The sequence below is a fragment of the Urocampus carinirostris genome, chromosome 5 (genome assembly GCF_059441175.1).
Source record: "Urocampus carinirostris isolate Australia breed hairy pipefish chromosome 5, RoL_Ucar_1.0, whole genome shotgun sequence".
Taxonomy (NCBI): Eukaryota; Metazoa; Chordata; class Actinopteri; order Syngnathiformes; family Syngnathidae; genus Urocampus; species Urocampus carinirostris.
The window spans coordinates 39,796,589-39,868,677 of NC_142353.1; the positions used below are offsets into that span (position 1 = coordinate 39,796,589).

General features: G+C 40.7%; 1 protein-coding gene across 1 annotated transcript; it reads left to right on the top strand.

The window, feature by feature from the left end:
- The first annotated feature begins 8,048 nt into the window (after positions 1-8,048).
- lmo4lb (LIM domain only 4-like b) lies at positions 8,049-20,229 on the top strand. Its single transcript, XM_088336817.1, has 5 exons — positions 8,049-8,394; positions 11,874-12,132; positions 12,224-12,320; positions 15,371-15,529; positions 18,880-20,229. The coding sequence occupies exons 2-5, from the start codon at positions 11,918-11,920 to the stop codon at positions 18,886-18,888; spliced, it is 480 nt and encodes a 159-aa protein (XP_088192943.1). The 5' UTR covers positions 8,049-8,394; positions 11,874-11,917; the 3' UTR covers positions 18,889-20,229.
- The last annotated feature ends 51,860 nt before the right edge of the window (positions 20,230-72,089 follow it).

Consider the following 72,089-nt stretch of genomic DNA (forward strand, 5'->3'; position numbering starts at 1 on the left):
ACTTAAGAATGTCTCTACGTAGTTTCAGGTTACGAAGTACTTGAATGGGAAACATAGTTACAAAGGCATTTCAGGATATGAAGTTAAGAATACAGTACAGTACACTCTGCTATTAGCCGCTCCCAGAGTTCACAGAAACTTAAACAAACTGGCTATAGTTTAAAACATGTATGGCAAAGTAGTGGGCGGCCGGGTTCCCAGCATACTTTTCGTTTCACCCTCACAGTTCAGAGTTTAGAGACGAGTATGAGGAGGGATTATGGCAAGATAGCGAGGAGGAGGACGCAGCCATCATTTATCAGCCAAGAATTAAGACATTTTAGCAAAATTCCATGATGTTTCGGAATTCGTGGAAAGGAATCACCCAGAAAATGTGTTGACAAGTTGGTGATGTCTGCCTCGTGCATTTCCGATAGATTTTCAAAAGTTAAAAAGTTAATAATATAGAGCACTGTGTTAGGTCCTGGTCTGCTAGAGAAACGGGGATGACAATGAACTCCTGGAAAAGCACATGTCATTGGATCAGTTTTTCAAGAAACACCAGGTAAAAAGTTACATTCATATTCTTATTATTTCCTTTACTCATTCATTTATATTTCTAGTGCAGTATTCTGTACTGCATTGGTTAGCACATAACACTCAAAAGGACCCCGGTTTGAGACCGGGTGGAAAAACATGTTGGAGAGGGACGGGTGTCACCAGGCAGTACTTGCCCAGGGCACATCACAGGAAATGGCGCCCCAAAGACCCTATTGGTTAAGGGATCCAACCAATCTAATTTTACCATCTATTTGTTTCATGTTTTGATGTTCTTTTATGAAATATTTTTAAAATGTATCATACTTTACTTTTGCCGGGCTTGGAACGGATTAGCGCGTTTCCATTAAAAATGCGTCTCTACTTACGAAGGTTTCAGGTTACGAAGCCACAGAATGAGTTAAATTCTTAAGTTGAGAACCCACTGTATTATATTTTTCACAATGTTGTGGCTCCTTCGGACTCCACAAAAACTAATCTTTTCGTCAGTGAGAATTACAAAACGGACGTCACATCACAAGTCTGAGCGGAAAGGATGGGAACAACATCTCAAATGTGCCAGGTTGGGAGATGTGATGCGCTGTGATGGCGTGCAGACAGTTTGCATTGGCTAGGAGGACAGACTGGAAGTTGCAGGTACCGTCCCTTCTCACAAAGAACCGTGACTTTCGCCAAGGCCTCGACGGTGGAAGAGGAAATGTGGCGGAAATCGTCGGAACCTCAAGGTCATCTCGGCCTCATGCCGACTTCTGGAAAGTGAAAGAAAACTCGTGTCTATCATCTTCATACGTGGCCATGGAAATTATGCAATTGGACATTCTAATTTGAATGCCGCCGAAGACATCTATTTGACTGCAAAATTATTTGAAGAAGATAAAAATAATAACCTTTCCTAGTCAAATTTTGTTGTTTTTTTGGTAGATCATTTTGCTCATTTAAGTATCTAGTAATCTATCTATCTATCTATCTGTCTATCTTTATCTATATCTGTCTATATCTATCTCTATCTTTCTATCTTATCTATATCTGTCTATATCTATCTATCTATCCATCTATCTATCTGTAACTATATTTGTCTACATCTATCTGTCTATCTTTATCTTTATCTGTCTATATCTATCTCTATCTTACTATCTTTATCTATATTTGTCTGTATGTATCCTTCTAACTTTATCTATATCTGTCTATATCTATCTTTCTATCTTTATCTATATCTGTCTATGTCTATATTTCTATCTTTATCTATATCTATCTATCTATCTATCTATCTATCTATCTATCTATCTATCTATCTATCTATCTATCTATCTATCTATCTATCTATCTATCTATCTATCTGTCTGTATCTATATTTGGCTATATCTATCTGTCTATCTTAATCGATATCTGTCTATATCTATCTCTATCTTTCTATCTTATCTATATCTATCTATCAATCTATCTATCTATCTATCTATCTATCTATCTATCTATCTATCTATCTATCTATCTATCTATCTATCTATCTATCTATCCATCTATCTATCTGACGCTATATTTGTCTATATCTATCTGTCTATCTTTATCTTTATCTGTCTATATCTATCTCTATCTTACTATCTTTAACTATATGTGTCTATATCTATCCGTCTATCTTTATCTATATCTGTCTATATCTAGCTTTCTATCTTTATCTATATCCGTCTATATCTATCTTCCTATCTTAATCTATCTATCTATCTATCTATCTATCTATCTATCTATCTATCTATCTATCTATCTATCTATCTATCTATCTATCTATCTATCTATCTATCTATCTATCTATCTATCTATCTATCTACCTATCTATCTATCTATCTATCTATCTATCTATCTATCTATCTATCTATCTATCTATCTATCTATATTTGTGCACGAGTCGCTAACGCAGACGCGCAAGAAATCCTGCAGTCCCAAAAGCGAATTTCTACCGCCCTCTAGCGGCTGAGTTCGAACCTACAACATTACATAAATAACAGCAGCTATGAAAAGATGGAAAGTATTGATGTTTTCAATGTATCCTCCGAGTGTATCATACTTAAGTGGTTACGTATAATCTTAGTTTTACAGCTAATTACAAATTAACCCTGGAGAAAGAACTAACCGGTCGTCATTTTCCAAACAAGAAAATGGTGCTGAGGTTCTCCGGGGTTAAACTGATTTATGTACAATAAATGCTCCGATTATTTTCAAATAACGAACAAAACTACAACGATTTAAAAGGTAAAATGGCTAAAACTCAAAAAAAGACTCACAAAGCTCCCACGGGAATACACAATGATTATTTTTTGTGCTGAAAGTCAGCGTATTGATTTTTGTGAGTGGGTGGTCATATCTGGCGAGTTCCTTGTATTGAGTGACTCAAACCGTTTTTGAAGCTTAATGTTCTTTTGTTTGTACATCAATTGAGTACTTTTTAGCTCCTCCAAATCTTTAATATAATGGAATCTCAATATCAAACGTAGTCATACCAAAGACTTATAACATTGGTAAAATGGCGGCGCCCTCTGTTGGCTGCGGCTGCATCGGCTCGCTACAACGGGTCAGGTGTATCGACATTTCGTTCTGTGTACATTGTTACACAGAATGACAATACAAAGGAAATTATTATTATTATTACTATATTTCATGCAGATGGCGCAATTACCTGTACTCGGAGGTAGCCGACGGAATACTTCGAAAATAAAAATAAGACATTTCATTTGCTATTAACTTATAATAATCCAAAAAGTCAATAATATAGCAGTACTATTTAGTACTTCTGCAGTCAGATTTATGTAGTATTACTGTATTTTAGAAATATTTTTGTAGTATTTTTGTAGTGCTTCCATAGCATTGTTTTTGTAGTATTACTCTCATTGTATTTTTGTAGTATATCTGTTGTAATATTTCTGTAGTAGTACATCAATATATTGTATTACTGTAGTGGTAATTTTGTAGTATTACGCTCGCATTTTTATAGTATTTCTGTCGTAATATTTCCGTAGTAGATTTTTGTAGTATGTCTATTGTAATATTTCTGTAGTAGTAATTTTTTATATAGTATAGTGTTACTGTAGTGGTATTTTTTAAGTTTTTCTGTAGACGTATTTTGGAAGTTTTTCCGTATTACTGTATTTGTAGTATTTCTGTAGTATTTTTTAGTATTTTTGTTGCAATATTTTCGCAGTAGTATTTTTGTAGTATTTCTGTCGTAATATTTTCATTGTGGTATTTCTATAATAAAGGATGACTAAAGTGGCATTTTGTAGTATTTCTGTAGACCAGGGGTGTCAAAGTCATTTTAACTCAGGGACCACACGATAGAACAAACATTCTGTCGGGGGCCGGACTAGTAGATTAAAGAGAAAGAAAAAGAGATAAAGAAATAAGAGAAAGAGGGAGGGAAAAGGAGAGAGGGCGGGACAAAGAAAGAAAAAGAGAGAGAGGGAGAGAGCGTGAGAAACAAAAGATAAACAGTTGTGAGAAGAGGGGAAAAAGAAAGGGAGAGGAAGAAAGAATTCCAAAGAGAAATAGAAAGACAGAAGGAGAGAAAAGAAAGCGCGAAGGGTATGAAGAGAGAAAGAGAAAAGGAGAAAAGGAAGTTAGAGCAAAAGAGGTTAAAAGACAGAGAGAGAAAGAGACAAAGAGCAACAAAGGAAGAGAAAAAGAGAGACACAGAGAGTGAAAGAGACAGAGTGGGAGAAAAGGGGTGGAAAAGAAAGAGAGACACAGACAGAGAGAGAGAGAAATACAAGTACAGTGTCTTTGTTCGAGGCACCTGGCTTTGGCAACATCAAGTTGACATATTTCAACCTTCAGCTTGTTTTTCTCTTGCGCTTCTCTGAGTGTTGTCTCGCGGGCCGGATTCAATCCCTTAGCGGGCCTGATCTGGCCCGCGGGCCGCCTGTTTGACACCTGTGATTTAGTACTTCCGCAGTCAGATTTATGAAGTATTACTGTAGATTTATTTTATATGTAGTTTTTTTGTAGTGCATTTAATAGCATTATTTTTGTAGTATTACTCTTGTAATTTTTTTGTTTGTGTATCTGTTGTAATATTTCTGTAGTAGTACTTTGAAATATTGTCTTATTGTAGTGGTATATTTGTCATATTACTCTCGTATTTTTGTAGTATTTCTGTCGTAATATTTCTGTAGTACTATTTTTTTGTAGTATGTCTGTTGTAATATTTCTATCGTAGTAATTGTATATATAGTGTTACTGTAGTACTATTTTTGTAGTATTTGTGTAGACGCATTTTTGAAGTATTTCCGTATTAGTATATTTGTAGTATTTCTGTAGTGTTTCCATAGCATTATTTTGTAGTACTACTGTAGTTGTGTTTTTTAGTATTACTGCCGTAATATTTATGTAGTAGTATTTCTATATTAAAGTATTACTGAAGTGGCGTTTTGTAGTATTTGTGTAAACGTATTTTTGAAGTATTTCCAAATTAGTATGTTTGTTGTATTCCTGTACTATCTTAGTAACATTTCTGTAGTACTGTAGTAGTATTTTTCTAGTATTTCTGCCGTAATATTTCTGTTGTAGTTTTTTTGTAGCATATCTGTTGTAATATTTTTGTCGTAGTATTTCTATATTAAAGGATTACTGAAGTGGCGTTTTGTAGTATTTGTGTAAACGTATTTCTGAAGTATTTCTGTATTAGTATATTTGCAGTTTTTCTGTAGTGTTTTCGTTGCATTATTTTTTTAGTACTACTGTCGTTGTATTTTTTAGTATTTTTGTTATAATATTTCTGTAGTCGTTTTTTTGTAGTATATCTGTTGTAATATTTTTGTAGTAGTATTTCTATATTAAAGGGTTACTGAAGTGGCGTTTTACAATATTTGTGTAGAAGTAATTTTGAAGTATTTCCACATTAGTATGTTCATAGTATTCCTGTATTATCTTAGTAGCATTTCTGTAGAACTGTACTAGTATTTTTGTAATATTTCTGCCGTAATATTTCTATAGTGGTTTTTTGTGGTATAGCTGTTGTAATATTTTTGTTGTGGTATTTCTATATCATATGATTACTGAATCGGAGAACGAAGCGTGATCGTGGATCAGAACAAGTTGGGTAGCTGGGACGGGAGAACGAAGCGTGGTCGGGAATCGATACAAAAACAGGGACCAGGCAGGAAACGAGTAGCCAGGACAGGAGTACGGAGCTTGGATTGGGGGTCGACACAGGAAACGGAAACAGGCAGGATACGGGTAGCCAGGACAGGAGTACGGAGCTTGAATTGAGGGTCAACACAGGAAACGGAAACAGGCAGGATATGAGTAGCAGGGACAGGAGAACGGAGCTTGAAGCGGGGATTGAGACAGGAAACAGAATCAGGACACGATAGCTGGGACAGGAGAACGGAGTTTGGATCGGGGATGGGAACAGGAAACAGGTCGGGATCAAACCGGGAGCATGATATTTAGAATTTTGTCAGTGAATTTGTTTCATTGGTTGAATCTGAGTTTGATGAACAATCCCCAGTGTCCAAGGGATTTAGAATATACTTAAGAATTTCCCCCTTGTATTGATTTAAACATGTCTTCATTTTTTTTTTAATTTGTATTATACAAAAAAATGCATGGACTTCCTCCATCATATTTTTCTGATTTAACTTCCCTCTATGTTCCAGTCCAGAGCCTTCACTCTGAAAGTGCTGGTCTGCTAGTGATCCCAAGAGCCAAGAAGAAATCTGCAGGTTCGAGAACGTTTTCCATTAAGGCCCCGGTGCTGTAGAATGCTCTGCCCTCTGCTTTAAACACACTTTTATTTTATAGCATAGTAATGACCTATATTTCATTTCGACAATATCTTTGTATTTTTTGTTGATGCTACATCCTTTGCAACCTGGTCCTCCTTTTGATTTTATATTAATTTTATACTATACTTTAATTAATCCATATTTCATTATTATTTTTTTATTGTTTGTTATCACAACATCCATTGCAGCCTGGTCATCCTCTCATGTGCGGTCCCTTCTCAGGGTTTCTTCATTTTCCTCATGTTGAGGTTTTTGAGTTTTTCCTTGCCCTCATGTCGGTTTTAGATCAGGGGATGGTGTCATAATAGTCCGTAGTTTGCATTAGTATGTGGTCTGTGCAGCCCTTTGAGACTCCTTGTGATTAAGGGCGTCACAAATAAACATGACTTGAGGTTTTTGAGTTTTCCCTTGCCCTCATGTAGGTTTTAGATCAGGGGATGGTGTCATAATAGTCTGTAGTTTGCAATAATCGGTGGTCTGTGAAGCCCTTTGAGACATCTTGTGATTAAGGGCGTCACAAATAAACATGACTTTACTTCATGCATTTATTTTATTTCTTTATAGGTATTTCTTCAGCACGTAATATCTCTTGATAATGTTTACTCTGCATTGTTTTTTTTTTAATTTTCCATACCAATTTTGTTTGTATTTGCAATATTCAATAAAAACACACCAAAAAACAAAACAAATAAAAGACTCTTTAACTCCACCCGGCGGAGTAAAGTCCCACATTAAACCACACCCCCTACATTGCATATTACTTTATTTTATTGCAACGTGTATTCTGTGTAGCACTATCTAGATACTCTATATAACACGCTACAGTGGGTATTAGCACGTCACATTGGGTATTTGTATTTTGTATTCTTTTTGCTTTATTATTGTATTGTTCTCAGCACAGGGATGCTGCTGGAAATGTGAATTTCCCTGCGGGGATAAATAAAGTATCTATCTATCTGTCTATCTATCTATCTATCTATCTATCTATCTATCTATCTATCTATATATCTATCTATCTATCTATCTATCTATCTATCTATCTATCTATCTATCTATCTATCTATCTATCTATCTATCTATCTGTCTATCTATCTATCTATCTATCTATCTATCTATCTATCTATCTATCTATCTATCTATCTATCTATCTATCTATGCACCCATCTATCTATCCATCTATCTATCTATCTATCTATCTATCTATCTATCTATCTATCTATCTATCTATCTATCTATCTATCTATCTATCTATCTATCTATCTATCTATCTATCTATCTATCTATCCATCTATTCACCCATCTATCTATCTATCTATCTATCTATCTATCTATCTATCTATCTATCTATCTATCTATCTATCTATCTATGCACCCATCCATCCATCTATCTATCTATCTATGCACCCATCCATCTATCTATCTATCTATGCACCCATCCATCTATCTATCTATCTATCTATCTATCTATCTATCTATCTATCTATCTATCTATCTATCTATCTATCTATCTATCTATCTATCTATCTATCTATCTATCTATCTATCTATCTATCTATCTATCTATCTATCTATCTATCTATCTATCTATCTATCTATCTATCTATCTAAAATAAAGAGGCTGTGATTTGACCACACCTACTACTCTGCAATTGGTCGTCTTCCACTTTACGTGCTTACGTCATCCCCTCCTACTTTAAATATCTCCTTGCGCAATTTGATGAATAGCGTCGCTGTCAGAGGCGTCCGAAAGAGTGCGAGGAAGGGAGGCGCGGAATCGCACCGACAGCTGGAATAACCAGTTGGAAAGGAAGCAAAGAAAGGAGCGGCTTTTTAGGTTACCCCCCCCCTCCCTCTCCACACCCTCTTTTTTCTTTTTTAATTTGAAGAGCTCTAAGTGAGAGACTTTCCTCAAACTATTTGGTGCGCGCGCCACCCCGGCCGGGGGATTTTTTTTCCTACTATCAAGATTCAAGAAGCAATGGAGCCGTAAAATGTTTAATTTCACAGGCGCAAAGGCATCCATTGTTTTCGCGTGATCTCTTTTCCTCCGTGTTTTGATTTCCACGCAGCAGGAAAAGACAAGGTACGAGAGTTCGCTTCTTTTTCATTCTTTTTCTTTCTGTCGTTAACGTGAGCCCGACTTCATTGTTAACACTTTTTGCTTTTGATTAGGTTTTAAAAGTGAAAGTTTTCCAAAAGCGTCGATTCGCAAAGAAAACGATTGCACATTAATTAATACTTTACATATGAAAAGTGGCACGCTTCCAAAAGTCCCATCGGGTGACATTTTCTCTGCCTCCCGCTTAAAATATCCCCCCCTCTTATTCTTTTAAAATAAACTCGTTTTCCTAAAGTTAACGAATGAAAAGGTAGATATTGTTTCTTATTCTGCAGTTGAAATTCCCAGTAGGTTTGTCTTTTAATCATTATCATATCGTACCTTGTAATCGATAATTTGCTTTGCCTGGATAGATAAAGTTAAAAAGAATGAAAGAATACTGGATTGTTTGTTTCCCTTTTTCTCAGTTTTCTCAAATTCAACATTGCAAGTGACAAACAATAATGAGTACGTGCGGCCATGATTAAAATCATGTAGTGACAATGTAAACCAACCCGACATTTACATTGTATCTACTTAATGTCCTACAAAATCCGATACACTAAAGTTGTTCCCCTTGTCGTGCTTTTTTTCTGCGTTTATTTACATCTTTCAGGATGAATTTCTGTTTTTGCCGTTTTCAAACATTTGTCTCTGGTACAGTGAGTAAAGAGAGATAAGGAGATGAAATAGAATGCCTTTTTGTATGTCATCTCTACATACCTGTCAACCTCCACGGCTGCCTGCCCGTACAAACTGTCGTATTTTCCCGTACAAAATACAAAATAATCGTACACGATATCTTTTTTTTTCTGAATAATGCATGATGGGAATCAGACGCAAGCGATTGACAAATTTGCGTTTTTCCGTACAGATTTCCTTGTACGTCGTACTCTTCTTAAAATTCATAAAAAACGTACAGGTTGACAGGTATATCTCTATCACTGATAGTCTAGTAGTTAGGTTTCGGAACTCTCGCCACCGTGACCCGGGTTCGAAACTCGTTGCATTCGGTGCTTAGCGATTATTTGTTAACTGATCAATAAGTGCACAAAAAGGGTAATATTTATTTTCTTTTTTGGGAGTAAAAAAACTGAGATTATACACAAATAAGTATTTATTTGTATAACTTCTTGAGTCTTGCAAAGAAGTACAAATCATACATTGTCATGATGTAAACCCTGACTAAAAATAGTGTGACAGTGAGATAAAATCCAATGCCTTTTCGCATGTTACCTATATCATTGATGGTCTAGTAGTTGGGATTCAGCGTTCGCACCACCGTGACCCGGGTTTGATTCCTGTTGCATCTGATGTTTAGCAATCATAGTCGGTGATTATTTTTTGACTGATCAATACTTGCACAAAAAGGGTAATAACCTACCATAAAACCTTGCGTGTAACGCAAACTTTAATTTATTTTGGGGGAGGAAAAAGGTGCGATTATACGCAAATAAATACTGTGTAACCTCTTGGGTCTTGCAAAGAAGTACAAGTCATACACTATCATATAGGCTGTGACTAAAAATATTGTGATAATGAGATCAAATCCAATGCCTTTTCGCATGTTACCTATATCATTGGTGGTCTAGTAGTTGGAATTCAGCGTTCTCACAACCGTGACCCGAGTTAGATTCCTGTTGCGTCCAATGTTTTGTGATTGTGGTCAGCGATATTTTTCGACTGATGAATCATTGCACAAGTACATTTTTATACTACCGTAAAAACGTCGTGTTTAACATGTAGCCGAACTTAAAGTTCTTTTTTGGGTTAAAAAAAAAGTGTGTTATACATGAATGAATACAGTATAACTTATTGAATCTTCTGAAGAAGTACAAATCACGAATTGGCATTATACAGACAAGGATGAAAACAGTGTGATGATGAGATAAAATGTAATGCCTTTTTGTACGTCATCTATATCACTGGTGGTCAAGTGGTTAGGATTTGGAGTTTTCACTGTCGCAACTTGGATTCAATTCCCGTTTTATCCACTGTTCAGGGACTGTTGTCAGCAAAAAATTTCGACTGCTAAATCATTGCATAAATACGGTAATATAATATAGTAAAAACCTTGTATAACACGCACCAAAATGTACACATTACCTCTTAAATCCTCAAAAGAAGTACAAATCATACATAGTTCTTATATAGATCATGATGAAAATAGTGCGATGAAAAAAATGCATTTTACACCAATAAATACGTTATAAACTCTTAAGACCACCAAAGAAGTACGAAAATAGTGCGATAATGAGATAAAATATAATGGCATTTTGAATGTCATCTATATCAATGGTAGTCTCGTGGTTAGGATTTGGAGTCTTCACTGTCGTAATTTGGGTTCAATTCCCGTTCTATCTAATGTTCAGTGACTGTGGTCAACTAAATTTTTCGACTGCTAAATCATTGCACAAATTCGGTAATATAATACTGTAAAACGCCATGTTGATGGAAAAAAATGCATTTGACACCAATAAATACGCTATAAACTCTTAAGACCACCAAAGAAGTACCAATCATACATAATGTCATTATAGAAACCATGACGAAAATAGTGCGATAATGAGATAAAATGTAATGCCTTTTTGTATGTCATCTATATCACTGGTGATCTAGTGGTTAGGATTCAGTATTCTCACTGCCGTGACCTGGGTTAAATTCCTGGTCTTTTGAATGTTTAGTGATTGTAGTTGGCGATATTTTTCGACTGATCAATCATTGCACACAATAATTTACTACCGTAAAACTTTCTGTTTAACTCCCACCCACACTTTGATTCTTTTTTGCATGGAAAAAAAAGCATTTTACACCTATAAATATGGACGGTATGAATTCTTGAAACCTCCAAATAAGTACAAATCATACATATATATCAAGACCAGAACGGAGACAGGACCCACTCGCGTAACGTTTCTCACAGTTTTTTTGGGAAGAAGGGAAAGGAGCGCACACATGATCCGGAGATCTCTGGTTGCAGGGAGTAGGTTGCTTAGACGCGGAAGTGGGAACGGAAAAAACGGGTCAGTGGCCGGGACAGAAGAGCAAAAACGTGATCGGGATCGGAAACAAGTCGATAGCCAGGAGAGGAGAGCAGACATGGTTGAGATAAAAAAAAACGGATCGTTATTCGGGGGGGAGAACAGACGCGGTCGATGTTAAAACAGGTCGTAATTCGGGACGGGTGAGCAGACGCGGTCTAGCTCTAAACAGATCGTAACGGGAGACCAACAGGAGCAAAAAACAGGACAGGCGAAAAAGGACTTGCCGTGTAAAAACATAGATTTGCAGACGGACCGTCCAAAGGGGACTGACAGGACTGAATTTAACTACTGACAGGGAGCCAATCTGTCAACAAGCTGCAGCTGGCGCCACAGTGGCTGGGCCAATTGGGCGCCATGGCAACTGTGACAATATCGTCATTATATAGAACTACATTAAGCAAACCCTTTCTTTTCTTGCAGTACTTGCAAGGTTTGCCCAGGTTCCAGCGAGAGCCCACATCAGGATGGTGAACAACCAAGCGCCGGGCGGAGCGCCATCCGTGAGGTCATGTGCAGGATGTGGGGGGAAGATCGCTGACCGTTTCCTGCTCTTCTCTATGGAGCGTTATTGGCACACTCGCTGCCTCAAGTGCTCCTGCTGCCAGGCTCAGCTGGGCGACATCGGCACCACCTGCTACAGCAAAGGAGGCATGATCCTGTGTCGCAGCGACTACATCAGGTAAGGTCTTTCATACTGAGGAAGTGGTAGACCATCAGGATCGTTTTAGCATGTGTACGGTATCAAACCAGCTTTTTTTTCTAATTTGCAGGCTGTTTGGGCACAGCGGGGCGTGCTGTGCCTGTGGCCAGTCCATCCCAGCCAATGAAATGGTGATGAGGGCACAGGGAAATGTTTACCACCTCAAGGTAAGTCTCCATCTCCCAATTTAGCCTGCTTGGCCTCCTACTGTGTGTTTGACAGAAACATCTGGGGTATTCCTCCTCCTCATCCCCCCCAGGCCACAAACCTGGGCTCAATTTATACGAAGACGATCGGAACAGAAGATACAAAGTCGTTAAGTGGTGCTTTGATGTAATCCCATCATGAGTTCTATTTCTATGTCAATGATTTGAGGCTGCAACGGCAAAGTCGAAAATAATTGATCCCGTAAGAAAGCGTGTTGTTTGAAAATGTAGTTTTACTAATAATAATAATCTCTCATTTTCAAAAGTGATTATAAGTCAATGTCACGGACCAGGAACGGAGACGGGACCCAATTGCGTTCGTTTTACTCAGCTTTGTTTAGAATGAGGAAAGGACTTGCATCCACGATCCGATGATCGTCGGTCACGGGCAGGGTTGGGCAGGGTTACTTTAACTGGAATACTTTCAATTACTTTTGGATTACTCCAATACCAGATATGCTAATAAAAGACAAAATAAACTAAATATGAATACAATTATGACTCACAACACGTGGTAAGCTTTCTCTCTTGGCTTTGATCTCTTTGATCTCCGGCAAAACTAACATAAAATGCGACAGAAACAGAATGAAAATAAATCCAAACAGCTTGCCAACATAATTTTTGCCGTTCCATGTATTCCGTTACTCCCCAAGCCTGCACAAAATTTAGTCATTTTATTCATATTTAGTTTCTTTTGTCTTTTATTAGCATATTTGGTATTGGAGTAATCCAAAAGTAATTGAAAGTAATCAAGTTAAAGTAACCCTACCCAACCCTCGTCACGGATAGCAGATGGCACTTCCGTGTCAAGCGAAGGTAGTCATTGACAGCGAGAACAAACAGGACAATGGCCGGGGCGGAGGAGCAAAAACATAAACGGGTCCAGAAAAGAGGTCGGCAACGGGAATCAGACAGAAAACAGGGCAGGATGGAGTCGGAGAGTCACAAAAGCTTGCCTAGCGGGTAGCATAGGTTCGCAGACAATCAGGGTCCGTGGCTGTTTGCGCCAACGGGGCAGACTCAGGTTCCCCGCATCAGTAATCATGACAGTCAAGAAAAGTCTCAAAGGGCAGTACAGACTATAGACTATTATTTTGCATCCCCTGATCTAAAACCTACACGAGGGCAAGGGAAATTACTGTATTTATTCGTGTATAACAAGCATATTCTTTGTACCTAAAAACAACTCTAAGTTCGGGTGCGAGTCATACACGAGGTTTTACAGTTGTATTTTAGCAAATTTGTCCAATGAATGCTGGAATTGTCCCATTGTGAAGAAAAACACCACATTGACTTGTCATTTTAAAATGTCCCAAAATTCCCAAAAAGCTGATTCCTTGGGATATGTCTCAGGCAGATAAATATAGTCAGGCATATTTGTTTTGCTTCTATGCTCTGGTTTGACGTTCTGAGCCAATCTGCTGTCACGGGTTTGTTTATCAGAACGCAAAGATATATTCTACTTTTGATCTACAGAGCGTGGTTTTTAAATTGTGTCTTCAAGCCACAAATTGCCTTCGCTGTATAAAACAGTGGTGACCATGCATCTTTCATTGACCAGCTGAATAAAGAACTGTCAGGACCAGAATGGAAACAGGACCCACTCGCGTAACGTTTACCACAGCTTTTATTAAAGGAACGAGGAAGGGGTGCGCCCACGATCGGGTGTTGGCTCTCGTACTCGGCTTGTGATCCGAACACGGAAGTGGATCTCCCGTAGCGAGCAATGGCGGTGTCAGGGGCGGAAAACAAGTCGGTAGCCGGGACTGGGAGAGCAAGACGTGGTCGGGGTCGGAAACCGGTCGTAAGCCAGGAAAGGAGAGTAGACGTGGTCGGGATCAAAAACGTATCGTAATTCAGGACGAGAGAGCAGACGTGGTCAAGATCAAAACAGGTCGTAGCGGGAGACAAACAGGAGCAAAAAACAGGACAGGCGTGAGTCAGGGTCGAAAAAAGGCTTGCCTTGAAAAACAGAGGTTCACAGACGGACTGACAAAATGGGATTGACAGGACAGGGTTTAAATAGTGGGGAAGCCAATCTATCAACAAGCTGCAGCCAGCGCCACACGGGCGGGGCCAAATGGGCGCCTAGCAACCGTGACAAGAACGAAAAACAAAACTTAAACAAGGCTATTTTGCATTACAAAAAAGATAGATTATGACTGAAATCAGGGCACCACTACGACTAATATAAGCTTTTTCAGTCAAGTCACATTTATTTGTATAGCCATTAATCACGAAATGTCTCTAAGGACTTCACAGGTCACAATGACACCCCCCCTGATCTTAACCCAACATGCGGGCTAGGAAAAACCAAAACCTCAGCAGGAGGGAAATAGGAAACCTTGAAAAGGGGCCTCACAAGTGGTAATCCCCCTTCCAGGATGACCAGGGTGCAATAGATTTTGCATTAGTTAAGAATACAAAAAACCTAGGTAGTATGTAAAAATTTGTCCAGAAAGCGCATGACAGCAACGAGGCCTCAACCCTGTAAAAAAAATCCACAATAAAGATTACATTGAGTCCCACAATCGACCTATGCTTTTATCTTGCATCTTCTGCTCTGTCAAGGTCCAATGATTCTCAAGATAACCATCCGGTTAGCTCACTCTTCAATACGGAGGTGGGGATGTTCAGTCTGCTTGGGTAAACGGTCGGGGCCACAAACTTAAAAATCCTGAATTGATAGCATTTAACAGAACGAGCAAATGTCAAAAATAGAATAGATTGAATTCAGTGTTTTCATTGTGGCCCCTTAATCTTTTAACTTTTCTGTGTGAGTTTCTTAAAAGAAAACTTTTAGCTAAAACGGTCGGTTATTCTCACAAAGGCGAGCAAATTGAGTATTCAGGTACTTTAGTCCCAACTAGGAAGTCAATGTTTCCTTGATCAGTTCTTAATTGCGCAATACAGTTAAACATTGCGTTACCTGTGTTATCGTGAAAACCAATTTGCTGTGACTTAATTGAGTCGATACATTTTCAGGACTGACCTTGACTTTTGGGTTCCAGTGTTTCAGCTGTGCCACCTGCAGGAACAGACTGATGCCAGGAGATCGCTTCCATTATATCAACGGTACGATCTTCTGTGAGCACGACAGACCCGGCGCTGGCTTGCTCAGCAGCCACATGCCGCAACTTCAGAGCAACTCTGTCATGACGGATCAGAAGGTAGATTTATGAAGCCTGTTGAAAAATGTGTGTTAAGTTGTATAGTATGTCTTCTTTGAAAGTGAGGAATGAGAAGTCAAGTCATGTTTAACTGTATAGCCCTTAATCACAAGGAGTCTCAAAGGGCTCCACAGACCACAGACTATTGCAAACTACAGACTATTATTACATATTATTGCACCAACCCCTGATCTAAAACCTACATGAGGGCAAGGAAAAACTCAAAAACCTCAACATGAGGAAAATGAAGACACCTCGTGAAGGGTCCGCACATGAGGTAATCCCCTTTCCAGGATGAACAGGCTACAATGAATGGTGCAATAACAATAAAACACAAAGATTGTCCACGTGAAATATAGGTCATTCATAAGCTATAGAATAGAAGTGTGTTTTAAGCCTAGATTTAAAGAGTTCCACTGAGGTTGCAGATCGAATCTCAGGGGGCAAAGCATTCCACAGCACTGGGGACCGAATGGAGAACGCTCTCGAACCTGCAGATTTCTTCTTGGCTCTTATGATTCCTAGTAGACCAGCATTTTCAGAGCAAAGGCCCCCAGGAATTTTCTTACTCTCCTTATTTACATTTTTCTATGGGTGGAGTAATTTTTGGCTGTTATGGAATGGCTTGTCAACACATTGTCCATTTTGTCTTTTCGGGTCATGTGTTCATTTAGTAATGTAACTCAATATGCAATATGCTTGAAAAATTACAATATAATAATCCTGAATTAACGCTGTATTTCAAGAGGAACATAGATGTTGACCGTTCCAAAGTTAACACTAACGCAAACTACATTGTGGCAGCAACACATATATAAGTTATGGCATTTTTATTTTTTATTTTTTTAATCAAGAAAGTCATTATAATTATGCCATTGTCTTCACATAACTTTCAGTATTCCCAAATTACACTAATTATGCAAGGTCAGTTCAGAAAAAAAACAAGGCTTAAAGATAGACCGGTTCGATGCAGTTTGTTTACCCGCCTACAAAACTAGATGTGTCCCAAAAGATGTATACATACTATAAATAGCCAATAGACTTGTTTTTCTATTTCAGATATGGTTTTTGGGTCAAAATGGCAAATAAAGGGCTTACTCTAGTGTACTATCCCCCCATTTTGTATGTCTGAGGTTTACTGTATATAAGTCTGTTGAAGGCTTGTATAAGTAACCTGTATTGTTTTGTATTAAAGAAAAAAACATTTCTTAAAATAATATGCTCTATAAAGATAAATAAAGTAGAGTTTAGTTTGCGTTTGGAAGAAGCGTTACAAGAGGTCCTCCTCCGTGGTAAAAAGTGGCCGAAAAAATGCGTTGCGACCATTTTCTCAACCGCATCAAGCTTTCCTATTCCACTTTTGTTTCAAAAGAAAAATATTGTCTCTTTACACTTTACACCAACACTATTGAATGGACGCACGAGATATTAAACAATAAAAATGTCAAAGTTCTTAGCGCGCTGGAGATACAGTATAGAATGTTTTCACACCAACTAGGAAGAGGAAGCGGATTTATTCTTTGGGGTGGATGCTAGGTGAGCTCTCACAGCGCCACATGCCTGTAGCAGTGGAAAGAAGCACAACAGTACTGTCCTGTACCCAGGTGCACACAATACAAAATCTAACTTACAACAATGTCCGGATATTTTTCGACATACCGAAAAAATGTTCATATCCACCGTTTTACGTAAGTCGAATGGTCGTAAGTAGGGGAACGTCTGTAAACTAAAAGCGAGCTAAATACCCAGCTAAAACAGTAAAAAGCCATCTAAACAGCCAGATAGAAAGCTCAAAACAAAGCTAGACAGCTAGCTTAAAAAAAGCCATAATTTAGCTTGCTAACTAGCAAAAAAGGTAAAATATCAATAATTAGCATGCAAAATGTAAGAAGCTATGTAGATAGCTTGCTAATCAGTTAAAATAGTTAAAAGATAAAAAGGTAAAGCTTAAAAGGTTTTTTACGATGCTAAAAAACTGCACGTTTTTTTGCACATAAATTGGAATTTAGTTTGTTGTATTTTCTGTGAAAAAAAAAAAAGATGAAGAGACAAATTTAAAAATACTCTCTTAACTGATTGCTTAAAATAATTATCACTACATTATTAGATTTTTCTTATCCATGGATTATGAGGTGCACGTAATTAAAACTAAATGTCTTTTGTTATAAGTGTAACAAATTAATGTTTGATGAGTCAAAAAGTGTCGCGGACCTAAATGCAGAACATTGCCTGCATCAAGAATCAAACCTGGGTCACGGCAGTGAGAACGCCTAAATGTAACCACTAGTGATACAGACTACATATGATAAGGTGTTCAATTTTATTGCATTATCACACGATGCCAGAAATGAATGTAAGAGAATGGAGAGAACAGAAAGCCTTCCCCGAAAGATATAAATACATGCGAAAAAAGCAACTCTATGTACCTGATGATGAATCGGAGATTGCGTTTATTTATATATTCCAGGACCAAATTTCGGTTTTATCCATTCCCTAATATTTGTTTCTGTCAACCGGGTAAAAAGTGTCGATGCTCTCATCACCGAGACCCAGGTTCATTTCTCGTTGCATGCAACGCTTTAAAACTCCGGTAAAAAAAGGAATTGGAGACTACGCGCTACAATAACAGCCGAACCATTGACACACACTGCTCACTCGAAATGGAGTTTCTAGCTGTATCGTGCAGACACTTCTATGCACCGGGAGAGTTAACTGTGGTCTTTGTGTTTGCTGTTTACTTTCCACTGCTAACCGTTTCACCGGATGCTAACGTTAGCATAGCGCTAAATCTCCTGCCCGCTGCTATCAATAAACAGCAGCTTGCACACCCCAACGGAGCTTTATCGTCGACGGCGACTTTAATCGGGCATGTTTATGGACTGTACTCCCAAATCCATTTAATATGTGGACTGAGCAAAACACTGGACTTTGTGTTATGTAAGATCAAACATCAAACATTTCGGTTGTATCCACCAACTCTGTTTGTCCCTCACCCCCCTCATCAACCTCCTCACTGTAAATGTGGAACTGGAGTCGTCCAATTTCGTTGTCACAGCATATCCCATGTTGTAACAATGACAATAAAGGCATATTCTATTCTATATTCTATTCTATTCTATTTACTATTGTAGTCAGCGATGCTTTTCTATGGATCAATCATTTCATTCATACGAAACCTCGTGGATGCATTTCCAATATTATCCATCGTATTTTGCAGTATACAAGGCATTGGGTTGTAAGGCACACTTTTCAACTTCTGGCATATTTGAGGTTTTTAGATGCACTTAATAGTCCGTAAAATGCGTGAAGTCAAATCCACTGACCTACACCTTTCCCCATCTTTTTTCCAGGTGTGTTGAAGGACACGCGAACTGAAGCTTTAATTCATCTCTGCTGCCTTTGTTGTGACTTCCGTCGACCATCGCAATACTCATGGAACAGCTCCCTGGCAATGAACTTCTTCACATCCCAGAATCCCTGACTTCTCGTGCAACTTGACGTTTTTGGCGCGTTGTGCTGCTTGGAATGTTTGGGGGTCCGGGAAATGAAAGTACTGCAAACTGAAAATACTGTTCGAAGGACCTGTTGGAATTGTCATGTTCACCTCCCTGTGGGCCCCTGAGTATAAAAATTGTAGACCCTGACCTGACTTTGACGAACTCTTAAAAAACTAAAAGAGAACGCGGGTCAGCCAGCAGAGGAAGCAGGAGATACTTTAATGGACTGCTGTTTAATGGCGTTTTGTGCCAAGTGGCATTCTTTTCCGTAAGTGTCAGTGTTTTGAATCAACTCTGTCTATTTTATATAGTACTCTAATACGTTTTACATTGTGTGTTTAATTATAACATTGGAATCCCTAAGTGTGGACTTAAATCTGTTCATTCCAAAAACTGCTAATGCTATTCAGTGTTGGGCACGTTACTAAAAAACATGAATTAGTTACAGTTACTAGTTACCTCTTTAAAAAAAGTACTTTTAATACTGACATCCAAAAGTAAGTGTTACTTAGAAAGTAACTATCTAGTTTCCAATTACAGTAAACACTCAGATTGAAGCCGACCCCCTGACACTGATTAAAAATAGCCAGATAATAAAATAGATGGAAGAAAACGTGTACACCAACCTCTGGAAGCGGGGTACCCTTCATATTTCGTTGTTTGTGCAATCTTCAGACTAAATGAGAAACTCCATATCCATTTTGCCTCAAGATTTCCTTCTCCATTTCCATACCTGTCAATCTCCACGGCTCCATGCCCTTACAAACTCGTATTTTCCCGTACAGAATACAAAATAATCGTACACCATATTTTTTTTTTTCGGAATGATGCCTGATGGGAAATCCCCAGGCGGAAGACGCATGCGCACATTAGCATCAAACCGCTCGCTTCGTTTGCAACGGAAAAAAAACGATACCGAGATAGAGGCTTCTGCAGCGAACTCCTTTGACTTGATTGATTTGCCGTTTCATGATAGTCGGTGTATACCGGATGGTACTCATCATTGACAAATTTGCGTTTTTCCGTACAGATTTCCTTGTACGTCGTACTCGTCTTAAAATGCATAAAAAACATACTTTCTACGGCAAAACCGTACAGGTTGACAGGTATGCATTTCTGAGTTCTGTCCAATATGTTTTCATGTTTCCCCGGACGTGGTGTACTGCTAAAAAATTCAAATAAAAACAACAAAATTCAGCACAATTTTATTATAAATTCTGTGCTCACATTGCTCCATTGATTTCCTTGTTCCTGTGTAAGCCACATCCCCCTTTCCCACACCCTCCCTACTATTCGCTACTGGTGACCTCCAACCAAATTTACACATGTGGACTGGCCCATCTGATTTCAGTATTTTATTTTATAGTTGTAAATACAGCTTGGTTGCGAGTATAGAGAGAATATCAGTTGGGATAAATTCAGCGTCCACTGACTCTATGCTTCCCACTGTACCGGACTTCAGTTTGACATTGTAGGTAAATAGAAAACCCCTCTTTTTTCCTTTTCGGCGTATTTTTCCCGAAAGAGGAAGTTATCAATCAGTGGTGTGAAATTCCTGATTTGCTTTTGATTACTAGGGGAAATGAAAAATGTTATTAAAAATATGTTACAGTACTCTTTACAGTGTCTGAAATAATGTCTGCCAGGGGCGTGCATCTTTTACGTCGGGCGTACAACTTACAAAAAGTCTCGGCCCGGGTGGCCGAAAACTTTTTCAAATCAAACATTTGCTTTATTCCGATTTCGAAATCTTCGTTTGGTTTGGAAATTTCGGAATTTTGTTTGGCAGAAGCCTGTATCGAATAACTTCGTGCTTCCGGACTCTCCTGAGCGTTATAAGGTCGTGCATTTGCATATCATTTTCCAAAGTAGACGCACAGAGAACACAAGAAAAATGGAGAAGTGGTTAGGAATCAAGCCAAAACCTCAGCCCCAGAAGAATGATTCAAAAGAAGCTAACAAAAAACATCTTCCCAGCAGCACATCACCCCCGTTCTCCAACAGCTACACTGGCTTCCTATTCAGCATCGCATCCGCTACAAACTGATCCTATATACATATATGGCCATTCACAACCTGGCTCCTCCTTACCTGTCCGACTTTCTCCAGGTGCACGTCCCCACTCGCTCCCTCAGATCCTCGTCCTCCCTCCGACTGTCAGTGCCCATCTGAGCACCATGGGAGCCAGAGCCTTCAGTTGCGCTGCTCCCAAGCTTTGGAACAATCTACCTCCGGACCTCCAAAACTGCACACCTCTCTCCACTTTTAAGTCCCGTCTAAAAACACACCTGTTCAGGACTGCCTACAACACATAGCTTCTCCATTTCCTATGTTTTTATGATTTTATGTCTTGTTTTTATTTATTATTTCGCTTACAATTTTTTTCATTGTCTGTACAGTGTCCTTGGGTGGCCTGAAAGGCGCTTTTAAATAAAATGCATTATTATTATTATTATAAAATTGATGACGCTACAAAACGTAAACGTACATTAAAAGCATCGTGGAAAGAGGAGTTCATGTGGCTTGTAGCAGACGATGCAACGCAAACATTGCATGAATGAAGATGAGTAAATACAGGAACATACTGATGGCAGATGGAAAACAGCGATGTCATAAACATGCATTGAATGTTATAAGTAGATTTATAATCAACTTAATTTAAAAGTGTTTTCTGTTGTATATTCTGATTAGCAATCCTTAATACTTTGCAACAATGTTTTTTGTTTTGCGATTAGTTGTTTTATTGTGTTTCAAGTTGTGAAAAACAGGTCCTGGTGGCCCTGGTGTCCGGTAACTTTTTGTCATGAGTTACAGACACTGCTCTTTACCTATAAAACTAATTACGTTTCAGGAACTTACTTTGTATTGCGGTAGTCCCAACACCGATGCAAATTGAGCTTATGAAAATAAGACCGTTTCCCGGTTGATGCTACAATTCCTGTATTGAAACGCACTGTTTTCCTTTTCCTGGTCAATGCGTGGACGTGAATGATGCTTTCATTGAAAGAAATCCAATTAAAAGGATTTTTCCTGTATGAGCTAGCATCACAACGAGGCCTCATAGCTGTCCTGTGCTCAGTGTGGTTACTGTGGCGCTTTGGCCCACTCTTGTTAGCCCTGTATGGTTAAAACATGGCTGATTACCCCGGGGAATGGAATTAGGGGGCTAGAGCTTTGACCATTTACAGAAGCAATTAAACATGAGCCCTGTATCTGTGCCGCTGGAGCTCCTGGGAGGCTGAACTTGGGGCATATCCTGTGGCTGGCTGGCTCTGTGGCTGACTGCCTGCTTCTCATAAAGACTAATCTGAAAGCGCTCTAATTAAAGGGGAGCGCTACCGTCTAGGGTGGTGGTCTTCAAACTACGGACTAGGGCAATATTTGCCTCCCACCGACTGTTTTTTTTATCAGCCTGCAACATCTACTCTATTTATCTACCTTGGTCATATCCCTCAAGAGGGGTGACCGACAGCAAGACAAACACATACAATAACAAAGAAATTAAAAAGGGGGAAAAAAATAGCAAAAAAAACCCCACACACATTTTTGGACCATTGCCAAGCCAAATTCCCAAACAAGTTGGGCACATCGGCACCAAAGTTGGTCATGCTTTCGTCCCTCCAGATGAAACAGGACACAAGAAACCGGCCATGTCACTCGGGTCAGGGTGACACAACACACTCTTTTGTTCAACTGCAGGGACCGACAGCTTTCACTGGTTTACCCCTGCTGCAGCATACAGGTGCCCTGCCTATCCTTTAGAACGCGCCCAAACATGCCACTATCCTTTTACAACACCTCTCCACTCATTCCTACCATCTACTTTAAGATTTACAATTTCTCCCGGAAACGTTTGTTGCAAATTAAAGGGACACTGTGTAATATTTGACCACTGTAAGTTTTGTAGTGCCACCGAGCGCTACCATCTAGGTAGTGGTCTACAAACTACAACCTGGGGGTACATTCGCGTTTCACAGACCATTTGTCAGCAGCTGGCAACATCTACTCGGATTAGAATTTCTCCTACAAATAAATGTGTTGCAAATTAAAGGGACACTGCGTAATATTTGACCACTATAAGTTGTGTAGTGCCACCAAGCGCTACCATCTAGGATGGTCTTCTCCAAACTACAGCCCGGGGGTACATTTGTGTTCCACAGACCATTTGTCAGCAGCTGGCAACATCTACTCGAATTGGAATTACTCCTACAGATAAATGTGTAGTAACTTAAAGGAACACAGTAATTTTTGACCTCTAGATACTCTGTAGTGCAACCAAGCACAACCGTCTATGGTGGTGGTGTCCAAACTATGGAGCAGGGGGAACATTTGCGTCCCACCGACCATTTTTTTCATCAGCCTGCAACATCAAATCTCAGAGTTACAATTTCTCCTCAAAAGGTTTGTTGCAAATTAAAGGGAAACTGTAATAATTGACCACTAAATTTTATGTATTGTAACTGCTAGAATGGTGGTCTCCAAACTACAGCCCGGGGGTACATTTGTGTTCCGCTGAAAATTTCTCAGCAGCTGCCAACGTTGTCGTGATTACCTAACTGGAGCCACCTGAGGTAATCAGCTGGCGTGCTTCCTGATTGGTGGAAGCTTTCTACTTAAGCTGTCAGCGTCCAGAGATGGACGTTCGAGTGTACTCCTCGTTTCCATGAGTGAGCCTCCAACATTCAAGGTACCCATGTTCCCTTTGTGTATTCCAAGCCTGCTTCTCGTTGCCTGACCCTTTTCTGTTAAAAGTTTACGACCTACTCTCCCGCCCCGGCCACCGACTTACCTGCTACGTTACTCGTCACGCGTTTCACCACGGAGCTGCCATTTCGTCCAAAGAGACTTTCTGCCACCAAGAGACGACGTCCCAAGCCTGCTCCACCAACCCTTGTCCAAATAAATTATAAAACTGACGCGATTGGATCCGAGTGCTTGTTCTGGTCCCTGACAAACGTCTACTCAAATTAGTACTTAACCTACAAATAAATGTGTTGCAAATTAAAGGGACACTGTGTAATATAAGTTGTGTGTAACTATAAATTGTGTAGTGCCACCGAGCGCTACCATCTAGGATGGTCGTCTCCAAACTACAGCCCGGGGGTACATTTGTCAGAAGCTGGCAACATCTACTCGAATTGGAATTACTCCTACAGATAAATGTGTAGTAACTTAAAGGAACACTGTGTAATATTTGCCCATTAGATGTTTCTGTGTTGTGGAGCACAAATGAAAACGAGTGCTACAAAGCAAAAAGAAGAAGACGAACTATGGAGACTTACAACCAAACTGCACCGTTTATTTCTCTTTTTTTTTTGCCCAGCCTTTCACAAGGTTTTTGGTTTCTGGGGGCACCCGTAGCAGCAAAATGGAGGACAATTGTGTCAGCTCCCTCTAAGTGAGCCTCAAGCTATGTCATTACAAATTTCTTGACCAACAGGTATTTCATTTAAAAAACCCACACAATTATATATATTTGTTAATAAATTAATTGTTTAACTGCTAGGCGGCATTAAACATAGACCTTCTCCCTTTAACTATTTATTTATAATTTTGAAAACATGTTTTTTTTTTCATAAAACTTATGTGAATATCTCTATAAAAACCAAAATGTTGATTTTGGTAGGCTTCTTTAACTACAGTGAAAAATAAAATAAAACCTCATATTAGTCAAATACCTATTTTTATGTATAATAATTATGTCAAACAACATTTTAAAACTATCAAGCACTCTATAATTAAGGAAGTATTGGTAAAACTATTTAGATGAGCTTTGAATATTCATAGGGAGATATTACAGAGGTTAAATTTATTTCCCCCTCCTAGAATGGTTTGGCCCAATCGTTCACAGACACACTGTGAATGTTAATTCTGAAAGTTTGTTCTTTAAAGGGAGGTAAGAACGTTTGGGGTATAAAGTTGTTGTTTATTTTTTGGGCATTTTATTTGAGTTTAGATATTGTGTTTTAAACTCCTCCCTAAAGAATTCGCGACTTTTTGTGTTAGCTTTGTAAGGTATTTCTGTAGGTTAGAACTATTTCCTCCTTCTAGAATGGTTTGGCCCACCCGTTCGCAGACATAGTTTGTGAATATTATTTCAAAATTTGGCTGTTTTAAGAGAGGTAAGAACTTTTTGGGGTATAAAATTGGGTTTGTTTGTTTTTCTTGCTATTTTAATTGAGTTTAGATATTGTGTTTTATACTCCTCTCTATATAATTTTTGACTTTTTGTGTGAGCTTTGTAAGGTATTTTTGTAGGTTAGAACTATTTCCTCCTCCTAGAATGGTTTGGCCCACCCAGCAATCATCGGGCAGTGGGCAGGGGACACCCTGAACTGGTTGCCAGCCAATCGTAGGGCACACAGGGACAGACAACTCGCTCGCTCAGTCACACCTAGGGACAATTTGGACCGGCCAATTCACCTGAAATGCATGTCTTTGGAATGTGGGAGCAAACCGGAGAGAACATACAAACTCTTCACAGAAAGTCTGGAGCTGGATTTGAACCCACGACAGGTTCCCATGACATTAACTGTGCCGCACAAGCGCTAACGACTGCGCCGCCGTGCTGCCCCCGGCTTTTAAGATAGGTAAGAATTTTTGTGGTATACCCCGGAGAATTATCTTGGTCAGCCTTGATGATCGTTTGACGTGACCATGCCACCGAAGTTTCTATCCACGCACAGTTCTTTGTAGGGTCTAATGTGGCCTCATATGGTGTTGTGCACCGTTTTACTTGTCACATGCTCAATGTAGCTGATGCCATGTGCGGTCCCTTCTCAAGGTTTCTTCATTTTCCCCATGTTGAGGTTTTGGAGTTTTTCCTTGCTTTCATGTAGATTTTAGATCAGGGCATGGTGTAATAATAGTCTGTGGTTTGCAATAATCTGTGGTCTGTGCAGCCCTTTGAGACTCTTTGTGATTAAGGGCTATACAAATAAACTTGACTTGACTTGACATAGAAGTTTCCTGTAACATCGCATCTCCATGGCCTGGATTTTTTTCTTAGTTTTGCTGTGAAAGACCATGTCTCGCAAGCTTTGAAGGTGATGGAAGTAACCATCGCTTGCATGAGTCGGATCCTTCATTTTACTGTTAGATGTAGATTGTCAGGAATTAAAATATTAAGATGTACCGTTTACCAAATTGTTCGAATTAGTTATCTGACTCTATTAACCAAACACAACAAACATTCCGTCCTAACAATGCGTGCTCGTTTCTTTTCGGGAAAATATGGACAAGAGACCGGCATTTCCACACGGGGGCAGATTTAATTTCTTAAACATATTAACTAAGTGAACTCCATCGAATTAGCTGAATTAGTGTCGCTCGAGTCTCCGTCAAACCTTCTCCTCGTTCTCCCTCGATCTTCTGCCTTTCTCGATCTTCTGAAGTTCTCCCGGCCCACGTTTTTTCCACAAGCGGGTGTGCCGGCTTCTCCCATGGCCGTGCCAGGAAAAAAAACCCACGTGGCCCCACCTTCTCAGAGAAGAAGGTCACGGTGTCTGAAAAAACTCAGCAGAGCGCTTATCAAAACAACTTCTCCAAACAATGCCTGCCATTCTGCGTCCGTGTTCTGTTATCAAAATTCCCCAGCCAAAATATTCCGAATTTGGATCAGCGTGACCTGTCACTGAACTTCAGCCTGCCCGGCGAAAATCTTCATTGCGCTCGATAAATGTAACTTGTATTCAATCGCACAAAATCCCCTATAGTAAAATGTACAAAATCCTTCGAGATGCTCGGTTGATCATTCGGATCGCTTAAGCACTATGCTCTTAGGGGAACCATTTCCTGTGGTGTGTCTTGGGCAAGTACAACCTGGTGGCACCCATCCCTCTCCAGGCCACAGATTCTACTCAATTAACTTTAAGTCCGGATACGCTTTGACTCTAGTGTCAAAACTTCGAAGTTGCATAAGATCACAGAGTGCGACGCTAACAGGAAAGTGATCGGCAATGTGCGGCTAGCTGAAGATAGCATCTGCTCTACTTTTGCACCTTGCCTGGGAGCACGGAAGCCGTCAAACTCGCACCTTAATGCGCTTAGCTCTTCTAAAATGTCCCACTTGTCATGGTCGGTGCTGATACGGCATCAATTATTTATTCCACGTCTGATCAAGGGGCGTCACGCAAATTCATTAACGTATGCAAATGATGACAATTACAATTATCTCAGTAAGGCGATGGCGAGGAACTCAAACCTCGGCACATTCTCCGCTCCCGCCGCACCTCAAGTTACACTTTGCATTCAAACTAATCAGGCCTCATCTGCCTCTTCTTAATTAGCCAGAACGTTTTCAGATGCCAATTAGCGAGTCTCAAGAAAAGACTCTATGCCATGAGGCGTTGTCTTTTATCAGAGCTTTTGCAGGTGTATGGCTCACCATGTAGCTGGTGTCATAGGAAAGTGTTTATTCCTGCTAATTAATCATATTAACACATGGAGATGGGAGTAATTGCCTGAGCTCCACCGCCGCACACCGTGCGAAGGCGCAAGATGATGCCAGGATATTTTTACATGTTCCTGATGAGAAGCCCTCTGACTAAGAAATTCTTGTGTCACCGAGCCAAAACGCTATTTCAATGACATCTTACCCGTATGTCCTTTCGACTTTGAGCTAAATTCGGGATTCAGTCCAAAAATATAAAATCGGGTCATGTTCAGCCCATTCAAATCAAGATCCGGGCTCCTGAAGAAGACTTTCACTCTTAAACTGGATAAAGACTTTGGGAGGTATTCATTGACTTGAAAAGCGCTATAGAAATGCAGACCACCACCACCACAGACATCTTCTGGGTGGAATCGTTTTTCAAAGGTCTTAATTCAAAAATGTTTTTATTTTTGAATCAAAATTGATAAAATGCTTTGGCTAATGAACAAGTATTATAAAGACTGGTTTTGTAGATTTTTTGTTTGTGTTTTTGCTCTCAAAAATCCAAATTAGCACCTCTCTCTCTCTCTCTCTCTCACACACTCATCTCATCTCATCTCATCTCATTAGCCGTACCGCTTATCCTCATTAGGGTCGCGGGGGGGCTGGAGCCCATCCCAGCCATCTTCGGGCAGTGGGCAGGGGACACCCTGAACTGGTTGCCAGCCAATCGCAGGGCACACGGGGACAGACAACTCATTCGCTCATTCACACCTAGGGACAATTTGGACCGGCCAATTCACCTGAAATGCATGTTTTTGGAATGTGGGAGGCAACCGGAGTGCCCGGAGGAAACCCACGCAAGCACGGGGAGAACATACAAACTCCGCACAGAAAGTCTGGAGCTGGATTTGAACCCACGACAGGTTCCCATGACATGAACTGTGCCGCACAAGCGCTAACCACTGCGCCGCCGTGCTGCCCTTCTCTCTCACACTCTTACTTTTTAATTTTTTTTATTACTTTCTCATTCTCCTCTTTTTTCTTTCTTTCTTTCTTTCTTTCTTTCTTTCTTTCTTTCTTTCTTTCTTTCTTTCTTTCTTTCTTTCTTTCTTTCTTTCTTTCTTTCTTTCTTTCTTTCTTTCTTTCTTTCTTTCTTTCTTTCTTTCTTTCTTTCTTTCTTTCTTTCTTTCTTTCTCATTCTCCCTTCTTGCCCCTCTCTCTCTCTCTTTCTCATTCTCCCTTATCTTTCTTTCTCTCTTCCTCTTGTTACTTCTTTCTTTCTCACGTTTTTCTCCCTTTCTTTCTTTTACTCCCACCTGCACCTCTCTCTCTCTCTCTCTCTCTCTCTCTCTCTCTCTCCTCTCTCTCTCACACTCTTACTTTTTAATTTTTTTATTACTTTCTCATTCTCCTTCTTTTTTTATCTTTCTTTCTTCTTTTTGCTTCCAATAATTAACATGGTAATGACATCATTATAACATCGTAAGTAGTACAAGATAAGTTGCTATTTTAGAAAACGCAAATTAAACTAGGTACCCTCTGCGCTAATAAGTAGCAAAAAGAAGCTCTCTGCTTGAAAAAGGCTGGAGACCCTGCCGGAAATGTTATGTATGTTGAATAACTTCTGAAATTATTGTTCACTTGTGGCATGTTTTCGGAATGTGGGAGGAAACCGGTGTGCCGGTGTTTCTTTTATTCTTTGATTTTTTTTTTACATTATGTGCTTCTCATTTTATGTCTACTGTGCGGTCATCTCGTTTTACCATGTATTTGTTTCAAGTTCTGAAGCTCTTTTATGATTTTCTAAATAAAATAATCATTCTGTCAACAAGTTCAGGGTGTCCCCTGCCCACTCGCAGAAGATGGCTGGGATGGGCTCCAGCACCCCCGCGACCCTACTGAGGATAAGTGGTGTAGATAATGGATGGATACTGTACTTTTGCCGGGCTTGGAACGGATAAAGGCTTTAACATTCAAATTGCGTCTCTACTTACAAAGTTTTCAGGTTACGAAGCTACTCCCAGAACGAGTTAAATTCGTACGTGGAGATACTACTGTAGTTGGCATTTTTTAACCGATATCAGATGGAAGGACAGTCCTTGTCTTTGTAACTTAGCTCTTAGGACTGAAGTGTTTGAATAAATAGGATCCATTTTTCACTTCCTTTGTGTTCAGCCAGAGTCTGGTCACAAACTTTGTGCCTAATGTGGATGGAATTGGCACTGCTTAATATGGTCTCTTATTTTGTTCACAATCTGAATTTGGGGAGAAGTATTTTCAACAACTGGAGTTGCAATTACATTTATTAATTCAACTGAATTATTTTCATATCCCACTATCATCAGAACCATTTAAATCTACTAGTGATCCCAAGAGCCAAGAAGAGATCCACAGGTTCGAGAGTGTTCCTGTCATGATTACCGATGTGAAACACCTGTGCCCGCTCATTTGGTGCCGACCGCTGCGGGTTCTGATTGGCTCCCTGTCCCTATTTAAACCCAGTCCTGTCTATCCCCGCTTGTCAGTCCGTCTGCGAACCTCTGTTTATACAAGGCAAGCTTGTTTCGATCCTGACTCCCTCCTGTCCCGTTTTTGCTCCCGTTTGTCTCCGGCTACGACCTGTTTTGATCCCGACCACGTCTGCTCTCCCGTCCCGACTTACAAACCGTTTTTGATCCCGACCACGTCTGCTCTCCCGTCCCGGCTTACGACCCGTTCTGACCTCGACCACGTTTTTGCTCTACTGTCCCGACTATCGACCTGTTTTTCCGTCCCTGACACCACCATCGCCCGCTATGGAAGATCCACTTCTGTATTTGGATCTCAATCCGATTGCGAGAGCGACTTGCTTCCCGCGTCCAGCGAGCATCGGATCGCGGGCGCTGCCCTTCCTCTTCCTATATCTCAATTAAATTGTGAGAAAACGTTACGCGATTGGGTCTACCCTGTGTGCTGGTCTTGACAGTTCCTAATTCTGGCCTCTTTGCTGTGGAATGCTCTGCCCCATGAGATTCGATCTGCAACCTCAGTGGAAGTGTTTCAATATAGGCTTAAAACACACTTCTATTCCATAGCTTATGAATGACCTATATTCCACGTCATGTGCGGTCCGTTCTCAAGGTTTCTTCATTTTCCTGATGCTGAGGTTTTTGAGTTTTCCCTTGCCCCGTGTAGGTTTTGGATCAGGGTCTGGTGTAATAACAGTCTATGGTCTGTGCAGCCCTTTGAGACTCTTTGTGATTAAGGGCGTTACAAATAAACATGACTTGACTTGAGGTTTTTGAGTTTTTCCTTGCCCTCATGTAGGTTTTAGATCAGGGTCTGGTGTAATAACAGTCTGTGGTCTGTGCAGCCCTTTGAGACTCCTTGTGATTAAAGGCGTCACAAATAAACATGACTTGACTTGAGGTTTTTGAGTTTTTCCTTGCCCCCATGTAGGTTTTAGATCAGGGTCTGGTGTAATAACAGTCTGTGGTCTGTGCAGCCCTTTGAGACTTCTTGTGATTAAGGGCATCACAAATAAACATGATTTGACTTGACTTGAGGATGCTTCATCGTTTTAGTAGTTAAGACCTGATGGTCGTTTCAGTCCACGATCGGGCTCAACCAAAGTATGCTTGCTGTAAAACTGCCATCTGTTTCCCATGATTCCCGTCCCCCTCCCCATTTTCTGGAGGATAAACTGCAACGGCAGTCTACTGTTTCACCGTCCTTGTGAAAAACGCTCGGCAAAGTCAAAATCGGTACGCGCTAGCAAGTGATTTGCTCGATTCCGATACCCGGGCGCAGTAATCCGGTGTTTCTCAACGATTGTGTTGCAGGAAATTGTGTCAAAAAAGGAAAAAATAAAATAATATTACTCATTATCTTTTGCTTTATCATGATGCAAAATCTGCTCCGATTGTGTACTAGTAAATCATTTTGCTCACTTTAAAGGGACACTGTGTTGTGTTTGACCACCAGATGCCGCTGTACTGAAAATGAGTGTTAATAAGCACAAGGAAGAATACAAACTATGGAAACTCAGAGTGACCAAACCTTACCATTTTTCTCAGTTTTTGGCCCAGCCTTTCGCAAGGTTTTTGTGTTTTTGGGGGTTCAATCGTGTCAAGCTCTCCCTAGGTAAGCTCATGTTTTGTCAAATAAATATTTACGAAAATTCATGTTCTTATGATAGTTCAAGTATTCTTCCTTATAATTCAAATCAATATATGTTTTTTTTTATGTTTTTTTACCACTAGGTGTTGCTATTAAGTAAAGGATTATTTTACTAGAAAATATAGAAATCGGTAATCCCTTGTTTTCCTTGGGGGGTACGTTCCAAAGAAAACCTGTGATAGGCAAAAACAGTACAGTACAAACAATAATATTTTTTTTACAATTATCATACAATTAAGTACTCTTTTATATACCGAAACTCAAGATCCAACCCTATTTATAGTTTCAAGTATTTATTTATGTCAGGACAGGTACAGAAACAGGACCCAATTGCGTAGCGTTTACCACAAGTTTTATTGGAGAAAAGAGGAAGGGCTGCACACACGATCCGGTGTTCACTGGGCGTGGGAAGCAAGTCGCTCTCGTAATTGGATTGTGATCCGAACACGGAAGTGGATCTTCCGTAGCGAGCGATGGCAGTGTCAGGGACGGAAAAACGGGTCAGTAGCCGGGACTGGGAGAGCAAGGTGTGGTCGGGGTCAGAAACGAGTCGTAAGCCTGAACGGCAGAGTAGACGTAGCCGGGAACAAAAAGGGGTCGTAAGCCAGGACGGGAGAGCAGACGTGGTCAGGATCAAGACAGGTCATAGCCGAAAACAAACAGGAGCCAAAACGGGACAGGCGCGAGTCAGGGTCGAAAAAGGCTTGCCTAGTATACACTGAAATTCGCAGCCGGACTGACAACAGGGGACTGAATGGAATGGGTTTAACTAAGGACAGGGAGCCAATCAGAGCCCGCGGCGGTTGGAGCCAAATGAGCGGGCACAAGTGAATCACATCAGTAATCGTGACAATTTAACTACTAAAAGTACTGTAGAAATGTTTTTTTTATTTTATGTTGTTGTAAAAGAATAAGCAGGGATACTGGATAGCCAATCAGGATGCAGAACACAATAGCAGATACAAATCCGTGAAGTAGCAAAACAGTGAAAAGTAGATAGCGTTGTAGCGAGGGATTACTGTATAGCATTTTTTTTTACACTTTATATTTTAAACTTGGTGTACGTCTGAAAATTAAAATGTTACAAAATGAATACATCAATGAATTTAAATAATGTTTCTGTTATCGTGTTAGAAAAAAAAGAAATATGGTATTTTTTAAAAATGTATTTTAGATTTTTCTGTTATGGTACATTGCCTGTTTTGCCATTCTATACTTTACAAAAAATATTAAATTAATTAGTAAATCATTATAAATGTCTTATTGAATTGTAACTTAATCACTTTAATTCAAAAAATTAATTTAAATTTTTCAAAACATTTTTACAGGCTTTGCGCCTCGAGAAATTAATTTTAATGTGTGAAAACAATGAAAACATTAGTAATAACATGAATTGTGAAGTCATTTTTTAGTGGTTGACTGAATCTATGTAACCCTACTTCCTACCTTTCTCTTGTTTTCACTTTCTTCTCGCTCTCTTTTTCTCTTAACTGATATCTTTGTTTTTCTCGCTTTCTTTTTTCTCTATTCATCTCTCTTTCTCTCTCCCTACATGTCTTTCACCCCTTCTTTCTCTCTCTTCTTCCCCCCTTCTCTCCCTCGTTATCCCTTTTCTTTTCTTTTCCTCTCTTCCTCTTGTTCTTTCTTTATTTTCTCTTTCGCTCTCCTATCTTTCTTTTGCCTTTTCTTTTTTTCTCATTCTCCTCCCTCTGTCATTCTCCTTTTTATTTCTCTCTCTCTTCCTGTCTTCCTCTCATTCTTTCTTTCTTTTCCTTTCACTCTCTTTTTTTCTCTCTCCCTACCTTTCTTTTGCCCTTTCTTTCTCTTTCATTCTCCCCCTCTCTGTCGTTCTCCCTTTTATTTCTCTCTCTCTCCCTGTCCTCCTTTCAGTCTCTCTTTCTCTTCCTCTCGCTATCCCTTTCGTCTCTTTCTCTCTTCCAATATTTATTTCACCCTTTCTTTCTCTTTCATTCTCCTTCCCCCCTGTCTCGTTATCCTTTTTCTGTCCATCCCTCTTCCTCTCCTCCTCTCATTCTTTCTTTATCTTCCTCTCTCTTTATTGTTTCTCTCTTTTTCTCTCTCCCTATCTTTCTTTTGCCTTTCCCTTCTCTCTCATTCTCCTTCCTCCCGATGTTCTCTCTCATTCTCTTTCGGTCTCTTTTCTTTTCTTTCTCTTACTTCCCCTATTCCTGTCATTCTCTCTTCCTCGCTCTCTCTTTTCTCTCTTTCTCTCTCCCTATATTTCATTCACCCTTTCGTTCTCTCTCATTCTCCTACTCCCCCTCTATTCCTTTCTCCCTTTCAGTCTTTCTTTTTCTCTTCTTTCTTACTCTTTCGTTCTTTCTCACTCTTTCTTTCTCCTCTCTCTACTTCCAATAATTAACATGGTAATAATAGTTATAGTAACAACATAGTAAGTAGTCTTCCTGTCTTCCTCTTGTTCTCTCTTTCTCTTCCTCTCGATATGCTTCTCCTCTCTCTTTCTCTCTTCTAATATTTCTTTCACCCTCTCTCTCATTCTCATTCCCCCTCTCTCGTTATCCCTTTTCTTTCCACCCCTCTTCCCCTCCTCTCGTTCTTTCTTTATCTTCCTCTTTCTTTATTATTTCTCTCTCCCTGTCTTTCTTTTGTCTTTCCCTTCTCTCTCATTCTCCTTCCTTTCCCACCTTCTCTCTCATTCTCTTTCGGTCTCTTTTTTCTTTCTCTCTTACTTCCTCTATTCCTGTCGTTCTCTCTCTCTTCCTCACTCTCTCTTTCTCCCTCCCTATCTTTCTTTCACCCTTCCTTTCTCTCTCATTCCCCCCTCTCGTTCTGCCTTTTATTTCTCCCCCTCTTTCTGTCTTCCTCTCATTTTTTCTTTCTTTTCCTCCTCTCTTTTTTCTATCTCTTTCTCTCTTCCTATATTTTAATTCACCCTTTCGTTCTCTCTCATTCTGCTCCTCCCCCCTCTATTTCTTTCTTCCTTTTTTAAATTTTATTTTATTATTTTATTTTTCAACACAAGGATACTGCTGGAAGTGTGAATTTCCCTACGGGGATGAATAAAGTATCTATCTATCTATCTATCTATCTATCTATCTATCTATCTCTCTATCTCTCTATCTCTCTATCTATCTTTTTCTCTTTTTTCCTGCTCTGTCTTTTTCTCTAATATTTAAAAAAAAAATATATATATTAATTTTTTTTTAAGCATTTTTGAAGGGTCGTCGCTACTTCGCAGATTTTCACTTTTCGTGGGTGGTTTTGGTCCCCATTAACCGGGTCTAAAAAAAAATAATAATAAAATAAAATAATTAAAAAAATATATATATATGTAGTGGCAGCACGGCGGCGCAGTGGTTAGCGCGTGTGCGGCACAGTTCTGAGGTCGTGGGAACCTTCTGAGTGGGTTCAAATCCAGCTCCCGGCCTTACTGTGCGGAGTTTGTATGTTCTCCCCGTGCTTGCGTGGGTTTCCTCCGGGCACCCCGGTTTCGTCCCACATTCCAAAAACATGCATTTCAGGTGAATTGGCCGGTCCAAATTGTCCCTAGGTGTGAATGAGCGAGCGAGTTGTCTGTCCCTGTGTGCCCTGCGATTGGCTGGCAACCATTTCAGGGTGTCCCCTGCCCACTGCCCGATGATTGCTGGGATGGGCTCCAGCACTCCCGCGACCCTACTGAGGATAAGCGGTGTAGCTAATAAGATGATATATATATATATATATATATATATATATATATATATCTATATGTATATATATATATGTATATATATATGTATATATATATATATATATATATATATATATATATCTATATGTATATATATATATGTATATATATATGTATATATATATATATATATATATATATCAATTTTTTGGGGGGGGGCATTTTTGAAGGGGCGTCGCTACTTGGCGGATTTTCACTTTTCACGGGTGGTTTTGGTCCCCATTAACCGCGATAACCGAGGGATTACTGTATTACATTCCCAACAAATGCAAGACGAAGTGGTTTTGGTCATATGTTCGCCATTACATTCCCGAAAAGTGATATAAAAGTGAGCTAAAACGAGGTAAAGGTGGTTAGAGTAGCTAGGGGATGCAAATCTCGGCAGGGATGCATTTCTCGGCATAACACCGGCCCGGGATCCCCCACCCGCCCCGGCTGGAGACGTATGCTACTGAAACACGAGACGTTCGCTGGAACGTGTAGGAAGCGATGCATACTGGAGCCATAACTCACTGCCTTCTGGACGAAGGAGGGGGGGACGTCGGGGGGGGAGGGGTAATAACAACTCCCCGCGTCTTGCAGGAATGTCAGTAACGGCGAAACGAGAGGAGTTCTCCCGGCCAATCGGAAGGCTTTGAATAATTAAAGCGATCGGCTTAATTAGCTCAATTACGTTAATTTGACCACGGTACACGGCCATATGGCGAAAGGAAACAAAAGAGGGGGGAACTAATTAAAAGTAAAATAATGAGGATTTTAATTAACTGGCTCCCTAGATAGCGCAGCGCAGGGATCAGGAGCCTGCTAGCGTAATTAAAGTGCTGTAACGCTGGCAACATCTCCTCTCTTTCTTATATCTGTGAGGGCTCTATCCATCTAATTAAATCTGTAAATAAATTAGCAACATTGAGGCTTGACTTAACACTGCCTGGAACCCCCCCACCCGTTTTCACAATAACAGACTCACCTTACGACAAGCGGGCTACGCCAGTCACACAGACGGAGGTTGAGTTAAGGTCATCCGTTAACTGTTTGGGCGGAGATAATGGAGGTCTGTTTTACTCCGATCGGGTTTGTGCAGATTGATGCCTGCCTTTGCTTTTTTCCCGGTGTTATGCCGAGAAATATTGGAGTAATCCAAATGTAATTGAAAGTAATCCAGTTAAAGTAACCCTACCCAACCCTGCACTCAGCGGACCATGGTGGGAGAATTCTTTTACCTCTCACAAGGAGAGGGCCCCTCACCACAGGGAAATGAGTGGAGAGGTGTGGTGAAAGGATAGTGGGATTGTGGACGCATTCTTAAGGATGGGCTGGGCACCCGTATGATGCGGCAGGGGTAAACCAGTGAAAGCTGTCGGGCCCTGCTGTTGAACTAAAGAGTGTGTTGTGTCACCCTGACCCGAGTGACATGGCCACTTTCTGGTGTCACATTTCATCTGGAGGGATGAAAGGATGACCAACTTAGGTGCCGAGGTGCCTAACTTGTTGGGTGTTTGGGCAATTGGGTTGGCTTTTTTATTTTTTTTTATTTTATTTTATTTGTTATTGTATGTGTTTGTCTTGCTGTCAGTCACCCCTTTTTAGGGATATGACCAAGTTAGATGGATAGATAGATAGATAGATAGAATTATATCACTTTTTGGGTATGTAATGGCGAACATGTGACCAAAACCACTTCGGGTGTTATGCCGGGAAATACATCCCTGCCGAGATTTGCATCCCCTCGCTTCTATAACCACGTTTACCTCATTTTATCTCACTTTTATATCACTTTTCGGGAATGTAACGGCGAACATATGACCAAAACCACTTCTTCTTGCACTTCTTGGGAATGTAAGACAACTTAAACCATTCCGTCTCTGTATTTGTTGTGAATGCAATTGAACGGTAATGCAGACCGTATATAAAACATTTTTGAGGACTATTATGCACTCTACCGAAAAGCTTATTATGCTGAAATAAGCTTTATGGTAGAGTGCATAACAGTTTCAATACGAGCGATCTGAATAGAAAAAGGGAAAATAAACATGTTACCTGCTAAAAAGTGATTTCTATACGGCGTGCATTACCGTTTGATTACATTCACAACAAATACAAAGACGGAACGGTTTAAGTTGTATTACATTCCCAACAAATGCAAGACGAAGTGGTTTTGGTTATATGTTTGCCATTACATTCCCGAAAAGTGAAATAAAAGTGAGATGAAACGAGGTAAAAGTGGTCATAGTAGAGCAGGGATGCAAAACACGCCAGGGATGCATTTCTCGGCATAACACCGGCAGCGTTTCGGAGGAACGCTGAATCAGACTTGGCCAGTGTCAACTGCGATTCGGTTACTCCCAAGACCAGGGGTGTCAAACTCATCTTAACTCAGGGGCCACGCGAAAGAAGACGCATTCTCTCTAGGGACGAGCGAGTAGATTAGAGAGAAAGGAAAAAGAGAGAGAGAAATAAGAGAAAGAGAGGGAGAGACAAAGAGAGAGCGTGGGACAAGGAAAGAGAGAAAGGGAGAAAGAGAAAGAGAGATTATGAGAAACAAAAGGGATAGAAAGAGAAATAGTGAGAGAGGGTGAAAGAAAAAGACAGGGAAAAAGAAATCCAAAGAGAGAAGGAAAGAAAGAGAGAAGGGGGAAGAAAGAGGAAGAGAGGAGGGGAAAGCAATAGAGAGAAAAAGGAAGAGTGAAAATAAAGAGAAAAGGAAAAAAGGAAGGGAGAGCAAAATAAGGTAAAAAGACACACAGAGAGAAAGAGACATAGAACAACAAAGAAAGAGAAAAATAGATACAGAGAGAATGAAAGAGAGATAGATAGAGAGTTGGGGGAAAGGGTGGAACAGAGAGAGAGAGAGAGAGAGAGAGAGGGACAGAGAAAGGGGGGGAGAGAGAAAGGGAGAGATAATGAGAGAGTGTGGGACAAGGAAAGAGAGAAAGGGAGAAAGAGAGAGAGAGAGAGAAAATAGAGAGAGAGAAAAGAGAGAGAGAGAACGTGAAAAACAAAAGGGGTAGAAAGAGAAATAGTGAGAGAGAGGGAAAGAAAAAGAGAGAGAAATATTGGAGTAATCTATCCATCTAATTAGATAAATCCAAAGAGAAAGAGAGAGTGCGAGAAAAGAGAAGGAAAGAAAGAGAGAAGGGGAAAGCAAGAGAAAGAAGGAAAGAGATTGAAAAAGTGAACAGAGAGAAAAAAGGAAGACAGAGCAAAAGCAGGTAAAAAGACACAGAGAGAGACAGAGACAAAGAAAGAGAAAAAGAGAGACAGAGAAAGTGAAAGAGAGAGAAATAGAGAGTGAGAGAGAGAAAGAAAGAAATACAACTACAGCATCTTTCTGAGAGGCACCTGGCTTTGGCAACATCAAGTGAACATATTTCAACCGGCAGCTCGATTTTCTCTTGCATTTCTCTCAGCGTTGTTTCGCCGGCCGGATTCAATCCCTTAGCGGGCCTGTTCCGGCCTGCGGGCTGCCTGTTTGACACTCCTGCCCAAGACGGTCCAAGAAAATAAATATATGTGTAGCACCAAGGCTATTAAGAAAAGCTCCTAGACCTGATCTAGGTTTCATGAGTGGTAAGAATAATAGAAGAAACCTGCAATTCCAATGAAAGACAAGAAGGTTCAGCAAATAAGCAAATACCATGTAAACAAAGCTAGCAGTTATTAAGAAATACAATGAATCATGGAAACGATCAAAACTATTATTAATCAAGTTTAGAATCTCGTGTGCATTGTAGACACTTCAGCAATACTGTATTAGGTCTTGTCTTTATTTGCTATGGGTCCCAAAACTCGCAAAAATGATAAAGGGAGAAGCATAAAACATGTTAACCATGGAACAAAGTCCTGTATTTATTAGCTATGGGTCCCAAAACTTGCAAAAATGCTAAAGGGAGAAGCAACAAACATGTTAACCATGAGACAAAGCTTATGATTATCAAGAAATAAGAGAGCATACATGCATCACTACCCTGGCTTAGTTGAATGGCCGCAACTAATCGACGACAGGGACTATTATTAAAAATGAAGATGAGATTAAAGCAAGGAAATCTTTGAAAGACATGACAATCCTTGCAAGTGGTTTAAAATAATTTTTAATATGCTGTCACCGTCTCATCACCCCCCCTCTGCATCCACCTGCTACTTTAGTCAACCAGCTCAAGTCACTTTACACCAAAGGTAAACAAAAGTCAGTTTTCTTTTACCTGTATATTTATTTATAAGGTTATTTCATCTTAAACACGTAGAGTATCATCTAAACCAGGGGTGTCAAACTCATTTTAACTCGGGGCCCACACAATAAAACAAACATTCTGTCGGGGGCCGGACTAGTAGATTAAAAAGAAAGAAAAAGAGATAAAGAAATAAGAGAAAGAGGGAGAGAAAGGAGAGAGGGCGGGACAAAGAAAGAAAAAGAGAGAAAGGGAGAAACAAAAGATGAAAAGTCATGAGAGAGGGGGAAAACAAAGGGAGAGGAAGAAAGAATTCCAAAGAGAAATAGAAAGACAGAAGGAGAAAAAAGAGAAAATAAAGCGCGAAGGGTAGGAAGAGAGAAAGAGAAAATAGAGAAAAGGAAGTTAGGGCAAAAGAAGTTAAAAAGACACAGAGAGAGAAAGAGACAAAGAGCAACAAAGGAAGAGAAAAGGAGAGACACAGAGAGTGAAGAGAGTGGGAGAAAAGGGGTGGAAAAGAGAGAAAGAAATACAACTACATTGTCTTTGTTCGAGGCACCTGGCTTTGGCAACATCAAGTGGACATATTTCAACCTGCAGTTTGTTTTTCTCTTGTGCTTCTCTGAGTGTTGTCTCGCGGGCCGGATTCAATCCCTTAGCAGGCCTGATCTGGCCCGCGGGCCGCCTGTTTGACACCTGTGCTTTACACCAAAGGTAAACAAAACGTCCGTTTTCTTTTACCTGTACATTTATTTATAATGTTATTTCATCTTAAACACGTAGAGTATCATCTAAACGGAAGGCCTTTTCATACGATTCGATATCCAACAGCTCGACGTCTCAGCGAAAAGTGGAAATTAAAAAGACTTGTTCCGGTCAAATGACTAAGAGAAAGAAAGTTGTCCTTGCTGCAACTTGGCTGTTAAAAAGCAGTCATGTGGTGTGTTTGAGTGCCAGAATCTGAGGAAAAACCATAGTGATCATAAATCGAAAACTTACAGGGTTTTCACTCAGGGGTGCACTCACCTTTGTTGCAAATTGATCAGTTATTATACTTCATGTGTTTCATCCAGGGAGGTTTAAAAAGGCTAAACAACGCCTAAAAGTCCAAGCTAGAGTTTCATAAAGCAGACGTCAGTTCTGTGTGGAAGCTGCCCAAATGCGCTTGATTGATCGCTATCATCTTTGCGATTGTCACACTATTTGCCCTTTATTAAATTGGATGATGATTTATATTCTGTTGCTTTTATATCCATTTTTCACGTTGTCTTTTTATTTTGCTTCGTCTAGCATTCTTTTGACGCGTGGGGAACTTTACTTTTGCCCGTTTATACTCTTTAAAATTTAGTATTGTTCGGATTCTATTGTGTAAAGGCATAGGTAATATTTACAAAACATTAGTATATAATTTGCAGGGTTGGGTAGGGTTACTTTAACTTGATTACTTTCAATCACTTTTGGATTACTCCAATGCCAAATATGCTAATATAAGACAAAATAAACTAAATATGAATAAAATTATGACTCACAACACGTGGTAAGTTTTCTCTCCTGGCTTTGATCTCTTCGATCTCCGGCAAAACGAACATAAAATGCGACAGAAACAAAATAAAAATAAATCCAAACAGCTTGCCGACATCATTTTTGCCGTTCCATGTATTCTGTTACTCCCCAAGCCTGCACAAAATTGAGTCATTTTATTCATATTTAGTTTCTTTTGTCTTTTATTAGCATTTTTGGTATTGGAGTAATCCATAAGTAATTGAAAGTAATCCAGTTAAAGTAACCCTACCCAACCCTGAATTAATTTGTGTGGCAATATCTTCAAGAGTTGCTAATATAACGATTTGCCAAGCTTTTACAACACATTTCTCATATACATGAGTTAACGAACGCTAAAAATTTACTCAACGTTTGAAAACGGTGACGTCTCTCTCTCTCTCTCTTTCTTTCTTTCTTTCTTTCTTTCTTTCTTTCTTTCTTTCTTTCTTTCTTTCTTTCTTTTTCTTTCTTTCTTTTTCTTTCTTTCTTTTCCACCCCTTTTTTCCCACTCTGTCTCTTTCACTCTCTGTGTTTTTGATTTTCAAGTAAAGCTCTCAAAGACTGTGTGGGCCACACTGGAGCTTAACTATCCTTTAGCTCTTACTTTAAGAGGATAATAGATGGAAAGTTGATTCTTTAAAAGCTCGTTTCTCGAACCGTTTATTACTCTAAATGTGTCTGAGAGTATTGCTGATATTTTTCCGCTGCGTTCAACAGATGCACGGGTCTAGACATCGAATTGACAAGTGTAAATAAGTGCAAGAGTGAGAGTCAGAGTGTGGATCATCTCAAACTGCAGCTCATCCATCCATCCATTGTCTGTGCCGCTTATCCTCAGTAGGGTCGCGGGGGTGCTGGAGCCCATCCCAGCCATCTTTGGGCATTGGGCAGGAGACACCCTAAACTGGTTGCCAGCCAGTCGCAGGGGACACAGACAGACAAGGAATGAGTGGAGAGGTGTTGTGAAAGGATAGTAGGATGTTTGGACACGCACCCGAATGATGCGGCAGGGGTAAACCATTGAAAGCTGATGTTGAACAGAAGAGTGTGTTGTGTCACCCTGGCGTGAGTGACATGGCCGCTTTCTTGTGTCCCGTTTTATCTGGAGGGACGAAAGCATGACCGACTTGGGTGCCGAGGTGCTTAACTTGTTTGGGTGTTTGGGAGATTGGGTTGGCCATGGTCCCTCGGTAACCACCCAGCCGCCATGCTACCCTAACTATCACATAATGTCAGAGAAAACATTTGTCGTTGTTTGGTAGATGGATTCATGGATTATTATTTCATATTCTATCTGCGAAATTTGGACTTCTTATTATCTACAAACATACATCTTAAAAGTACTAAAAGGGCATCGATGATCACTTGTCATAGTTTCGTAGATCACCCGAATTTGCATCACTAAACGCTCACCAATAATACACTGAAAAAGCTAAAAGCTGTACATAATACTCACGTGGGTATTCTGTTTTTTTCATTGGCTAAGTGACATCGTAAAAATGGGGAACAAAATATGACGCATCTGCTTGCAAGTCCTATTTGTAGAGCAAGGGTGGTCAAACTACGACCTGCGGACCACATACAGCCCAGTGGTAGCATTTGCTGTGCGCTGTCTGTAGAACACAATACACGATACGTTGATCTTGATTACAAGAAAGATTATTCATGTAGCAGTGAAGCGGCGATAACCGAAGCGTGACGTATCGAGGGGTCTATGTGTATTCATTAAATATATACCGTAAAACTCGGACTATAAGCCGCGACTATTTCCCAAGCTTTCAACGCTGCGGCTTATGCAAAAACGCATCTTATTCATGCATTTTTTTATACCGGTTGCTAGGGGGCGCCTGACCAGTAAAGGTAAGAGTGAGTCGGAATGTTAAGGGGTTAAGGTAGCGTATCTTATTAAAACTCTTTCTGTGTACCACCCGTGTCATGATTACTGATGTGACTCAGCTCTGCCCGCTCGTTCGGCGCCACCCGCCGCAGGTTCTGATTGGCTCCCTGTCACTATTTGAACTCAGTCCTGTCAATCCCCTGTGGTCAGTCCATCTGCGAACCTCAGTGAATACCACGCAAGCCTTTTTCAACCCTGACTCCCACCTGTCCCGTTTTTGCTCCTGTCTGTCTCCGGCTACGACCTGTTTTGATCCCGACTACCTCTACTCTCCTGTCCTGGCTTACGACTCGTTTCCGACCCGGACCATGTTTTTGCTCTCCCTGTCCTGGCTATCGACCTGTTTTTCTGTTCCTGACACCACCATCGCTCGTCACAGAAGATCCACTTCCGTATTCGGATCACAATCCGAGTGTGAGAGCGACTTGCGTCCCGCGTCTGTTTTGATCCCGATCACGTCTGCTTTCGTCCCGGCTTACGACCCTTTTTTGATCCCGACTACGTCTACTCTCCTGTCCTGGCTTACGACTCGTTTCTGACCCCGACCACGTTTTTGCTCTCCCTGTCCCGGCTATCGACCTGTTTTTCTGTCCCTGACACCGCCATCGCTTGCTACGGGAGATCCATTTCCGTATTCGGATCACAATCCGAGTGCGAGAGCGACTTGCTTCCCGCGTTTAGCGAGCACTGGATCGCGGGCGCTGTCCTTCCTCTCTCTATCGCCATAAACGTGTGAGAAGCGTTACGCGATTGGGTCTATCCTTTGTTCTGGACGTGACATCTCGTGTTTCAATGTGGGCACATGCGGCTTATAGTCAGGTGCAGTGTTCCCTCTAAGCTGTGCGCGTGCGCAATTGCGCACTGCTCGCACATTCTCGGTGCACAAGAAAATCTAGCCAGCGCACAAAAATGAGGGCTCAAAATTACTAATTAAGAAGCGACTCACGTCAAAGTTACAGTGCATGAAGGTAAAAATACACGGGTTCCCCTGACGTTGTGTTCTAAATGCGGTATTTTGAAGTCGAGTCGAAGGAGAACGAAGTTAAGTAAAGTTAGTAGAGCTTGTCGGGGAACCGGCTTCTTCGGCTCGGCTCACCAAAAGGAACCGGCTCTTTGGGTTGTTTTTGCCTCTTTAATCCCAACACGACCAAATATTATGTAAAATTATGCACAAAATGACTTAAAGGAAGGGGGCAATAGAACAAAAAAGAAAAAAAATCCAAAATGAAAAAGTAGTGAAAAGCTGAGGAAAAAAGAAGAGAAAAAAGAAGGAAAAATTTAGAAAAAAGCCAGAATAAAAGAAAAGAAAGAAATGTAGGAAAAAAGTAAATAGAGAACAAAAAGAAAAAAGTAACAGCTCGGAAAAAATAAACACAATGAGATTTTTCAAAGGAATTTAAAAAAAAGTAGAAAGAAAAACACGGAAAAAAGAAGAAAAAGTTTGTGTTGCATTCAAATAATTTCCAATGATATCAAGTGAATCTTGTTGCCAACATTGTACTTCCACTTAAAAATGTGATTAAGTACAGTTCTGTTTCTTACCACCGTCTAAATAAGCCCCCAAAAATGTTATTATTATACGACAAAATATATCAGGAAATAAAAAGAAATGGATATCTTGTGAAAGAATTGCAAGAACAAACGACGTTTGTAGGCCGTACAACCTTTGCAATAGTACATGAGTCAATTCATTCGAAAGAGAAAAATAATTTTGCCTTGCCGGAAACTCAGCAAAATGTCACGTTTTGGACATGTCTGCTAATTAATTATCTTGCCACACTTGGGATTATGGTTGCTCACTGTTGTTTCAAGCGTTGCTCACCAACTTTGTGTGAACGCTCAGACCCGTGGAAAATTACAGGGAACATTGGTCAGGTGTGGTTTATGAATGTACAAAATGCTTTTTCCTTTAAAAATGTACTGGGTGCGGCTCATAATCAGGTGCGCTTTATAGTCAGAATTTTACGGTGTATGTAGATTTTATGCAAAAACTATTTCCTCACATTTTGCGTGTTACATCATTCGGGATCTACTTTAAATGCTGTTTCTATTGCTAAGGCGTTTGACTTCCTGCCTCATTGCCTCCTCAACCTTCCATGAGTTTGTGTTTTGCTAAGGGGGAGAACGAGGAGGGGGGTGTTTTTGGCACGGATCGCCTTCGTCATTAGAAGAGCAAGCGACAAACTGTTGTCAGATGACCGTCTAGGGACGGTGCTGCCCCCGTTTGTCTTGCTTTTTTGGTGAAATCTGGGAATGGCTCTCGTCACCCCCCCGTCTCCCCAAAAAACAGGTGGAACACACGTGTGTTCATTAGCGCCCTTTAATGAGTAGCAGATGCAACAATGCCACCTCTCATGCTGCCCCCCTCCCCGTTTCCCTCTCCCACACTCGCACTCTAAAAACTTTGGCAGACACGTTGTGAAAACACACCAAAAATCCATTGCTCCAAGGAAAGTCAGAGTGTGTATTTTGAAATTGGCGTCCACACGTTGAAGCCATCTTACAGATCGTAGTTTTCAAGCGTGCACATCTGCATCTAGGTCCATTTCTTCTGCACTGTCGGAAGTATTGGGCCTTTCACAGCTCAGATGTGTGGGCCTCATTTGTCCAATTTAGATGAATGACTTGGATCATATATCATTGCCAATTTGCCCTTGTGTCGGGCTATTTTAGTCTGGCAGGAAGTGGAGGCAATTTGAAGTTCAGTGCATGGAGGTTGTCTTGAGTAGATCTATTTGATTATAAGACACATGTGCTTTTGTATTTATACTGTAATCCCTCGTTTATCTTGGTGAACAGGGTCCGGGACTCCCTGCTATATGCGAAAAGCCGCAAAGAAGCCCTCCCCCATTTTTAACATGTGCTCTGCGACCCCTGTGATAATGGATTGCGGCCTCATGGGTGCTGTTCATTTTAGGCGGAAATAACGTAAAAAAAAGAGCCATTATGCATGACACATAATACCTTACTAGGCCCAACCACTCTCAGCAATAGTCGACTGGGATAACGGATTGTGGGTAAAACAGTGCAGTTCTTTTTTTTTTTTACTCTAAGATATAATCGAATAGGGATAACGGATAGCGGGTGCGCGGGTACTGTTCATTTTAGACGATTAATAGAAATAAGACACAAAATTGCTCTACAGGCCCCACACTCATCAATAGTTAATTGGGATAATGGATCGTGGGCAAAACAGTGCAATTAATTTTAGACAGGCCACATTAGCATGAACCCAAAAGGGCTCTGCTGTCTGGGGATAATGGATCGCGGCCGGACGAGTGCTGTTAACTTTAGGCAGAAATAACCTAAAAAAAGAGCCATTATAAATGACACATATTGCCTCACTATGGCCCACCACCTCTCAGCAATAGTAGACTGGGATAATGGATCGTGGGCAAAACAGTGTGATTAATTTTAGACAGGCCACAATAGCATGCTTCAGTGGACCAAACGAAAAAAAAGTTCTCTGCCGGCTCTGCTCTCATAAATAGTCGACTAGGGATAATGGATCACAGATGCGCGGGTACTGTTCATTTTAGACAACGAACAGTAAAAAGAGCCGCCACTCATGACACAAAATTGCTTTACAGGCCCCACACTCAGCAATAGTCAATTGGGATAATGAAACATGGGCAAAATAGGGCAGTTCATTTTTCACAGGCAACATTAGCAAAAACCCAAAAGGGCTTTGCTGTCTGGGGATAATGGATTGCGGCCGCACAGGTGCAATTCATTTTAGGCTGAAATATTGTAAAAACGAAGAGCCATCATGCATGACACAAATTGCCTCACTAGGCCCATCCCCTCTCCGCAATAGTCGACTGGAATAATGGATCGTGGGCAAAACAGTGCGATTAATTTAAGACAGGCCACAATAGCATGAACCAAAAAGGGCTCTGCTTTCTGGGAATAATGGATCGCGGCCACACTGGTGCTGTTTATTTTAGACAGAAAGAACAGGGAAAAAAGAACCGCCGTACATGACACAAATTTGCTCTCAGTAATAGTTGGCAGGGGATAACGGATCTCGGTCATAATTAAGGATTTCATTTTAGTCATCCACTCGTTAGCATCCACCATTTGCCTATTGGTTAAAATTCATGTGGGACAGTGACGCAATTGGGCCATCCCCGGAAACTGCCCTGGGTATCATGGTGACCCATTAAAGTGCCTCATTCATTCCGGATGGGCCCATTCAAATTGAAATGGCCATTCATTAAAAATGGGCCCATTGAAAATGTTGTTACGCCATGTAATAACAGTTGTATTACTATGTTATTACTATGGATGTGATTTTTAAATACTGTCCCTGAAGGCATTTCCTTATTGCTAACGTCTACATGCTTACAGTAACATGCTAACAACTTGATGCTACCGGTTTTATGCTAATGTCTTCCAGATTCAGCACCAACTCTCACAATTGCCTCGGGAATTTAAATGAGTTTGAATTAATTGTATATGTTGTATAGTATTTTTTTACATAGAATAATCCGTATCAGATAAGACACTATAATTACAAAAGTTTATTTTCTTTTAGATATATGTGGAATGTTTTGTTTATTATTATTATCCTTAATCGCCAGAATAATAACATTGGGGTTTATTGCACAAAACGTATAGCTGAAAATATAAACTATCAATGTCATATTTTTCTCTTCTATGTGGCCCTCGTACAAAATGGTTGTACATCCAACCAGTCATCCATTATGTAATAATGTTATTTTTCTGACTGGAGCATTTAAATCCCCAAATATTTAATGCGAATAATAACAGATTTTGGTCTTGCTGACGGAGCTGATCCGTTAAAAAAACGTTGCATTTCGTGTTTTTCTATTTCAGGGGAGCTTTCAGAAACGGGGACAGCAAATTTCTCAAAGAACATCTGTTTCCTGAACCGAGAAGGTGTCAATTGTGCAGCAAGTGAGCGTTCGCACTGCTTTCTAGCAGAAGGCTGGCCTTTAAAGTCACTATCCCCTTATTGGCCATTAAAGTGAACTCACGACATCCTAGCCTTGTTTTCTAATGGAAGACGTTAAAATGCAGGAACAGGAGGAGGCCGGCGTTGTTTCCACTCAATGTGGGACTGCATTCCCGAAACACTCGACATGAACATGCATATAAATACATATACAGTGAAGAAAATAAGTATTTGAACACCCTGCTATTTTAGTATTTTTCCCACTTAGAAATCATTATGGGGTCTGAAATTTTCATCATAAGTGCTTGTCCACTGTGAAAGAGATAAACTAAAAAGAAAAAATCAGAAATCACAATACATGATTAATTGTGTGTAAACATACTGTACTGAATCTCCAGCGCTAAGAACTTTTACATTTTTATTGTTTAATATCTCGTGCATCCATTCAATATGGTTGGTGTAACGTGTAAAGAAGAGGCCAGCCGTTTCATTTGAAATGAAAGTGGAATAAGAAAGCTTGATGCGGTTGAGAAAATGGTTGGATCGCTTTTTTTCAGCCACCTTTTACTGCGGAGGAGGAAGTCGCCTCACTCTTGAAGCTCAGCTTCCAAAAGTAAGTTAAATTCAACTTTATTTATCTTTACAGAGCATATTATTTTATGAAATGTTATTTTTTTAGTGCAAAACAGTACAGGTTAGTTATACAAGCCTTAAACATACTTCTATAAACCTTAAACATACAAAATATAGCTTGAAGCACCTTATGAACAAATTAAACTTACCAACGATAGTTCGAAACTTATCCTGTTCGTAAGTAGGGCAGCGTCTGTACTAATCCCTTTCATCTTTTTTCGACATTGTGTTTTTTTGACATTTTCGACGTATATACTTTTATCTTTTTTCAACATTTTTGACATACTTTGTGTTTTTTTATTCGATATTTTTGACATACTAACCCTATTTCATATTTTTTTTGACATTTTCAGCATACTAACAACATACTAAATAACCCCTTTTATCTTTTTTTCAACATTTTTGACACACTAACTAACCCCTTTCTGTTTTATTGACATTTTTGACATAATAACCCCTTTGTGTTTTTTTCGATATTTTCGACATACTAACCCTTTTCATCGTTTTTTGGACGTTTTTGACATACTAACGCCTTTGTGGTTTTTTTCGATATTTTCGACATAACCCTTTTCATCTTTTTTTTAGACATTTGTGTTTGTTTTTTTAACATTTTCGGCAACTAACACTTTTGTGTTTCCTCAACATTTTTGACATACTAACCCCTGTCATCCTTTTTTTGACATTTTCCACATACTAACTATAACCCCTTTGTGTCTTTTTCAATATTTTCGACATACTAACCCTTTTGTTTTTCTTCAACATTTTTGACATACTAACCCCTTTGTGTTTTTTTTCGATATTTTCTACATACTAACCCCTTTCATCTTGTTTTCGACCTTATCGACATACTAACCCGTTTGTGTTTTTTCAACATTTTCAACATACCCCTTTGTTTTTCTTCAACATTTTTGACATACTAACTAACCCCTTTTTTTAATATTTCCGACATACTAACCCCTTTCATCTTTTTTTCGACATTTTCAACATACTGACTAACCCCTTTCATCTTTTTTCCCACATTTTTGACAAACTAACCCCTTTGTGTCGATTTAAGTTTATTTGTATAGCCCTTAATCACGAGAAGTCTCAAAGGACTACACAGCCCATAGATTATTGCAAACTACAGACTAATATTCCACCATCCCCGATCTAAAACCTACATGAGGGAAAGGAAAAACTCAAAAACCTTTATCAAATACATTTTTGACAAAAATCATATTTTTAGATATTCTAGTTAACTAAAAGCTTTTTTCAAATGTATCATATTTTATTAAACAAAATATGTACGTAAGGCACGGCAGATAAGTGCTTCAACATTTTTTGTTGAAGTTGTTGATTTTATTATATCCTGTTCTGAATTCCCATCTGTAAATTTGAACTCCCTGTGCAAACACTGTACACCGAGGCTCCAAAGAAAATTTCATTGGCCTTTGATGTAAATGACAATAAAGACAATTTTGAACATCGGAAAGCGAAAGAGTAAAATACAAAATCGCAACCATTTTCCGTTTCGGCAATGACGTATCTCCACCAGTCAAGTTCCAAAGCGTAAACGTGCTCGGTGGTCGACATCAAGCTGAAATGCCAGATGGTTTGCTTCTTTGTGTGTGTGAGAGTGCGAGAGAGAGCAAGAGAGAGCTTTGGCATTTCAAAGAGAGATATCAGTATAGAGGGCGAGAGGTGCGCCGTGCACCTCTCCATCCGGCCCCTCTCAAACGATGGCGGCTCGCGCTTTTCGCGACTCAACCTGCACCCCGCCACTAGACGGTATTAGGCGAGATGATAGGGTGGTCGGGGGTCCCTGTGGCTCTGCCATGTGTCTGGTCTGGGCTTCCCGGCTTGATAAGCGGGCTTGCTTTCGCCGCCCCCGATAAAACTTGGGCCTTTTTTTGCAAATGCCAGTGCGGGACTGAGGGCAGATGGGCCCCAATGTGGCCTCACCTCAACGAACCGCGGGGGAACGCGTGCTTCTTATCAGCGCCCGTGCACCTGCACAGTCAACACAATAGGAGACCACTGATGTGTTTCGAGTTGGTGGAAAGCAAATGCAATGGCAGGCAGACAGGAACTAGTTGCAATATGGATTGCGCTCTTTTGTGCAAAATTAACTTTTCGTACCGTTTTTTCTTTCGGATGGACGTCTGCAAAAGGTGTTGCTTAGGGCCCGGTCACACAGCCGTTTGCGTCTGTATCGCGGGTAAAATTTTGCGTTTTTTTTTTGCCCGTGGTTGCCCGCGATGGAAAATGCGTAAAATTGGCCAACCCGCTGTTCATCGGTGGTATGCCCGCAAAACAGACGCCGGCGACTGTTCCGCTTCCTCATTGCGTCATTTCCGTGTCATTTTCTCGTGTGGACCACGGGTATAAAAGCTCCCGAGCCGGTGTTGTGCCCAAATACGACTCCTACGCAAAATCCCCCCCCCCTCGCGTGAACGCGCATTCTGCTGCGATCGCTTTTGTTGGAAGCGTGCATTGACGTTGGTGACTTTTTCATCCGCGTTAACAAACGCATTTTGTAGAATACGATCGCACTTTATTGTTTAAATAAACGCGTTATATGGACTAGGATCTCCCAATTGTTATAATTAGCTCGCTTTATTGTTTTAATAAGCGTTTTATATAGAATACGATCGCTTTTGTTGGAAGCGCAGCAGAATGCGCGTTCACGCGAGGGGGGGGGATTTTATATACGGTGTGCATTACCGTTCGATTACGTTCACAACAAAAACAAAGACAGAATGGTTTAAGTTGTATTACATTCCCAACAAATGCAAGACGAAGTGGTTTTGGTTATATGTTCGCCATTACATTCCCTAAAAGTGATATAAAAGTGAGATAAAACGAGGTAAAAGCGGTTGTAGTAGCGAGGGGATGCAAATCTCGGCAGGGATGCATTTCTCGGCATAACACCGAGCTGTAGAAATCATAACCGCTCGAGACACAGTCCCGTGAAGATCAAGATTTCAAGCTATGGCACCGAAGAAGCCAATATGTTATTATTGTAATAGTTTTTCATTTTGATTTTATTATCTTGTTATGAAATGAAAAAAAATGTCAAGAAATAAAAATGGATTAAGACGAGGTCACTACGCTGACGGGGATCCATGTTCACCCCCTTGACGTCTCGAGCACAACTGACGTGTGCTCGGCAAATCGCGCTGTATATACGCGGAGAAAGGCGTTTGACCGTCACACGCGTAACACGCTAATTTCACGTAATAACACCGCGATACAGGCGCAAAACATGCTATTACCATGCTCCACCTATGATTACCCGCTGAAATTTCCCGTCCTACCCATGTGTAACCACGCCCTGGCCGCGGCCAGAGCACGTCGTTCCGCGTCATTTCCGTGTCATTACCTCGTGTGCCAGAAATTTCTGGCCGTGATTCAACCTCGATACGCCCGTGCAAGGTTGTGTACCCGCGCTCTAAAGTATTGAGCAGCGCAAAACATTTTCGCGCTGCCATCCGCGCGTGAATTTCCGACCGCGTGTTAAGCACTGATGTATCTCGTCTGTATGGCGATCTCAAAGCGTCCAATAGCGTCCGCCTCACAGGCAGAAATTTCTGGCCGTGATTCAGCCGCAAACGGCTGTGTGACCGACCCCTTAGAGATCAACTGTTCAACTATAACCAACGGCAATGACTTTGAAACAGAGCACTAAGTTGTGCTGAGATTTGAATTCAAAAAGGTATTCCCAAATTCTTAAACATCATTTTTGCGAGAAATCTGTCACGGTATGTCGGACAGACCCAAATGCAGGACACAAAGAGTCGTACAATGGGAATGTAGGGGCAGCATTAGCTCAGGGGGTTGAGCGCTCGTCTTGGGATCAAGAGATCGCAGGTTCAATTCCCGTGTTATATGTCGAAGTGTCCTTTGGCCAGACACTGAATCCCTAATGCCTACAATAAGCAGGTCGGCGCCTTGGTGTGTGAGTGTGTGTGAATAGTTAAGTGTGAAGCACATTGTAAAGCGCTTTGGGAGGTCTTCATTCACTTGAAAAGCGCTATATAAATGCAGACTATTTACCATTTATGTGATCAAAAACTAAATTGACTAAAGAGAAGGTGGAGTGGGACCGGGACGGCTAATGAAGGGAAACTTGAGAGGTGGTCTTGAGGTGGCAAAAGATGTGAAAAGAAGATTTGGGAATTCCTTGAAGAAGAGGTGAGGAAGGTCTCAGGACAAGGAGGGGACTGCCTACGAGGGAACACTTGGGAGAGAAACTAGGTGGTCATGGGGTGGCGAAGCTCTTGAGAAAAAGATTTGGGAGTACCTTGAAGAAAACACTTGGTGAAGAAGGTTTTGGGAAGAGAAGCATGTGGTCTTAGCAAGCGAATGTCTTGAGTAGGATTCAAAGACGAATCAGCAAAGTAGAACGGGAGGCTGGAGAATATATAGTAGGGATAGACTAATTGGCTGATTGGGAGCACTTACAAAGGGGCGTTGAGAGGGGGACTGGGAAATGGGGTAAACCTGCCATCTCTTAGAGAAAGGTGGGACTGCAGGCACTGAACCATGACAAAAATCCATATATATTTTATAGGTATAGCTGTCATGGTTGGGTGGTAAAGGATAGACCCATGTGGGGGAGGCAGGAACTGCAGGCAAAGGTCCTCAAAAAGAGACAAAATCAGGACTATAGTACCAAACAAACAAGTGTGCATTAAACAACAAACTGCCCCCACCTAAAAAAAGAGAAATCCAGGACCAAAGCCAGAAATTGAAATTGAAAAAGCCACAGAGTAACAAAATATCCACACAACAAACCTAAAACAAAATAAATGAGACCCGGCATGGTAGTGGAAGTGAAAATGACCTGAGGAGGATGACGGAAGAACTTAAAATGATCTTACAAAGTTTGCTAAATAATTATTTTTAAAGGGTTTTGTATAACAGGTGTGTGATAATTGTGCCCAGTTGAAAACCCCAGTTGGGGCCCTCTGGTGTTGGGAGGTATGCCATACCCTTGCAATATCTCAAATATCTTCAAAGATAATGCATTTGGAAGACAGAATGTCTTGTCTTTAATCAAGCCATTCGTCATAATGTTTTACCTGTGAATTATTCAAAGAGGTTACCATTGTATTAAGCTAAGTTATGGTAAATTTCGTGGAGAATATGTAGGCGTAGTGTCCCAGGTGGATGCAGTAATAGTATGTGGTTTATGTCTTTTCCGCTTGCCAAAAGATGAAAAACGATACGAGCAGTTTGTGGAAACTCGATGCCTGCATAGTCACTAGAAAAAGAAGTTTTGTACTACACTAACAACTAAACTATGCAGTTCAATGCAGTTGCCCAAGCATTGTGTCGCAGGTTCATGCAGTAATGGTACAACAAAGGGTGAGCTACCAAAAAGGCAAAAAAAAAAAAACCCACCAAGAGCCGGCAAGTGGGTCAAATAGAAACCCCGGCCCGGAACAACGCGAGCCTGGCCGACCAAAAAACACACAGTAAACAGGCTAACCGGGAACCAAGAACAAAAAGGGTCAATGGCTATGCCGATAACGCGCAGCCAGACGGAAACAAACCAAGGGACATGGCAAAACCTGTGCTAACGCCAGGCTAGCCAGCCAAACAAAACACGGTGGGCAGCCAACCATGAGCAAACAAAGCGGGAAAACCCTCCGCAGCCCCGACGCTAACGAGTAGCTAGCCGGACAAAATCATACCAACCGCGACACACACGGGTAAAACACAAACAGACACCACAATTGCCAAAATGAGAGGTATGCAATCACTATTCACTAAAATCCTGATCTATTTCAGAGGTTGTCTAACATGTTGTGTTAATGGGAATCTCTACTTCGAAAGTGTTGTGTTCCTTCAATGAGATCACTGCTCCACAGCAAAGAAGCCAGTTACCGTTGAGACTAAATTTCTCAAGTTCCCCAAAGGAAAATACATGAATTCGTTCACAAAGATTTTTTAAACTGACTTATATCCAGTGGGTGTGGTATTACAACTCGAAATATGTAAACAAAAATTAGTATACTGCACCAGTAAAATTTTGATTTCTTTTAAATATGAAGCCCTTTGAGACTCCTTGTCATGATTACCGTTATGCTTCTCCTGTGCCTGCTCCTTTGGCGCCAACTGCCTCGGACTCTGATTGGCTCTCTCTATCCCTATTTAAACCCACTCCTATCTGTCCCCTGTTGTCCATCTGCGAACCTCAATTAACACTAGGCAAGCCTTTTTTCGACCTTGACTCCCACCTGTTTTTGCTCCTGTCTGTTCTCCGGCTTCGACCCGTTTTTGATCCTCACCACGTTTACTCTCCCGTCCCGACTTTCGACCTCTTTTTGCCCTCGACCACGTCTACTCTCCTTTCCTGGCTTCCGACTCGCTTCCGACCACGACCACGTTTTTGCTCTCATGTCCCGGCTACTGACCCGTTTTCCGTTCCCGACACCGCCATCGCTCGCCACGGGAGATCCACCTCCGCATTCAGAGCGACCTGCTTCCCGCGTTCAGCAATCACCGAATCGTGGGCGCAACCCTTCTTCCAATAAAACTTGTGAGAAACGCAACACAAGTGGGTCCTGTCTCCGTTCTGGTCCTGACACTCTTTGTGATAAAGGGCTATACAAATAAACTTGATTATGGCATACATTTTTCTATAAAAAAATATCATCATTCTCTTGAATCTTGAAGGTTTATAAAATATACCCCAAAATGTCTTCTGGGTTGGGGCTAGCCATCTTGTTACATTTCAGTCTTTTAATTATTCTCTGTCGTAGTTTCAGGATGTGGCTTGCTAAATGCCTTCTTGGAGGTGTGTGTTTGTGTGTGTTAGCATATGCTTACGCACGAGTGTGTGTGTTTTCTATAATTGTGTAAACCAATGAGGACTGATAAGCCGAGTGGAGCCAGACAGCAGACGCTTAAAAGATGTCTGCATTGATAATAAACGCAGCGTTTTGTATGACCAGCCTCACTCACAGAATGGAACACTCACTCCATCCTCTTTGTTTCCCGTGTGTGTATCTCAGAAGCCGGATGAGTCTTATAAAAATAAAAACAATCCAGTACATAAATTGATCTCAGGATGCCGGGAAGGCTGAAGTTGAATTCTGATCTGTGAGATGGTATCAGGCCTCCGTTCAAGCACACACAAGAGAGCTTCATGAAGCTTCATGACACATTTGGAAACGTCTGCAAAGCCCCAGTTTGAGGAGGATCAAAGCCCGGTATGCACGGGGGTTCTTACGGAGGGGGTCCGTCGCTATGATCTCCAGCACTTGTTGAAATGAATCCTCCGAGGCGGGCGCCCTGGCGAATGTGTGGCCTTGAAAGGTTAAAGCTAATTGATTGCATGTTGTCAGAGTCCTTAAATCTTCAACCGTGCATGTGTTCCCAAGGACATCATCATCGTCATCATCATTATAATCATCCAGTGTTTGCCAGTGTAGACCCCTCTCCTCCCTCCTCTTCCCTCCTGCATGTGTTTTTGAACTTGCGGATAAAGCCATCTGCACTTCCCTCTGGAGGACCGCAGCTCCCTCGCCTCCCTGTCCCTCTTTCATTTTCTGCTACCGCAGTAATGGGACAATGGCAACGTCTTTCCGCTCTAGTTGGGATTGGCAGTGCTGATAAGAATTCTAGACACAATTAGATGAAATAGCTTCTTAAAGAGACGATGGTGTCAGTGGGAGACGACCTGTGGGACAAACTATTCTGATCCAACTGCTTCCTCCTAAAAAAGACCTCATCCCCGTGTCCTTGTTTGGACGTAGTCCTTGAAACCCTTGGTCTACTGGCTACCACCTCGTCCACTTGTATTATCTCGTTTGAAAAAAAAACAGCTGGGGTGGGCATGCACAGTACGTAACTCAGCGCACAGCTCCAGCTAGCTTTTAGCACCTTGTTACATTGAAAATAAGTATATCAGACTCGAAGGAAATTCAGAAGAGCTCAAAGAAAGGGTTGATTACCACTGGGTGCTCCATAGATTGTTATCTTGTTCCGGAAACGACTCGGGTGGCGTCAGGGAAAAGCAAGAGCAGTGCTGCTGGTCCGGCTTACGGCTAACAGCTAGACTAACAAGCCTTAGAATCAGACCAACGCCAGGTCCATCAGCCATGAAATGGATGACCTGGATCTACAACTCATGGGAAACTTCTACATCAGGGACTCTTTTATTTTAATCATAGACTTGGCTCAAAGCCGAGGACACTAGTTGCTAGTGGGCAGGTAGCCAGCCGTTCTCTAAATTGCTTTCCTACTCTGAAAGGACAGGCTCTCCAATTTCGGTTTACTTTTAGATATACATCCATCCATATGTTATCTATTATCTGCACCGCTTATCTTCAGTAGGGTCGCGAGGGCGCTGGAGCCCATCCCAGCTATCTTCGTTTGCAAGCCAGTCGCTGGGCACACAGAGACAGACAATTTGCTCATTCACACTTAGGGACAATTTGGATCTGCCAATTCACCTGACATGCACGTTTTCTGGAATGTGGGAGGAAACCGGGGAGCCTGGAGGAAACCCACGCAGTCACGGGGAGAACATGCAAACTCCAACAGGAAGGCTGGTAGCTGGAATTAAACCAGTGACCTCAGTACTGTGCTGCAAACGCCTTAACCACTCATCTGTCATGACGCATACTTTTGTACAATGACATTCAAACCATCCATTCAACTGCAGTAATGGGTTGTGTGTTATCATTTGTATAATAGGTAAAGCTTTTGTCTTGGGATCAAGAGGTTGCAGGCTCGATTCCCGGATCCGCTGTATCCTTGGGCAAGACACTAAATCCCTAATCCCCCCAATAAGCAGGTAGTTGCTGAAGCCGCTATCGTTGTGTCAGTGTGTGTGAATGGGTGAGTGAGAAGCACATTGTAAAATGCTTTGGAAGGTCTTCAGTGACTTGAAAAGCGCTATATAAATGCAGACCATTTACAAACTATCTTTAGAACATCTTTATTCGCTTGCATCCATTTATAATATTGGACACCAAAGGAGATTGCACAGAATGTCAGGGTTGTTCCATATGTTGATATTATTCTTTGCTGTTGTTCCTTATTTTGACTACTATGCACTGGTCACTTTTGGCTAAAAATGTTGCTTTTTTAGTTCTGTTTTTTGGAAACCTTGGATTTTTAATAAACAGAAAGTGTCATTTTAAAGCTCTTGGGGTACAAGTTCAAAGTTCAAAGGACTTTTCTCCTTATTTTATTCTACAAAATAATAAACTTATTGCTGTTGGAGTATTTTGAGGGGACCTAGACTTCAACGACATTCAACAACACATTTCGTCGTTTGTAATTAGCATATCAATGTCTTAGCAGACTTCACTCATCACTGAGACAGGCATGATAGGGGAAATATCATGCTGTGTTGAGGCCCCCCGACTAATCGTCGTTGAAAGGTCCAATATGACTTGCAGGCAGGCATCAAGCAGACACAAATATGAAGGTGCGGAGGGGACTGGGGCTGTTGTTTACGAGTTAAGTGAAGCGGACCATCACAGAAAGAGTTGTGCAAAGGCCAAAAAAGAGATGGAGATTAAAAGGAGAGAAAAGAACAGAGAAGTGCGAGGTGAAAGCAACCTTTTTGAGCACATGTGTCACTGTACCTATTCCTTCATATATGACATATACTATACTATATACCAGGGGTCGGGAACCTATGGCTCGCGAGCCAGATATGGCTCTCCCTAGGAGTACCGTATTTTCCGCACTATAAGGCGCACCGGGTTATAGGGCGCACCCCGAAAAAATAGTTTTTGGTCCTATTTTTGACATACATAAGACGCACCGGATTATAAGGCGCTACAATGGGAACGTCGACAAAACAGTCAGATAGTAGAGTCCAACTTATTACCCCCTTAACATTCCGAAAGCTTGCAAAGACGCAAATACGTGTCGAGAACCAAGCGGATGCGGTGTCTGTACGATGTCACTCAAATGCATCGTTCCATCATTCGGAAGGTTAAAGTCTTGGGATTCAAGAAATGCCAACCATTCCTTAGTATCTATTTTCTTTTTCGCTCGCAACTTTACTGTGCATATGACAATAAACACTTGGAATTGAGTTTAATTTAAAAATAGACACTCCATTCCATCCATTATTTGCACCGCTTATCACAGAAACATCGAGTTCAGTCTGAAACAAGATACTGGGACAATATAAAACCCGGAGTAGCTCACCGAAGTCGTTGTGTTCATAATAATGTGCAGCCAATGTCCTCTTATATCCGTGAGGGTAGTAAATCCAGGAGAATAAAATAATTACAAATCCAGAATAGAAAAAAAAGCTTTCTCTATGCCTTCAGCCACGTGCTATACACATTCATCTTTTTCGGCCAATTGCAGGCTTTGTTTCGCCGTTTAAGCCAATGCCAGCCTGTAAATGATAAAAAGGATCCACCCCTTGACCTCCGAATAACTTTAGCCAATAGTGATCGATTCAAATGATGATTGACACATTGGTTAGCCAATGAAACGCCGGTAAATAAATCCCAGCATACACCGCGTACTACTTGGTGTTCGGGGGAAAATCTAGTCGGCGGCTGAAAGTTAGTTGGAAAACTTTGCAATTTTAAAATTGATTCATAAATAAGGCGCACTGTATTATAAGGCGCATGGTCAGCTTTTGAAAAAAATAAAGGCTTTTAGGTGCGCCTTATAGTGCGGAAAATACGGTACCTATGGCTTAGAGACAAATTTAATTGCATGCAAATTTTCTCCATCTCGTTCAAAACTTGAGCCATTGATCCTGTTCAGATACACGCAAAGCCAAACCAAAGCTGAATTACAATGCAGTACTTTTCAATATATATAGGGCACGTTTTCACTACAATTTACAGTCAATGTGTCACACAAATAAAACTCGTTTTGGCTGCGCAACGCCAAATCCTTTATATAAAAGCTCACTATATAATCTGTGTTCAGTGTTCAGATACTTTTTGATGAATCCACGGAACAAATTGTAAATACGCCAAAACACCGGAGGAGAACTTAAAGTTATTTGATTGGGTGAGTGGGAGGAATGGGTGGAGCTATGCAAAAAGTGCAAGCATTCCCTCCCATCTCTCGCCCTACTCCGTCTGCGCCAAAGGTAAGCACAACAGGCTCCCTGTTCTCAGAATGTTGTGACGTTTTTACGAAATAATTTGTGTAGCATTTTCATATTTCTACTTTTGACAGGAGATATATTAAGGAGAGCAAAAAGTTTATTTTTTTATATATACATTGACATAGGATCAAAGGAATTTGAATGTTATTTCAATGTTAAGTTGTTAAAGTTAAGTTCTAAGTTGTATAATTTAACAAGATATTTTTATTTACAGCAAAATAATAAATACTGTATAAGTGATTTAAGGTTTAAATGTAATATTCTGGTCTGTTTTTATTCATATTTATGTTCCAAAAACATTGAGTTTAAGTGTGTTCAATAAATGTTTATCCTGGTTGGCCCGCGACCTGAAGTGTGTTTTGAATTTTGGCCCCTTGGGCAATTGAGTTTGACATCCCTGTTTTTGAGGATAACTGTCCTATTTTTTGTAACAGGGGACCAAGGAAGGATATCAAAGACGAGCAACGCGCTAATTGTAATTGCATTGTGTTTTAAGGTTTTGTTTTCCTCCGAAGGAATGATAAACCTGGGGCAGGACATCAAGAAAAGAACATCTGAGACCGATGGAATACTTTACACACTAAACCCAGCCAATTTAGGGTCAACCCTCAACACCCCTGGTTTGCTCTCGAGCTCAGAAGGTGAATCAGAGCACGGTGCTAATAGGCTATAAATGAGCCCATATGCTTGATTTGCTGTTCAGGGAGGTAGAAGGGTAGCAATTCCCTGACAGCTGAGCTCCCCAAACCCAAGCTCACAACTTCAAAAGAAAACTGAGACCACCAAAGAGGAACTCATAACACGAAACCTCAACTACACCTGCACTGCAATGTGCCCAAAGCCTTACCTTAATAGGTGTTATTCTAAAAAAAAAAAAAAAAGGGTTTTTGACTTCAGAGCCTAAAATAATGGAGTTTTATATCCTGGAGATTTTTAGTTGTCGTATTTTAGGTCACTCTGTTAGTCAAGTTATAAACACAGGAAAACAAAGACGGCTAAGGATGTGCTTGAGTATTTTGCAAGCAAATATTGCATTTTTCATTTTGCTTTAGGGATAAAAAGCACAATAATCTAGGCACTTTATCCTTTTTCCAAGACAAAAATAGATGTTCTTATCAGGAGGCCAGAATAGACTAGGAAAACCCAGAGCATTCTTTATTTAAGGAAGCGTTCAGGGCATGCGGGAGACGTGATGGCCGTCAGACGTCAGCAGCGGCGCCGGGGAGAACACTTCGGAACGAGTGCGGAAGTCAGGCAGGTCGTGTTTACCAGGGCTGGAGAGGAGATCGAAGCGTGGGACGGAAACAGGTCGGATCGGAGGCAGGCAGAAACGGTTAAGCAGAGTTCTTAAATAAATGGGATATCAGGAGAAACACGCAGATTTACCAAATGTACACTCTGACACTGAACTCTGGGCGCAGCGCGCTTAAGAGAGAAGTGCCAGCCAATCAGAAGGCACCCACATGATTGCTCCAGGTGATCAGTTAGTAATCATGACAGTTCTGTTTTTTTTTTTGTTGACAATATCTCTGTATTACTTCTACTTGCAACATCCATTGCAGCCTGGTCATCCTGAAAGGGGGATTACCACATGTGCGGTCCCTTCTCAAGGTTTCTTCATTTTCCTCATGTTGAGGTTTTGGAGTTTTTCCTTGCCCTCATGTTGGTTTCAGATCAGGGGATAGTGTAATAATAGTCTGAAATAATAGTATGTGCAATACCTTGTGCAGCCCTTTGAGACTCTTTGTGATAAAGGGCTATACAAATAAAAATGACTTGACAGTTTGAGTAACAACGCTTGAGCATTGTTCACAACTCACTTTTTTCTCGTCTCAATAAACTGGCGAGGAAAGCGAGCTTTGTTGTGGGCACAGAGCTCGACAGCCTGACAACAGTAGCTGAGAGACGGGCACTGAAAAAGCTGCAATCAATCATGGACAATTCATCACATCCACTACACAGCATTATATCCAGACAGAAGAGCAGCTTCAGCGACAGACTGCTGTCACTGTCTTGTACCACGGACAGACTGAAGAGATCTTTTCTTCCTCATGCCATGAGGCTCTTTAACTCCACCCGGCGGAGTAAAGGCCCACATTAAACCACACCCCCTACATTGCATATTACCGTACTTTTATTGCAGTGTGTATTTTATGTAGCACTATTCAAATACTCTATACAACACGCTACAGTGGGTATTAGCACGTCACATTGGGTATTTGTATATTATATTCCTTCTGCTTTATTATTGTATTGTTCTCAGCGAAGGGATGCTGCTGGAAATGTGAATTTCCCTGCGGGGATGAATAAAGTATCTATCTATCTATCTTGACGTTACTTGTCCGCATTCTGTAGCTTTATTTTTCATCATTATTCTTTATTCAAAAAGTTGGATTCCCAAGGTCAGAAACTCGACAACCATTGTTAATTTTTAACTCAAAGAGTAGCAAATATGCCTGGTTCAACTGTGCAAGGCCCAGACCTGCTGGCAGGATATGCCCACCTTTAGCCTCTGATCAATTCCAGCACATTCTGTTTGCACAGCTTGCTTTCCATCTCTGATACCAACCGATACAATACTTTATCAACGTGCACACACAAAAAAAAACACTCACATTCGATTTACTGTAAACTAGGAGCAGGTAGACCAGTAAACCTGGAACTGATTATTTTATTTTTTTTAAATACACCAAGCACTTGGCCTCATGAATCTCTTTTTTCCTGGTCTTACATATTGCCCCACCCCCAATAACTTTTTGTCACATTGCCAGATTTCAGGCTTCAACCTTAAAGACAAAGAACTGAAAATGTGTTCTAAGAATCAACATCTGAGATACAGTGGGACCAAATCATTTCAACATTTTATATATTTACAACCCAAAAACTGAAAAATTCCCGAGAATCATGACCCCTTGTTCTTTCAGCTTAGCCAACTGACTTCAGAGGTTCCCAGATGACTTTATTAATCCAATGTCGACCTAAATGACTAATAATGACAAACTGAGTGTCATTAGGTCTCAGTTTGAATGCACCTACTCTTTGATGGGCTCAAAGGTCTGTGAAAGCAGACACTGGAGATAAAACAGCATTATGAAAAACAAAGAACACACCAGGCAGGTCCGGGATAAAATTGTGGAAAAGTTCAAAGCGGAATGGAATACTAGAAGATTTTGCAACATTTACACATCTCTCAGAGCATTGTACGAGCAATAATATCAAAATGACAGAGCAAAAAACACTGAAAACCTACCAAGACTTTGCTGTCACTCCAAACTTTTGAACCAAACAAGGAGAAAACTAATCAGTGAAGGAACCAAGAGGCCCATGTTCATATTGGATGACATGCAGGCATACACAGCTGAGGTGGGAGATTCTGAGCATAAGAATACTGCTATGTCTAAATCTGCCCGTAATTACTTCTGACGAAAATATAACTTTTTGAGCTGGATGCAAAACGTTACGTTTGGCGTAAGAGTGACACTGCAAATCACCATGAAAACACCATCCCCACTGTCAAATATGGTGGTGGTAGCATCATGTTCTGAGGTTTCTTTTCTTCAGCAGGGACTGGGAAATCCTTAGAGTTGATGGGAAGATAGATGAAGAAAAATACAGGGCAATAACTATGGTGGAGTCTGCAAGCCACCTGAGAAAGACCGTAAACATAAAGGAAAATCTACAATGGAATGGTTTAAAACCAACAATATAAAAGTGTTAAATGGCCAAGCCAAAGTCCAGACCTCAATCCTTTACAGCAGGTGTCTTCTACTCACAGACGGGAGGCCAATTGGAGCCCCCCAGGATGATAGTTTAAGGCCCCCGCCTTAATATGTAAGTTAAAGGGACAGTGTTTATTTTTTTCCCGCTCGATGTCGCTGTATAGATGTATAATCATATTAGTAATTGCACTACTTTTAAATTCTATGTAACTCTTAATTCTATGCCGCTTTAAATTTTATGTGTATATGTGCACTATATCGGGCAGACAGTTTGCGAAAAGACAATAAATAGAATAGAATAGATAGAATAGAATAGAATATACCTCTATTGTCATTGTTACAAAATGGGTTAACATATTGTGACAACGAAATTGGGCATGACACTCCAGTTTTACACATTCACAGTGAGGTATGAGCCAAGAAGATAAAGGAACAGAGAAGATAAGGTTATAAAACAAGCGGGATAAGGCTATAGTTATAATTTACATGGTATTTACACAAGAAATGTCGGCATGTGGGATGTTACATACAGTGTTGTCGTGATACCGTTGGTATCGTAAGGGTTGTGCAATATTGCATTTGGTGCAAAGTCATCATAGTGCAAAAATAGTCAGCATATGCATTGGTGCAAACATAGACATCATAGTGCAGCAAACATAGACATCATAGTGCAAAAGGCGTTCTATGTTCTCTTTTTCAGGGAAGCGGTACTTTTGGCCCAGCTCACTAACAACCCCAACAACCTTGCCCAAGGAGAATGCCCATTAACGCAGGGCCATTCTGCTTAAGATATGCTGCTAGTCTAGAGTGGAAACGCGCAAAATTCAAAGTAATTTCATACCAATCGGGTTTTGTCATTGACACATCAGTTCTAGGTGACTGCCTGACAAAAATACTCGTATGCAAGAAGAACAAAGGTAAGTGTAAAGGTATGCAACGCACGTGACTTTCTTTAATGAGTGCGAGAAGATAAGCAGTGTTTGCTGTGAGGATGTTGGGGGGGGTTGTTCCAGTTTAGAAATATCCGTCACCAGGTACTCCGAGTGAGAGGTTTGTTGTTATATAAATGTGACTAGGTGCTCAAACGGGAATTAAAATATTTAAAGAGCTTGCATACAGTACATGTAGCAATGGACGGAAGCTGCTATCAGAGGGGTGCTTGTGAAGAGGTGGTTATTGCCATTGAGAGCCTGCTCTTTGCGCAAGAGAGTCAATTCACACCCGCCTCTCCTTCAGTACGGTGAACATAACAGCCTCTAAAAATTCTATTTCTGTTCAAGTGCTTATCTGCAAAGTACGCGTTATATTCTCTTTTTACACTTTTCAAATGCTAAGCATTCCTTACTCAAGGTTTGTTTTACACAGAGATCAGTCACAGCTGCTCGCATTTGTTTTCCATCGGATTGGATGTATTTTTTTTATTGCTTTGGTTTGCATGAGGTTTAAGTCAGAAAGTTAATTTTTATGAGGGTAAGTGAAGCAAAATGTCAGGACCGGAACGGAAACAGGACCCAATTGCGTAACTGTGAAGTTGACTGTTTTGGGATGTGTATTTCTCAGACTTCCATGCTATGAAATTAATCTGTTTTTATATTTAGGAATATAAAAACCATCATCACACACATACACATGGTCACGTTTCAAAGATCAGTCTAATTCCATTTTCTTTGTAAATACGTTTCTCAATTTTATTTCGTTTTCTTGTCAAGTCGCGCTTATGTACCAGCTCAGTAGCCTAGATGGTAAGGCGCCCGCTTTGAGACTGGGAGGTCGGTGGTTCGCGCCCCGGCCGAGTCATTCCTAAGACTTAAAAAGTGGTCGGCGGCGCCCTCTGTTGGCTGCGGCTGCATCGGCTCGCTACAACGGGTCAGGTGCTATCGACATTTCGTTCTGTGTACATTGTTACACAGAATGACAAAACAAGGAAATTATTATTATTATTATTATGTGTGACTTCATTTCCTGTTTATGTGTCAAGAAAATAAACTACGGCTAATGACCGATTGGGAGGAGTACGGCCGGGGATTCTGGGAAGATGGCTGCTCGGCCGTGCCCGTTCCATTCGCGAGGGAGGTTAAAACCTAAATGAGTGTTTTCATCTGAGTAATTCTGCCAGTAGAGGTTTTATATCTTGTATAGCTCTCACAGTAACGTTTCTCACAAGTTTTATTGAATAGAAAGAGGAAGGGCTGCGCCCACGATTCGGTGGTCGCACTCGTACTTGGATTGTGATCCGAACGCGGAAGTGGATCTTCTGTAGCGAGCGATGGTTGTCAGGGCGGAAAACTGGTCGGTAGCCGGGACGGGAAAGCAGACGTGATCAGGATGAAAAACGGGTCGAAACCTTGGACAGGAGCAAAAAACAGGACAGGCGTGAGTCAGGTTAAAAAAAAAAGGCTTGCCTAGTATACACGGAGATTCGCAGACGGACTGACTACAGGGGATTGATGGAACAAGGTTCAAATAGGGATAGGGAGCCAATTAGAACCCGCGGCGGTTGGCACCAAATGAGCGGGCACAGGTGAATCGCATCGGTAATCATGACACAAAAATGGAATAGAAAATCTTGGTTTTTACATTAAATTCATTCTACACAAATAAACGACTATAACGATAGAGCCAGGCTTTCTTTAGCAAAGCAAATGTTGGGATTTGTTGGTAGTGATGAACCCATGTGGAGGAGGCAGGAACTGCAGGTAGAGGTTCTCAAACAGAGGACGTATTTATTAACGAAAATCAAGACCAAAGTAACAAACAAAGAAGTGGGAACTAACACAACTAACAAAATGTCCAAACAAGAAACTAGATACAAAAAAGCTAACTTGACAGAGTTTAAACTAGAAACGACTGAAACCGGAAATGGAAACTGCAACAGATAAAGTAAACAAAGTAACAAATGAACCGGACATGGAAGTGAAAATAACACATAGGATGACAGAAAGAGCGCACCATTTTCCTCTAATTGTTCTCCCCAGCCTTTTATGAGATTTTGGGTGTTTGGGGCTACCCTTAGCAGCAAGATGGCGGTCAATCTTGTCAGCGCCCTCTAAGTGAGCCTCGCATTATGCAAAATAAGTACACATTTCCTGAGCCATAAGTATTTTTTAAGATGCGCGTTGCAGCCTGGTCATCCTGAAAGGGGGATTACCTCATGTGCAGTCCCTTCTCAAGGTTTCTTCATTTACCTCATGTTGAGGTTTTTCCTTGCCCTCATGTAGGTTTTAGATCAGGGGATGGTGTCATAATAGTCTTTGGTTTGCAATAATCTGTGCAGCCCTTTGAGACTCCTTGTGATAAAGAGTGTCACAAATAAACATGACTTGACTTGAGGTTTTTGGGGTTTTACCTTGCCCTCATGTAGGTTTTAGATCAGGGGATGGTGCAATAATAGTCTGTAGTTTGCAATAATATGGTCTGTGCAGCCGTTTGATACTCCTTGTGATAAAGAGTGTCACAAATAAACATGACTTGACTTGAGGTTTTTGGGGTTTTACCTTGCCCTCATGTAGGTTTTAGATCAGGGGATGGTGCAATAATAGTCTGTAGTTTGCAATAATATGGTCTGTGCAGCCCTTTGAGACTCCTTGTGATAAAGAGTGTCACAAATAAACATGACTTGACTTGAGGTTTTTGGGGTTTTACCTTGCCCTCATGTAGGTTTTAGATCAGGGGATGGTGCAATAATAGTCTGTAGTTTGCAATAATATGGTCTGTGCAGCCCTTTGAGACTCCTTGTGATAAAGGGTGTCACAAATAAACATGACTTGACTTGAGGTTTTTGGGGTTTTACCTTGCCCTCATGTAGGTTTTAGATCAGGGGATGGTGCAATAATAGTCTGTAGTTTGCAATAATATGGTCTGTGCAGCCGTTTGATACTCCTTGTGATTAAGGGCCTCACAAATAAAAATTATTTGACTTAACTTGACTACTGCCATGTGTGGCCAAGGAGGACACATGCAAACTCCCTCATTATCTGAGCAGTCCAAATGACATCATATCTTCTGACACAGGCGGGTACATTTTAAATCTAAATTTTACCGGCACATTGGCCTAGTGGTACAGTGGCTTTCCCGGAACCAGGAGGTCAGGGGTTTGATCTGGCCGAGTCAAACCTAAGACTCTATTGGTACCCTGCTTGGTGCTCAGTATTATGGGACAGAGCCAGTGGTTTTGGTTCCCTGAAGCTATTCTAAAAGCTATTCTACAGGCAATGTTCCCTGTAATTTTCCACGGGTCTGAGCGTTCAAACAAAGTCGGTGAGCAACGCTTGAAACAACAGTGAGCAACCATAATCCCAAGTGTGGCAAGATAATAATTATCAAACATGTCCAAAACTTGACATCAAGTTACATTTTGCTGAGTTTCCGGCAATGCAAAATTATTTTTCTCTTTCGAATGAATCGACTCATGTACTATTGCAAAGGTTGTACGGCCTACAAACGTCGTTTGTTCTTACAATTCTTTCCCAAGATATCCATTTCTTTTTATTTCCTGATATATTTTGTCGCATAATATTAACAATCTTGGGGGCTTATTTACAGTAGTCGGTTGTAAGATACAGAACTGTACTTAATCACATTTTTTGGTGGAAGTACAATGTTGGCAACAAGATTCACTTGATATAATTGGAAATTATTAGAATGCAACACAAACTTTTTCTTCTTTTTTCCGTGTTTTTTTCTCCTTTTTTAAAAAAAATCTCATTGTGTTTATTTTTTCCGAGCTTTTTTCTAAATTTTTCCTTCTTTTTTTCCTCTTCCTTTTGTTTCTTTTTTTCTCAGCTTTTCACTACTTTTTCATTTTGGTATTTTTTTCTTTTTTGTTCTATTCCCTCCTTCTTTTAAGTCATTTTGTGCATAGTTTTACATAATATTTGATCATGTTGGGATTAAAGAAGCAAAAACAACCTGAAGAGCCGTTTAGGACCCGAAAGAGCCGGTTCCTTTTAGTGAGCCGAGCCGAAGAAGCCGGTTCTCGACCAACTCTACTAACTTTACTCAACTTCGTTCTACTCTGACTCGACTTCAAAATACCGCATTTAGGACACAACGTCAAGGGGACCCGTGTATTTTTACCTTCATGCACTGTAACTTTGACTTAAGTCGCTTCTTAATTAGTCATTTTGAGCCCTCATTTTTGTGCGCTGGCTAGATTTTTTTTGTGCGCAGAGAATGTGCGAGCAGTGCGCAATTGCGCAAGCGAGCAGCTTAGAGGGAACACTGCCTACAGGTGTACTCATACTTAACCACCAAGCTGTTATTCTGCTCATGTTGAAGTTAGACGAAATGTATCATTGCCTATACTATAATCAATACTTCAAAGGTGGACGTCATAGTCTGAAGTTTGGCACAAAACAAAGTCTTTGGTTCTCTCTGTTTGCTTTGGCTCTTCAAGTGTTTCAATTCATCTCATTCGCACAGTTTTTTTTCCAAATGCTACTTTCACAAAAGGGCACGGATAGAAAGTGCTATTTGTGCTCTGGTAGAAGTTGGAAAAGCTAATTTACTTACTGGTCAAACAAAGTGAGTCCACTTGTTGAATTTTTCAATCTAGAGGCCAGAACACAGTGTTGGGTGTTGCAATAACTGTATGAGTTTAGAAATTGACATGCAAAAGTATGTAAAGGGTGTAATAATAACTTTTGTTTTGTTGAAATTCCTGCTGAAATATGTTGTATAGTTTTGTGTAAGTGTCCTGCAATGATGAGTCCAACAGTGCCACCTGCTGGTATGGGGTAAGGTTTGGTTTGGCTTTTGATCTTGTGACCGGAAGGCGGATGCCGTTGGCAGTCTACAGCGCGCTGCTAACGGTAAGGCACGATGTTTTGGTGCTCAGAAAAAAGTTAATTTTAAACATTAAAACCACAGCTGACAAATATCTCAACATGCACAGTAATGTGATTGACGTTGTCAAGCTGTTTGGACTTAATTTTCTTTTGTTTCTGTCGCCATTTATGTTCGTTTTGCCGGACGTTGCATGTTGTGCTAAAATGCTAATTCCCCTTATTGTCTTGAAAGCCAGCAGAGGAGCTAACCACGTGTTGTGTGTGACTCATTCATTTGCAGGTAAATTGTACCCGTTTTTATACTCGCTATTGTTATTATTTCTATTTTCTCATATATATAAAAAGGATGATGTTGGTTAAAATTCAGTTTAAAGAAAAATAATTAATTGTAATTGTTAAAAAAAAACACTATACGATCTCTTGTTAAAAGTATCTTGTTAAAATCGATGTAAAAATAATTGTCATGGTGGATTTTCTGAACTTGTATTGTATCTCAACTGTAAAGAAAATGTATTGGGCAGTCTACAGCGCGCTGCTAAACTCGTACTGTGTGTCTATAACACTAGAAGCAAATCAGCTATCGAAAATGAATAAACATTAAGTTGATAACAAGTTTAAGTATTTGATTTTTGCACATCTTCATACAGTTGCAGTCCTTATTTATAAATGCAGTAAGATGACATCCACCACACTTAAAGTTATTACGCCTGAATTGTCATGGAATTCATCAAACTAGCTCTGTTAAGGGAAAACAGACATTATTTCTTCGATTTTTGTGGTTTCAGGAAGCGTTCCATGATCTCACACACTTCCGGGAAGCTTTATTGCGCACGTGCAGTTTCCCTCATCCAGAATATTTTTTGCCACAATGCATTGTGGTCTTACGGTAGAGTTGAAGGATACAGACGCTGCCCTACTTACCATCGTTCGTAATTTGAATTTGTTCGTAAGTTGCTTCAGTGCATTTTGTATGTTTGAGGCTTATATATCTCAACTGTAAAGAAAATGTATTGGGAAGTTCACAGCACGCTGCTAACGTGTTGAAAGCCAGCAGAGGAGCTAACCACGTGTTGTGTGTGACTCATTCATTTAACCTGTTTTGTTTTGCACTAAAAAATAAACATTTCATAAAACAATGTGCTCTATAAAGATAAATAAAGTTATTGTAAATTCCAGACTATAAGCCGCTACTTTTTCCCCAAATTTTCAACCCTGCGGCTTATTCAGAGATGCTGCTAATTTATGTAATTTTTTTAACGGGCCGCTGAGAGGTAAGATTTAGACCGGTGGAATATATCTGCCGAGGAAGAGCACATCCTATGAGCGTCTACATACCCTCTTCGTGCAAATTGCACAAAATAAGGGGTGTATTGAACGACGTCATTATAAAATTTCTTTCCGACATTAAGAAAGACAATTTAGATGCCTTTACCAAGGAGGAAGAAGCGGATGGCCTGCCGTTATTCTTGCGATTATGTCATTTATTTCCTTATCAAACTAATTTGCAGGTTTGCGAGCGTCTTGTTAGTAGCGTGAGGCTACCTCCCAAAGGCACGATTTAGGATGAAAGTTATATTATTATTATTAAAGCTTTGAAAACTCTCTCGATGTACCGTCTTTCTTTGTAAATGTGTAATATGTAGTTGCAACTGTATATTTTTGTAATGTATTTATTTGTATTTATTTGAGGCACTTATTCTGCACAAGCAAATTAAAAAAGAGGGGCGGAGCAAACGCCAACGCTGATGGAAAAGTGGGGACCGGTAAAGGTGAGTTTTTGTGGACACGGCCGACAATAATGGATTTATATTTTTCCCACCCTTACCTTTGGAAATATACACTTTTTTTCCTTGGATTACTATCAACGGGCACCCAGAATCTGCAGGTCTGCAGCAAATTTTAAGAACCTATATCATTTTGCGTTGATTTTGGCGGCTGTGATTTTTGGACTGTGTACTTCAATGAAGGACATTTAGTTTAAATCGCAGGACTTAGATAGATAGATAGATAGATAGATAGATACTTTATTCATCCCCTAAGGGAAATTCACATTTCCAGCAGCATCCCTGAGCTGAGAACCGTACAATAATAAAGCCAAAAGAATACAATATACAAATACCCAGTGCGACGTGCAAATGCCCACTGTAGCGTGTTATATAGAGTAACTAAATAGTGCTACACAGAATACATATTGCAGTAAGATTCGGTAATATCCAATGTAGGTGGTGTGGTTTAATGTGGGCCTTTACTCTGCCGGGTGGAGTTAAAGAGCCTCATGGCATGAGGAAGAAAAGATCTCTTCAGTCTGTCCGTAGTACAAGACAGTGACAGCAGTCTGTCGCTGAAACTGCTCTTCTGTCTGGAGATAATGCTGTGTAGTGGATGCGATGGATTGTCCATGATTGACCTCAGCTTTTTCAGTGCTCGTCTCTCAGCTACTGTTGTTAGGCTGTCCAGCTCTTTGCCCACAACAGAGCTCGCTTTCCTAGCCAGTTTATTGAGACGAGAGGCATCCTTCTTCTTGACGCTGCCTCCCCAACACGCTGCCGCGTAGAAGAGGGCGCTTGCCACTACTGTCTCATAGAATATTTTCAGGAGCTTTTTGCAGATGTTGAAGGAGGCCAGCTTTCTGAGGAAGTAAAGTCGGCTTTGCCCTTTCCTACATAGAGCTTCTGTGTTGGCAGTCCAGTCCAGTTTGTTGTCCAGCTGCACACCCAGGTATTTGTAGGTCTGGACAAATTCTACACATTCTCCCTTGATGGTTACAGGAACCGGGTGAGTTCTGGTTCTCCTGAAGTCCACCACCATCTCTCTGGTCTTGGTGGTGTTTAGGTGCAGGTGGTTTGCGTCGCTCCATCGGACAAAGTCCTGAATCAATTTCCTGTACTCCTCCTCCTGCCTGTTTCTGATACATCCCACGATCGCAGTGTCGTCGGCAAACTTTTGCACATGGCAGGACTCAGAGTTGTACTTAAAGTCCGATGTATATAGAGTGAATAGGAACGGAGAGAGAACGGTCCCCTGCGGAGATCCTGTGCTGCTAACCACAGTGTCCGATGTACAGCC

What these genes read in the sequence shown, in the direction of transcription:
- lmo4lb (XM_088336817.1), top strand. Translation starts at nt 11,918, where the DNA reads ATGGTGAACAACCAAGCGCCGGGCGGAGCGCCATCCGTGAGGTCATGT. An exon ending in TGTCGCAGCGACTACATCAG is followed by an intron (nt 12,133 to 12,223) that starts GTAAGGTCTTTC and finishes TCTAATTTGCAG; the next exon opens with GCTGTTTGGGCACAGCGGGG. An exon ending in GAAATGTTTACCACCTCAAG is followed by an intron (nt 12,321 to 15,370) that starts GTAAGTCTCCAT and finishes TTTGGGTTCCAG; the next exon opens with TGTTTCAGCTGTGCCACCTG.